This window comes from Vicia villosa, linkage group LG6 (assembly GCF_029867415.1).
Source record: "Vicia villosa cultivar HV-30 ecotype Madison, WI linkage group LG6, Vvil1.0, whole genome shotgun sequence".
In the NCBI taxonomy this organism is placed as follows: Eukaryota; Viridiplantae; Streptophyta; class Magnoliopsida; order Fabales; family Fabaceae; genus Vicia; species Vicia villosa.
The window spans coordinates 120,795,882-120,857,431 of NC_081185.1; the positions used below are offsets into that span (position 1 = coordinate 120,795,882).

Genomic DNA, 61,550 nt, shown 5'->3' on the forward strand with positions numbered 1-61,550 from the left:
ATTTGAATCCAAACAAAAGACCATCCTTGATTATTCTTTCTTCACCTTTAGACAATAAGATTTATCACTTGTATGATATAGTAACTTATATCACAAATTAACTAACTTTCCAACTAACTAACCAACTACAAAATTAACTTCTTAGTTTCTCTTCAACAATATTCTGAACACAGCGAGGCACGAGAAGCTTCCATTTTACTGCACAAGTGAGTTCATACAGAGAGCATAAGCATACTTCATTATGAAGTTCTGCATTCATTGGATTTCCATATTATGGTCCCAACGCTATATCTGTTCAAGTGGGATCATTTTATTTTTGAGTTTTGTAAACAAGATTCACATCAGAGAATTCAACACAGTATATTGTAACATTTGATATGCACTTACTGGTATGAATACTGAAATATTCAGGGTGTTTGAATGTCATTTAAAATAGAATCGAATAAAAATGGATGATGAATTTGTCTCTAACAAATCGGTTGAGGACACATACGATTGTTGTAATGATGGCATTTTCAAGAGAATATAAGTAAGGTTTTGGAGGAAATGATTTCCTTTCATTAGGTTAACCTGTAACACCCCCCTTTCTAACCTCGCATAAAATATAACATAAATTAGAGTAATATATCATGCATATCAATTCAAGGGTGTCATATTTGTTGAAATACAAAGAAAAAAAATGATAAAATGCATCTAATCATGTCCATAACACACATTTGAATATCATGTTTCATATGCACATCACAGCGGGATAATAAAGCGATACCAATTATTAGATCTCATATCATATAATCATGCATCAAACGTTAGGCACTATAGCCACATCATATAATCCAACATAAATTCAAAATGTAAAGAGAGTAATACAATATCTCTCAAAACAACAATAAACATGAAATCAAACGAAACCCCAAGTGTGTTACATAACCAGAGCATGAGACTATCTCTACCTAATAAAACGGTAAAACAACATAAAAGATCCTCGGTTATATCCTCGTGAGCACACGTGCACATCTACTCCTCGTCGCCTGAGCAATTTTGTACAAAACATCATTTCAACAAAAGGGTGAGAATTCATATCGTTATGGAAATATATAATAATAACCAAATTATAACATTATACAACATGGCGCAAAAGATTCAAGATACACAAGAAATCCAATCATAATTATCACCAACATACAAATCACACAAATTGCACATAATCACATCACAACACAATTCACATCGACACATGTGACTCCAATGCGACTCAATGCAAATGCATGTGTACCAGTGTTATCCTTAACGGATTTAGCGCTTCTCTCGTCTCCAGACAGATAACCACCAAAATAAGTCTGTCCTCTAGACTTCAAACACATCTCCACGGTTTGGGACAAGTCAATAGCTCCCAACGGAACTACCAAACAAAGTCTCTTTCTCACCTGATAAATGAATGCATGTGCAAATATCAACAACCATATTCAATTAAGATCATCTCTCAATCTTAATATACCAGCATATATCTCACCAATTCATCACATATGAATTCACCACACAATTGCACAAACATACACAATTTCATGTTATCAAATACACATGAAAACATCTCCACAATACTCACCAAATCAATACATCACTAAATAACAAGTAGCAAAACAAAGCTCAACAATGTTATTCTCAAGTAATCATAATTCACAACATACATACATGGAAATTCAAGTATCATGTTATCTTAAAGAATTGATTCAAAACCACACCAAACGATTCCAGAAAATTATGGAAAGTTCACCACAATTCATGATAAGTTATAAGCACCCAAATACCTAGTTCAATTACCAAAAATATAAAATTTTGGAGAACAGGGCGCGCTAAGCGCGATTACGATTCTCCAGAAAAATATCTACGCGAACAACATTCTGTCCAACACGAACTCTTCACTAAAATCCAACCAAAACAATAATTTAATCATGGAAACTGTAACACCCCATAAATTTCTTTATGTGATTTAATTAATTTTTTTATTAAATAATAGAATTAATTGAATTTTTTGAGAAATATGGATTGATGAGGCTAATGGGCCAGTGTCGCAAGTAGCAATTGGGGGGGTGTCAGTTGCAAAGCCTTTTTACTAAGACAAGGTTATATTTTTCATAAAATAGAAAAGAGGAAATATTGTGAAAAGAGAACCAAAAAGGAGAAGAGAAGATTGAACGTGAAATTGGGAGAAGAGCAAGTGTGAAGAGCAAGGGCATCCAAGAATTCGACATCGAGGTAAGGGGGGATTCTTCTCATTAACCTCTATTATGGGTTGTATGAATGATGCAATAGAGTTTGTATGTTAGGATTCCGAATTGGATTATATGTCGGGTTTGGGGTTTTGGGGTTTATAGAACTTTGGTTCAATTTAGGTTGTGAATGATGATTGGTGTTGAACAATGATGTTAAGCATGACTAGAAGTGTGTGTAAATGTGCAAATTATGTTGTATGTGTGATTTATTTTCTGAAATTCGTACTGGTATGATTTTGAGGGCATTTGGGAGGTATAGGATGCTGTTTTCTGCAGGTTGATGTTTCTGAAATCGCCGGTTCGCGCCGCGTGCACAGGGTTGGCGCCGCGAACAGGTGGGCAGAATGTCAGGATGTTGTGATACGCACAGGTCGCGCCGCGTACCTGTGTTGGCGCCGCGAAGACGTAACTTTTTCCTCGCTTCGCGCCGCGCATAGATGTTTGCGCCACAAATAGCTTGGCAGAGAGCCACGGATTTTTGGAACGCTCAGTTCCCGCCGCGAACCAAGTTGGCGCCGCGTGCTGTTGCTGTTTGGGATTTTTTTTTTAAAGTTTAACGATGTATAACTTCTTAACTGTTAGTCCGTTTGATGTGCCGTTTCGAGCACGGTGAAGCTAATTAAGCGATTTACGCAATAAAATAGTGTTTTGAGTTGTGACTCGAATTTAATTTAAAACACTTGATTTAATTGGTTGTGGTGGTCTATATTGTTATTGCACCGGTTGATGATTATGATTGTTCAGTTGTTTGGTATTGATGATTAGCATGCGGTATGTGATGCATGTATTTCATAATCATATTGTGGGCTGTATCCCTTATGGTGGTGGGACAGCGGTAGCTAATTCCCATTGTGTGGAATTGGTGAGAGAAGTAGCCGAATCTTTATGGTGGTGGATCGGTGAAATGGGTTATCCCATGTTTGGTACCACATGCATTTAGTTGCGTTGCATTAGGTTGTTGTGTATAATTGTAACATGAATGGAAGTTGTCCAATGTTATAATTGTGTGTATTTTGGTATGTACGACTGTAATTGACGAATGTTGCTATATTATCTGAATATAATTGATTTGGGTGAATAATGTATGGATGAAGTTGTATTGTTTATATTCCTATAACATTTGTTAATGCGAATGAAACTCACCCTTACTGTTGTTATTTTTCAGATTGAGGAGTAGCTTGTGTACTTGGTGAGGATTAGCTTGTCAAGTAGTTCGTTAGAGTCAGTTGGGTCTGTGTCATGCTCTGGTCGTGTAACACCGGGAACGTCATTTTAGGATTGGCTAATAAACTTCAGTTTTGTTTATGGTTTATGGTTGAATTATGAGTCTTCGACTCCAGATGTTTGATTATTCATTTGTTAAGAATATTCCGCTGTGTTAACATGCTACCTGAATAATTTTTGGTTTATCGTTCCTTATGGCATGACATGAATATTTGTTTATTTTGTTGGAGTTGTAATACCCTTCTTCATGTTTTACTCTGACTTTAAATGTTAATTTTCCGCGGGGTTTAGAAGGGTGTTACAATAGTGGTATCAGAGCATAGTTGGTCGTTTGAGTCAGAGTCTTAGTGTCAGTTAATCCTTCGTATACGATTAGTGTAAAGTTGACACTGTCGATACTTCTTGTTCTAATGAATATTGTCTGATATGTAGCAGAACAATGGCCGGAAGAGGAGGAAGAAATGACGACGCGATTGCTGAGGCTCTAGGCATGATTGCTGGTGTATTAGGAGGGAATGCCAATGGAGCTGGTATTGGCGCTGACAGGCAGCTGAACAGTTTTCAGAGGAACAATCCTCCGTTGTTCAAAGGCACGCACGATCCCGAAGGCGCTCAGAGGTGGCTGAAGGAAATTGAAAGGATCTTCAGAGTGATCGATTGTGCTGAAAATCTGAAGGTGAGGTATGGGACTCACATGTTGTCTGAAGAAGCTGATGATTGGTGGATGGCTAGTAGAGATGAACTTGAATATGCAGGTGTAGCGATCACTTGGGCTGTATTCAGGCGAGAATTCCTGAGGAGGTACTTTCCCGAGGATGTTCGGGGAAGGAAAGAAGTTGCGTTTTTGGAGCTAACACAAGGTAACTTGACGGTACCGGAATATGCTTCAAAGTTTGTTGAGCTGGCCAAGTACTATGTCCACTATAACAATGATGAAGCGAGCGAATTTTCGAAATGTGTTAAGTTCGAGAATGGTCTCCGTGATGAAATTAAGTAGAGAATCAGGTACCAAAGGATTCGTCGGTTTACAGATTTGGTGGATTGTAGTAGGATCTATGAAGAGGATAACCTCAAGCTGAAGTCATCTCACTCTCGCGAGTTAGTTGACAAGAAAGGGAAGAAGCCTATGGACCGTGGTAAACCATATGGTAGAGGTAATTATAAAGCTGGGAGTTGGAAGAAGCCTAGTGGGGGAGACTCTAGTGCTCCTGTTAAGTGCTTTAAGTGTGGGGAACCTGGACATCGTGTTCACGAGTGCAAAAGCGAAGAGAAGAAGTGCTACAGGTGTGGTAAAGCAGGCCACATTGCTGTTGACTTCAAGGGAAGGACTGTGACTTGCTATAACTGTGGTGAAGAAGGTCATATTAGTCCACAGTGTCCTAAGCCAAAGAAGAATCAAGCTGGGGGTAAAGTTTTCGCTTTATCAGGTTCAGAGACTACTCCAGAGGATCGATTGATTAAAGGTACGTGTTTTATCCATGACACTCCTTTAATTGCAATAATAGATACTGGAGCAACTCACTCGTTTATTTCGTTGGATTGTGCTAAACGTCTGAACTTGGAAATATCTGATATTCATGGAAGTATGATCATTGACACTCCTGCGTCGGGTTCAGTGACTACTTCGTTTGCCTGTTTGAACTGTCCAATTGATATTTTTGGTAGAGAGTTCGGAATGGACTTAGTGTGTCTTCCGTTGGAACAACTTGATGTCATCCTGGGTATGAATTGGTTGCAATTTAATCGGATTCATATCAACTGTTTCACGAAGACGTTTATTTTTCCGGAAGATGTCGGTGTTGAGAGTTTAGCAATGACTGCTAGACAAGTGGATGAAGCAATGAAGGACGGGGCTGCCGTGTTTATGTTGATTGCATCCATGGAAGTGAAGAAGAAAGTGGTGAGTAGTGACTTACCGGTAGTATGTGAATTTCCAGAAGTCTTTCCAGAAGATGTAAGAGAGTTACCACCAAAGAGGGAGGTAGAATTTGCTATTGAGTTAGTTCCTGGAACTAGTCCGGTGTCGATGGCGCCGTATCGTATGTCGGCATCTGAACTAGCAGAGTTGAAGAGTCAGCTAGAAGAGTTACTGGAAAAAGAATTCATTTGTCCTAGTGTGTTGCCGTGGGGTGCGTCGGTGTTGTTGGTAAAGAAGAAAGAAGGTTCTATGAGATTGTGTGTGGATTATAGACAGCTGAATAAAGTCACTATCAAGAATCGGTATCCATTACCGAGGATTGATGATTTGATGGATCAATTAGTTGGTGCGAGTGTGTTCAGCAAAATTGACTTGAGGTCGGGATATCATCAGATTCGGGTGAAGACAGACGATATTCAGAAAACGGCATTTAAAACAAGGTATGGCCATTACGAGTATACAGTGATGCCATTTGGAGTAACTAATGCACCGGGAGTTTTCATGGAGTATATGAATAGGATCTTCCATCCTTACCTGGATCAGTTTGTGGTGGTATTTATCGATGATATTCTAATATATTCTAAGAGTGAGGAAGAACATGCAGAGCATCTAAGAGTGGTATTAGAACTACTGAAGGAAAAGAAACTTTATGCGAAACTGTCAAAGTGTGAGTTCTGGCTAAGTGAAGTAAGCTTTCTTGGGCATGTAATTTCTAAAGATGGTATTTCCGTTGACCCAACGAAAGTAGAAGCGGTATCTCAATGGGAAGCTCCGAAGTCAGTTTCCAAAATCCGTAGTTTCCTTGGTCTTGCGGGTTACTATAGAAAGTTCATTAAAGGTTTTTCAAAGCTAGCGTTGCCGTTAACTAAGTTGACTAGGAAGGGTCAAGCATTCATCTGGGATTCGAAATGTGAAGAAGGATTCCAAGAGTTGAAGAAGAGGTTGACTAGTGCGCCGATCTTGATTTTGCCGAATCCGGCGGAATCTTTTGTTGTATATTGTGATGCCTCGTTGTTGGGATTAGGAGGTGTACTAATGCAGAATCAACAGGTAGTCGCTTATGCTTCGAGACAACTCAAAGTGCATGAGAGAAACTATCCGACTCACGACTTAGAGTTGGCAGCAGTGGTATTTGTGTTGAAATTGTGGAGACATTATCTGTATGGTTCGAGGTTTGAAGTGTTTAGTGATCACAAGAGTCTGAAGTATCTCTTTGATCAAAAAGAGCTGAATATGAGGCAAAGAAGGTGGTTAGAGTTCCTTAAGGATTATGATTTTGGACTGAATTACCATCCGGGTAAAGCAAACGTGGTTGCCGATGCTTTGAGTAGGAAATCCTTGCATATGTCTATGCTGATGGTAAGAGAATTGGATTTAATTGAACAATTCAGAGATTTGAGTTTAGTATGCGAAGACACTCCTGTCAGTGTTAAGTTGGGAATGCTGAAGCTGACTAGTGGTATTCTGGAAGAGATTCGAGAGGGTCAGAAAGCTAATGTAGAGTTGGTGGATAAGTTGACTCTGATTAACCAAGGCAAGGGAGGTGAATTCAGAATCGACGAGAATGGTATTATAAGGTTTGGTAATCGTGTTTGTGTTCCTAATGTTTCCGAATTGAGGAAGAGTATTCTCGAAGAAGGACATCGTAGTGGATTGAGTATTCATCCTGGTGCTACCAAGATGTATCATGATTTAAAGAAGCTGTTTTGGTGGCCTGGAATGAAAAAGGAAATAGCTGAATTTGTCTATGCCTGTTTGACTTGTCAGAAGTCGAAGATTGAGCATCAGAAACCATATGGAGCTATGCAACCGTTATTTATTCCAGAATGGAAGTGGGATTGTATATCTATGGATTTTGTTTTTGGTTTGCCGAAGACGGTGAAGAACTATGAAGCCATTTGGGTTATTGTGGATAGGTTGACAAAGTCTGCTCATTTTATGCCAATGAGGATGGATTACCCGATGGAGAAGCTTGCTCAATTGTACATTGAGAAGATAGTGAGTTTACATGGTATTCCTTCGAGTATTGTGTCAGATAGAGATCCAAGGTTTACATCCAAATTTTGGGAAGGTTTGCAGAAGGCTCTGGGTACTAAGTTGAGATTGAGTTCTGCTTATCATCCGCAGACGGATGGACAGACAGAAAGAACTATTCAATCGCTAGAAGATTTGTTGCATGCTTGTGTGTTAGAAAAAGGTGGCACTTGGGATAGTTATCTACCCTTGATTGAATTTACCTACAATAATAGTTTTCACTCGAGTATTGGTATGGCTCCGTTTGAAGCTTTGTATGGTCGGAGGTGTAGGACGCCTTTATGTTGGTACGAATCAGGAGAAAGTGCGGTGATTGGACCAGATATTGTTCAAGAAACGACGGAAAAGATTAAGATGATTCAGGAGAAGATGAAGGCGTCTCAAAGTCATCAGAAGAGTTATCATGACAAGAGACGGAGAACCCTTGAGTTTCAAGAAGGGGATCACGTGTTTATGAGAGTTACTCCTATGACTGGTATCGGACGAGCCCTAAAGTCAAGAAAGTTGACTCCGCGTTTTATTGGTCCGTTTCAGATTTCAGAAAGAGTAGGAGATGTGGCGTATCACATTGCGTTGCCACTGACGCTTGCAAATCTTCATGATGTATTCCATGTGTCGCAGTTGAGGAAATACATTGCTGATCCGTCGCATGTGATCCAAGTGGATGATGTACAGGTAAAGGATAATCTGACAGTTGAAGTTTTGCCTATGAGGATTGAAGATCGGAAGGTGAAACAATTGCGTGGCAAGGAGATAGCGTTGGTCAGAGTAGCTTGGGGAGGACTAGCCGGTGGAAATGTTACATGGGAATTGGAGAGCCAGATGAAGGACTCCTACCCGGAACTCTTTGCCTATGGTATGTTTTCGATGACGAAAAATTTTCTAGTGGGGGAGGGTTGTAACACCCCATAAATTTCTTTATATGATTTAATTAATTTTTTTATTAAAAAATAGAATTAATAGAATTATTTGAGAAATATGGATTGATGAGGCTAATGGGTCAGTGTCGCAAGTAGCAATTGGGGGGGGGGGGGTGTCAGTTGCAAAGCCTTTTTACTAAGACAAGGTTATATTTTTCATAAAATAGAAAAGAGGAAATATTGTGAAAAGAGAACCAAAAAGGAGAAGAGAATATTGAACGTGAAATTGGGAGAAGAGCAAGTGTGAAGAGCAAGGGCATCCAAGAATTCGACATCGAGGTAAGGGGGGATTCTTCTCATTAACCTCTATTATGGGTTGTATGAATGATGCAATAGAGTTTGTATGTTAGGATTCCGAATTGGATTATATGTCGGGTTTGGGGTTTTGGGGTTTATAGAACTTTGGTTCAATTTAGGTTGTGAATGATGATTGGTGTTGAACAATGATGTTAAGCATGACTAGAAGTATGTGTAAATGTGCAAATTATGTTGTATGTGTGATTTATTTTCTGAAATTCGTACTGGTATGATTTTGAGGGCATTTGGGAGGTATATGATGCTGTTTTCTGCAGGTTGGGGTTTCTGAAATCGCCGGTTCGCGTCGCGTGCACAGGGTTGGCGCCGCGAACAGGTGGGCAGAATGTCAGGATGTTGTGATACGCACAGGTCGCGCCGCGTACCTGTGTTGGCACCGCGAAGGCGTAACTTTTTCCTCGCTTCGCGCCGCGCGTAGATGTTTGCGCCGCGAATAGCTTGGCAGAGAGCCAAGGATTTTTGGAACGCTCAGTTCGCGCCGCGAACCAAGTTGGCGCCGCGTGCTGTTGCTGTTTGGGATTTTTTTTAAAGTTTAACGATGTATAACTTCTTAACTGTTAGTCCGTTTGATGTGCCGTTTCGAGCACGGTGAAGCTAATTAAGCGATTTACGCAATAAAATAGTGTTTTGAGTTGTGACTCGAATTTAATTTAAAACACTTGATTTAATTGGTTGTGGTGGTCTATATTGTTATTGCACCGGTTGATGATTATGATTGTTCAGTTGTTTGGTATTGATGATTAGCATGCGGTATGTGATGCATGTATTTCATAATCATATTGTGGGCTGTATCCCTTATGGTGGTGGGACAGCGGTAGCTAATTCCCATTGTGTGGAATTGGTGAGAGAAGTAGCCGAATCTTTATGGTGGTGGATCGGTGAGATGGGTTATCCCATGTTTGGTACCACATGCATTTAGTTGCATTGCATTAGGTTGTTGTGTATAATTGTAACATGAATGGAAGTTGTCCAATGTTATAATTGTGTGTATTTTGGTATGTACGACTGTAATTGACGAATGTTGCTATATTATCTGAATATAGTTGATTTGGGTGAATAATGTATGGATGAAGTTGTATTGTTTATATTCCTATAACATTTGTTAATGCGAATGAAACTCACCCTTACTGTTGTTATTTTTCAGATTGAGGAGTAGTTTGTGTACTTGGTGAGGATTAGCTTGTCAAGTAGTTCGTTAGAGTCAGTTGGATCTGTGTCATGCTCTGGTCGTGTAACACCGGGAACGTTATTTTAGGATTGGCTAATAAACTTCTGTTTTGTTTATGGTTTATGGTTGAATTATGAGTCTTCGACTCCAGATGTTTGATTATTCAGTTGTTAAGAATATTCCGCTGTGTTAACATGCTACCTTGGTTTATCGTTCCTTTATGGCATGACATGAATATTTGTTTATTTTGTTGGAGTTGTAATACCCTTCTTCATGTTTTACTCTGACTTTAAATGTTAATTTTCCGCGGGGTTTAGAAGGGTGTTACAGAAACAAGGTATTCTAACATATAAGATCATTTAGCATCATAAAAATAAGATTTCATGACATTGATTTCATCACCTCGTGTTCAAACCCTAACATTCAAAATTCATAAAAAAGATGAACAAACTTAGTTTTATGCTACTACACATGCATTAATCATTATACAAACCCAAATATTAAAGAAAATTCACTCTTACATTAGGATTTAAGCTTCTAGGTTTCCCTTCTTATTGTTATCGACGGTTGCTAAAGTTTAGTATATAAGTTGAATTCATTCATGTAATAAGGTTCTCAAATTTTATTAGTATTCTTCAAAGAACTCGAGTATCCAAGTCATAGAGAGAAAATAGTTTGTGAGAAAACATGTATGAATTTGCGTCCATTTTCTAATTATTTAATCAAAGCACTTATTTCATTACTTGTATTGTGTTATTTGTTTACTTTATTTCTTTAAACACTTCCACATTGTTCTTATTGGAAGTTCTATCCCATTTTCCCACATTCAAACATCAAACATCCAAGCACGAAAGCACACTTTCTCAAACTTTCTACACAAATTGTCCATATGATTTTTTTTGAATTTAATCCCTTAAGTAAACTAAAACTTATGCTTTGATTTACTGAAAACACCAGTAAACACAACCGCAACAAAATATAAAATTCTTTGCCTATTACTCTCAACGAGAACAATAATTTTGCCTCCCGAAAATTAGGCTTTGTCATAGAGTAAAAATGTTGTAGTGAGGAAATACATGTACATTATCTTAAATTCCAGCTTTTTTACTTCTTTTGATGTGAAAGAAATGTTGTTTTGAAGTAGAAAAGTTTATTGAGTGTGCAAGGATGTTTTGGTAAAGTTTTAAGAACAAATTGTATTTTGATCATGAGTGAAGCAAACCTGCAAGGTGGTGTTTTATTTAATTTCTGCTTGAAAATGCAAGGTGATTTTTTTCTTTCAAATTTCGCATGACAAATCTAGTAATGCATTTCCATATTTGTCATTGAGTTGTTAAATTAACAAAATCATTGTCAGGGTATGTTTGAAAATTACACTTGCCGACTAGTTTTGGAGAAAATAAGCACTCAAAACGCGTTTTGGAGTATCATTAACTAGTGAATTTTTTTTAAATAAGTAATTGAATTACGAAATCTCACTAGGGGTGCAACCCAAACAACAAATTACACATTCGAAAAGCAACCAAGCGATAATTTGTACCACTCATAAAAGGTTGAGAAAGAAGTGTTCAAAAGAATTCTAGCTAACCAACTCCAAGAAAAATACATAACATTATAGACCACCATGTCAAAACAAAAAGGAACATGGTCGAAAATAATGGAATTACGCATGCTCCAAATACTCCAAATCAAAGCCATCCAAATCGTATTTATCTTCACCCTGACATTAACCGCCTTAACTTTCTCCTGAACAACACCGAACTCTAAGAACTCTTCAAAAGAAAAAAGGACATCTTCCCCTAACCACACAAAAATCCTCTCCCACACCTTCAAAGAAACATGACAAGAGAAGAAGATATGCGGCAACGACTCCGGAACGATCCCACAAAAAACACACCACGAACTAGGAATGTCGACAACACCTCTTGAAGTCAAAGCATCTTTTGTAGGAAGTCTAGAAGTAAAAAATCTCCAAGCAAAAATTTGGATCCTAAGCGGAAGCGACAATTTCCACAAAATTTTCAGCAAAGTAATCACTTGGGGCTGCCAAGCACAACACTTAACAACATCAAACATTTGCAAAACAGAAGCCACCGAAAATGTCCCTGTAAGATTCGGTAACCACTCGAACTTATCCTCCTCACACCTGCTGAACTGAACCGCAGCCAGCAGAGAATTGAGCTGCTGCCACTGCACACCGAGAGCAGCACTGGATGCAATGGATGCTGCCGTTTCCGCCGAGCCCATAAACACTGATGTCAGCCAATTAATTCCCTCACCGGACCTGTTGACAAATTCAAAAACAGTAGCACATTTATTTGTTGAAACATCGAACAAATCCGGAAAATAAATGTATTTCTAAATTTAAGAGAGCATTTTTGGATTTCTATATAAGTAGGAGTGGCAAAACGGGTCCGACTTGTCAGACATGTCTGTTTTGCCCGCACTCTTTTGCAGGACGGACAAAGATTTTTGGCCCACTCCCTTTAATATGTCTGTCCCGTCCGTCATATTTTTAGCAGAGTTTTGCATGCGCGCATAAACATGAAATTTTGCAATTTTTAAGCTTACTAATTTTTAAGGGCCCACCCTGCCCCTCACTAATTTTTATTTGGAATAGAAAAAGATTATAAGCGTGGACTCTCTCCAAGATTTTATGCTTTCTTGGTAATTTCGTATTTGGTTTCATTGCACTTTCTCAACCCACTCTTCTTTTGAAAATGGGTTCTTAATCACCTGCTTTTGAAATTTGATTCAGTTTTTATAATAATGAATGATTAAAGAAACTAGAGTGCCACACCTTCTTTAACGGCAATGAGACCGATATAGTCACGCCACACTCTTAGAAGTCGTTATTTAAAGATGTTGCTCTCTCATTTTCAAAATTAACATAATATAATGAATGAATAAAATATAACACTCCTTTCTTGACGGCAATTAACCGACAGAGTCTTGTACTAAATAACACATTGTATTTATTTGTAAAATTTGGTATTATTCTCTTTACATCAATTAAGCATGAAGATATTACTAAACCAACAAACTGTTTTCTTATCCATCCTCTTGTTCATTATTTCAATTGCTATTACTAAAGCAGAATACCAAGAGGCAGATTACATGTCCGATCTTATAAAATCACTCACTCCAACTCCTTCTACTTGGTCTAATACCACTCACTACCCGAGGCTAGATATTGTTGTTCTTTCGCACAACAACATCGTGGGACCACTTCCTCAGTCTCTTGGGAGTTCGGTAGTAAGATATTTAAGGGTCAATAACCAAGAGAATCAGAATGGATTTAATGACACACTTGATGTGATATCATCCATGACATTCTTGCGTCAAGCGTGGCTTAACAACAACTTTTTCCAGGGTTCAATTCCTAACAGGTTTGCTTCGAAAAATTTGTCTGACCTGCAGCTTCAATCAAATTGGTTAATCGGTTTGGTTCCGCCTTCATTGCTAGCTCTCACTAGCTTGAACAACATCTCTTTGGACGACAATTTTTTCCAAGGACCAATACCTGTGTTTCCCAAGCGCGTCAAGGCAACTTGGAAAGGAAATCCTTTTTGTGAAAGCCATGCAGGACATTGTGATCCACAAATTACAATTGGTGATGGATTTCCTCTTTTATTGACAAGTTTAGTGAACTTAACTCTTGCTGGAAATAAATTGACAGGTTTGATACCAGAGAGTCTAACAACATTGCCTAATCTTCAACTTCTTGATATTTCTCATAACAATCTGTCGGGAAAAATTCCCAAATTTTCATCCAAGGTTAAGTTATTTACTCAAGGAAATCCTTTGCTTGGCCTAAATATTTCCGGAGATGGTAGAGGTAAAAATGCAACTCATTCCGGAGATGATGTTCCGACAAGAAAAAGTGGAGGTGAAAAGGATTGGCTTAAATATGTTTGGATAGCAGGTATGCTTATATCTTTTTGGTATCTATCTTTAATTTTTATATTTGATTTTAAGTTGTTAAAAACATATATTTACTTTTAATCTTAAATAAAATTTAAAGTTAATTTGCAGCTATTATCAAATAAAAATTTCAATAGCTTTATAACTTTATGTCTGTTTTGTAAAACTTTTTTATTTGATGATGATAGTGTTGGAAATGCTAGTTACTATATTAATTTAATTTGTTTTTAATGAATTATTTTAATTCTTATTAGTAAAATTGTAAATCATTTGTTTAATTTTGTTGTTGATAGATGTTGAAATATGAGTGTTCTTCTTTTTAGTGAATTAAGGAGACCAATCCATTAATTTTTTTTTATTGATAAAAATCGGAAATTTGATTACATATGAATTGGAAATTTTGTTTTCATGTTATTTTTCATATAATAATGCAAGTTGCAACCATAAAGTCAATAATTTATGAGATATGAATCAAAAAATTAAAAAGTAGTAAAATTGTTAACTTTTTTTATTATTGTTTTGTAAAATACTACAACTTTTTATATATTTTATTGTCTAGTAGAGTAATTCTTAAAGGTGTGTATTATTGTTTGGATGATAATGACATATGGTTAAAAAGTTCGTTAATAAAGTAGTCGATCAAATAATAAATAAATAGTAAATAATTTTAAAAAATGCAATTAAAAATAAAAATGAAATTTGATCTTTTGAATATTGAAAGTGAATTTGAGAGGTGGCACATACGATTATGAGATGGTGTGGCAGTGGCACTAATGAAATTGAAGTGTTACTTTTAGGATAGAATGTACGCTTTTGTTTTAATATATTATAAATATATAAATTCTTAAAATATTCTCTAAATGCTACTTTAAAAAAAACTCTAATCATTTACAAGAAATAAACTCGAGTAAATTTATATACAATTAATTTTAAATTAAAAAGATATAGAGTTACTTTTTAAAATAATTATAAAAAATAAAAAAAATATTATATAATTTTTTTTATCAGATGTGTTGGATGCAGGGTTATTAGACATAATGATCAGAAGTAGAAGCTGATAAGTTCTTAAACCAAGTAAATAGATAACCTTGCATATGAATATCTAATCACCCCGCATCTAACACAACTTATTTAAAACCATTATTTAAATAGTTTATTTGTATCATCACTAATTATGTATTTAACTTTTGCGATGATAAAATAAAATAATTATTTTGCAAATATGCAGGAGCATCTGTTGGATTTATAATATTTATTGGATTGACTATTTATTATCGTAAGGAGTGTCTTATTTTAGTACAAAGATGGATATTTAGGGGAACAATAAAATCTAGTCATCATATTGTGGAGAATTTTATGGAAAGTTATAAACTGTCAGTGCCGATAAAACAATATAGATATGCAGAAGTGAAAAGAATGACAAACTCATTTCGAGATAAATTAGGTCAAGGAGGATATGGTACTGTGTACAAAGCAAGCTTATCTGATGGTCGTCAAGTGGCTGTGAAAGTAATAAAAGAGTCCAAGGGAAATGGAGAAGAATTCATAAATGAAGTTGCTAGCATTAGTAGAACATCACACGTCAATATTGTCTCACTTTTGGGTTTTTGTTATGGAAACAAAAGAGCGTTGATATATGAATTCATGTCCAAAGGGTCACTGGATAATTTCATCCTTAAAAGTGGGTCTTCTGATTCTGTTTGTAGTTTGGATTGGAACACATTATCCAAAATTGCAATGGGCATTGCTCGTGGATTAGAATACTTGCATCAAGGATGTATTTCAAGGATATTGCATCTTGATATCAAACCTCAAAATATTCTTTTGGATGAAGATTTTTGCCCAAAAATATCTGATTTTGGACTAGCTAAAATATGTCAAAGAGATGATAGTGTTGTGTCTATACTTGGTGCACGAGGAACTATAGGATATATAGCTCCAGAAGTATTTAGTCGAACAAATGGCAGAGTTTCTCACAAATCAGATGTATACAGTTATGGTATGTTAATTTTAGATATGATTGGAAGAAGAAAGAATTCAGGCGCTAGAGATTCATGTACTTCTGAATATTTTCCAGATTGGATTTATAAAGATCTTGAACAAGAAAATAACTCTGTGAATTGTATAGAAAATTTGGAGGAAGAGAATGATATGGTGAGAAAAATTACTATGGTAAGTCTATGGTGCATTCAAACAAAACCATCAGATAGACCTTCAATTAGTAAAGTAATAGAAATGCTACAAGGACCACTTCAGTCGGTTCCATATCCTCCCAAACCTTTTTTATATTCTCCTGAAATTCCAATATTGCAAACTTCATGTGTGCCTTCAAGCAGTTTGTCAGAGACAAAGTCATCAACCTTATCGAAGAATGGTTCCATAAAAACAAATAAGTTCAGCAAAGACAACAATGAAGATGTGATTGTAGTGTAAAAAAATAATTTGTTGATATTTGAATACAACTTTGCATATACTTTGTTTAAACCTCAAAACAAGGTCGTATATTTTTAGCTGGTAAATTCAAGCTACCGATGACATTAAATATCTTTTTTATATATCTAAAATAAAATGTGATCTATTTTTCTTCAATTTATTTTAAAGTGACATGCAACACATCTTGAATTTTTCAATGGGTTTAATGGTGATGGACTAACAGTGTATCCAATGAGAATATATCACTTTGTCATGTTATCTCAGTAATTTAAAAATAACAGTATGATTTTATAAGATACATGGTCGTGATTTGAATTTTTCAATACCCATATCTTATAGTATAGGCTTATCAAATGTTACAATATATGTTAAACAGTAAACATTTTAATAGAAATTAGAATATAGTCCCACGCGTGGCACGGTTGGACTTTAATATATTATTAATATTATTTGGGTAATGCTAACATGTGTTTTAAGGGCATATATTAAGAAACCTATAAATAGAAAGTTTGTACTGAAAAAATAAATAAATAAATTAATTTTAAATATTTAATAAAAGTTGTGCACAATTTTCAAAAAAAATATTTTTACATTTAGTTCTTAACATGTAAGCACACATTAGCATTACCTAAAATATATTAATTTTAATATTTTTGTAAAAAATTTATCGATTTTGTTTGTAAAATATTTTTTAAAATTAGTTTATTTAAATAATATTTATATCTGAGTTTATATAATCACATATCTAAGAATGAGAATGATTAGAGAATAGTAATTTTTTGGTTTTGGTAGGAAATTTTTATAAGTGAGTTTAATTGTAATTATTATATATGGGTCTATTCATTTGAGAACATGTTGATTATATATATTTTTTTGTTTATCACCAGCGGTTTAGTCTGGTTTGGGGTCAGTTTTTTTTTTTGGTTTATCACCACCGGTTCGGGGTCAGTTCTGGCATCAAGTGGTTCTAGCCTCCTCTCGATTGGAGTTGTGGGGGATCGAACTGTCGTTCTCCCTACCAAGCCTAGCACCAATCACTACTAAACCAACTAAATAACAATTGTTGAATATTTAGGAGTAATAAGAAGAGACTAGAACATACAAATTATTAATGCGGTTAGAATTTGAATCATCTATATCAATACTAATAAATAGAGTTTAATTTTTTTTTAGGAATATCGATATTTTTAATCCCTATAAATATCTCAAATTTCATTTTTAGTTTCTAATAAAAAAATGATATATTTTAGTTTCCACAAAATTATTATGCACGCAGTTTTGGTGCCTACTGTTAAACAGATGTGTATTATTGAATTATTATTTTACAAGCATGTTTAAAACGTTATAAAAAGTTTCTAAAAAAAAAGAAACTCAAAATTTGATTTCTAAGTCGAGATTTGCATTTCTTTTATCATTTTCTTTTGAAATTTAAAAAATTCATATTTAATTCTTCTCATTTTAAAAACTTCAATAATTTGATAAAGAATTATTTTATAATATTATAAACACGTATGAAAAAAATTATTCAAAAATTTAAAAGTTTAAGGTAATTAAGCAGTTTTCAAAATTTTAAAAAATAGCAGGGATTTCATACATAACCTAATTTTTTAATATAATATTAATCGTAAAGTAAGATTTCATTTTTCTAATAGACAGAGAAATTCACCAAAGGGAGTATAAGGGATACTCCACCCAAACAACAAACGAAAAACCCCCACAATCTAAAGCAACGAAGAGATAGGATATTTCAAGTATGAAAGTTACAAGGATTTTCAATTTTTCAATAAGAGCATAACCAAATCCACACGTTCAAAATTATCTCCGATAAACAATCGTAAAAAATAAAAGTCTCATCCTTAAAAATGACCCCATTTCGCTTCAACCAAATACTCCAAGCCGTAACCAACCAAATTACCGCTATCGTATTCCTTTTGGTTAAAGTCCTGACCTTGTCACGTCACAATAATCGAAGAAACCTTCAAATTCCTCCAAGGATAACTCCTCTAAAGGGCCAATCCACTCGTACCCGAGCCCAAACCCACGTGGGCACCAATATTCATATCTGTACCCGTCTTTTATGGGTACTTCAATAATCGTATATGTACCTATTTACCCATGTTTGTAGTAAAATTAAATTGATTAACTATTAAATATCATATAAATTTAAGTTTTCTAACATTAAAAATAATTATATCGATAACGATATATTTTTTAAGAATTGATAAACATGTATTTTTATATAATAATATAAATTATTTTTATATAATAATATCAATGAAATTATATAAATGTAGTGTGAGTATGGGGCGGGGCAGGGGCGGAGCTACAGCCCAGCGAGCCCGGGCATGCGCCCGGGCTCAACTGCTCATTTTGTTGTATACTCCCCACCTAATAGTCGCTTTTTAGACAACACCAGGGGTAAAATTAGTAATTTTTAGACAAAATTAAGGGCAAAATTAGTAAAAACAGGGTGTGAAATTTTTGAACAAAATCAAAGACAAATATTTTAGACAAAATCAAGGGCAAAATTAATAAAAACAGGGTATAAAATTAGTAAAAACAAAAGTGTAAAATTTTTGCCAAGGCTCCATAAAATTTCTGGCTCCGCCACTGGGGCGGGGTGGGTAGTAAGATACCCGTGCCCGCGCCCATACCCGCTTCTTTTAATGGGTAATTACTTGTCCCCGTACCCATACCCATTTTGAGAATTTTTACCCTATCCGTTATGGGCTGAATTGCCATCTCTAGTCCATTTTCATAATATTGCCTTTAAAATTGACGATTTGTTCATTTCTAAATGACTTGATACTTGTGAATAGGGGTAGGAATATGCAGGTTTTTACCCTAACCGCTGATGGCATTTTTTGCGGGTACCCATAGGATATGGGCCAAATTGCCATCCCCAGTCCCCTTTCATAATATTGCCTTTAAAATTGACGATTTGTTCATTTTTAAATGACTTGTTACTTGTGAATAGGAGTAGGACTATGTTATGTCGAGTTTGGGTAGGGTACTATAGTCTGAGTATGACCTGTAACATATTATAGACTTATTTTTAGGCTCAACCTTTTCAATAGGGATGACAATGGGTAGGGTTTGGGCAGGGTACTATAGTACCCGTCCCCATACCCGCAGTTTGAAAAAATCCTCGTACCCGAGCCCAAATCCGCGTCGGCACCAATGTTCTTAATCGTACCCGTACCCTAAGGGTACTTCAATACCCGTACCCGTATACGTTTACCCGTGTTTGTAGTAAAATTAAACCAGTTAATTATAAAATATCATATCATTTAAGTTTTTTTTAACTATATTAAAAAATTATGAATATTATTATTAAGTAAAAATATAAATAAACACTTTTATTAAAATGTGTAATAGTTTTATAGCGATATATTTTTTTAAAAATTGATAAATGTGTATTTTCATATAATAATATAAATGACATTATATAAATAGATAATGCGGATATGGGGCAGGGTGGGTAGTAAGGTACTCATGTCCGCACTCATATCCGCTTATTTTAATGGATAATTGTCCGTGCCCGTACTCATTTTGCGGGTTTTTACGCTACCCGTTATTGGTAATTTTTACGGCCATTTACAGAGTATGGGTCAAATTGTCATCCTTACTTTTTGAAGATTTGATTGACCTTTCTAGCGTACTTCATTTTAACATTTATAAATAAGCAATTCAGCTAATGTTAAATAGACTAACAAATAAAAGATTATGAAAACAACTTATGAAATTTTTCTTAAGTTTTTCTCAATTTATATTCACAAGTTCCTCAAGATAAATTTAAAATGTTTTTTTAATGGCTATGGAATGATTGATGCTTGGAATGATTGTTGGATAGCTTCAGGCCTGTGATGGACATGGTTTAGGTAGGGTATTATAGTATTTGTCCTTATACCCGCGGTTTGAAAAAATATTCGTACCCGCGTGGGCACCAATGTTCATAACTATACTCGTACCCTATGGGACCTCAATACCCGTACTAATACCCGTTTACCCATGTTTGTAGTAAAATTAAATCAATTAATTATAAAAATCACATAATTTTAATTTTTTTTAACAATATTAAAAAAAGTTATGGATGTTATTGTTGAGTTAAGAAATAAATAAACACTTTTATTAAAATATATAATAGTTAATAGCGACATATTTTTCAAACATCTGTAAACATGCATTTTTATATAGTAATATAAATATTATAAATATATAGTGCGGGTCTGCGGCAGAGTGGGAAGTAAGATACTGTTGCACGCACCCATCCCCGCTTATTTTAATGGTTAATTATATGTACCCTTACCTGTATCCATTTTGCGGATTTTTACCCTACCCATTTTGGGCATTTTTTGCGGGTACCCATATAGGGTATAGGCCAAATTGTCATCCCTAGTGCGATAGCACGAGTATTTGTCTAGTTAATTAAATAATAACAATCAAACTATTGCATGCAATATTACGAATAAATAATTTTACCTCGATTGGTTAAGGGATTTTACCTCAGTTTGCTAGATGAGGTAAAGAAGAGTGTCATGGAAAATGCTACACATTTTCCCTCGATTGTAATATTAATCGACGGGAAAATTTTACTGGCCATGAGTTTGATTCCCAACAACTGTAATTTTGTATTTTCAAAGTGCATTTAGCTTTGCCTCTCTGTTTCTTTTAATACCCGAGAAGAAAAGTTAATATTTACCTTGGTCGATGGTTAAATCGCCCATCTTTGTAGAATCAACAAACGACAATAGACATATTATTTCCTAAGAGAAATTCATAAGTATAACCTCATAATAACTTTACTTAAAACAACACAAAAACAACATTAAAAAGGAAAAAAAATACACAAAAAAAGGAAAAAACTTATTTCCATTTCTATCACACATTATAGACCAATCTACAACCATATACATGACACTGTTGACCTACTTATTGCTCTCACTCGTACATCCTCAAGAGTGTCACATTAGCCATCTTATTTGCAGCATTATGTATGCTCCACTTCTCAAAATCCCAAATCATCATCTACAAGTATGCTCCATCCTATTTCCCTTTCCATGTCATATTCAAATCTCTATACACCTCGTTGTCACTATTCTTTATCTATTTCTTCTCAAACTGAGCCTAAGTCCTATGCTGAAGCTTGCAAGTTTAATTGTTGGAATCAAGCTATACAAGTTGAGTTCACTGCACGTGAGAAAACAAGCACATGGAAATTTGTGGATTTGCCTCCAAATGTTAAGCCTATTGGATGCAGGTGGGTATATAAGATCAAACATCATGATGAGGGAACAATTGAGAGATTCAAAGTTAGATTAGTTTTCAAAAGGTTATAACCAGATTGAAAGCCTGAACTATTTTAAAACATACTCTCATGTTGCCAAGTTTTAATTACAGTCAGAACAATTTTTGCTCTTTCCTCCATTTAACAGATGTCATCTTCACCAATTGGATGTGAACAATTCCTTCTTACATGGAGAACATCAAGAGGATGTATATATGACAATTCCACCAGGTGTCAATAATGTTGAACCTAGTCATGTGTGTACACTTGTTAAGTCCTTATATGGACTAAAACAAGCTAGTAGAAAATGGCATGAACGGTTAACTGCATTTCTCATTCAACATCAATACAAACAGACTAATGCAGATGTGTCTTTGCTTACAAAGCAGACCAAAATATCATTTACTAGCATGCTAGTATATGTAGATGATGTCATTCTAGTAGGAGATTCTTTACAAGAGATGAAATAGATCAAAGAAAAAATTACACAAAGAGTTTAAAATCAAAGACCTAGGACAATTGAAACACTTCCTTGGAATTGAGGTTGCCCATTCAAATCTTGGAATTTCATTATGTTAAAGAAAATGTTGTTTGGATCTTTTGGAGGACTCAGAAATGTTATGTGCAAAACTAGCCTCTACTCCATCAGATCCATCCACAAAACTTCATAAAGATTCAAGTGCATTATACCATGACATTCCTGCATACAGAAGGCTAGAAGGCTAGTTGGAAGGCTTCTTTACTTGAATTCTACAAGGCCTGACATAACATTTTGCACTCAGTAGTTAAGTCAATTCTTATCTATTCTAACATCTAACCATTTTAATGCAACTACTCGGGTTCTAAGGTACTTGAAGTTATGTCTTGGGAGGGGCATATTCTTACCAAGAGATACTCAGATGCTGACTGGGCTGGCTGTTCAGACACTAGGAGATCTATTTCTTGCCACATTTTCTTCTGAGAAGATCGCTTATTTCATGGAGGACCAAGAAACAACTAATTATCTTGAGATCATCAAGTGAAGCTAAAGATCGCTTATTTTTCATTGAAATAAAAAACACGAGTAGTGTTCCTTCTTTGACTAGACTGTAACGCGTACACATTTCATAGGCAATATAATAATTATATAATTTAATTAATGTTTTCTTTTACCCATGGTGGATTATTAATGAACTCATATATCATCATCATAATCATAATCATTGATCAATATACTCTTCTGCTAGTAATAACTAATTAAGCATGAAGTGTTGGTGATTTTAGTATCATCAATGTATTTTGGTAGTAATGTGATTTACTGTAGGCCGATGCAATTATGCGTTAAGCTTGAAACGAGTTAGGGTAGTGCAGAGTGCAAGCTCGTAGAGCCAAACGTGCAATTGAATACGACTAATAGAAACGGGGTTCCAAGGGGCGGAGCCCCTGGCGTGGTGCGGGGCAGCGCCCCGTCGGGGTCCGAGGGACAGAGCCCCTGGCTGGGGTGCGGGGCAGCGCCCTGTTCAAAATTTTCTTTGAACAGGTGTACCCTTTCCCAACCGACATAACCGATTTTACCGAACAGGTGTGTCATTTCCCAACCGACATAACCGTTTTTACCGAACAGGTGTGTCATTTCGGTTTCTATTGTTGATCTCCTATATAAGGAGTCATTTGGCCTCGGTTTCGGATACGAAAATTATACTTCCTCTCTACATTCCTAATCATTTTCTTTTGCCAGAAATAGATTGTTCTTCGAGAATTATCCCCGCAAAGATTTCGTGAACCCAGGCAAGAATAGGGTCGAAATACTTTGTTCGGAAAGTGTACGAACACGATTCTTCGAAGTTATCCAGGATTATCATACCCGATTTCTAAAAAACGAACAAAGTATTATTTCTGATAATCATGGTTGGAGGAGGAAGCACCGTCAAGGAGATGACTAAATGTTTCGGAAAATTGGACAAGTTTCAAGGACAAGACTTCAGGCGTTGGCAGAAGAAGATGCATTTCATGTTGACAACGTTGAAGGTGGTGCACGTCCTGTCCACACCAATTCTAGAACTCGTGGAGGATGACACAGTTGAAAATCTGAGACGCTGATCAAAGTGAGAGAACGACGACTACATATGCAGAGGGCACATTCTTAATGGTATGTCTGATCCCTTATTTGATATTTACGAAAACGTGGAATCTGCAAATTTGGAATTGTGGGATTGTCTCGAAGCCAAGTACATGGCAGAGGACTCATCCAGTAAAAAGTTCCTGGTGACCGATTTCAACAACTACAAAATGGTTGAATCGAGGTCTGTCATGGAACAATTCAATGAACTCCTCCGAATCCTTGGACAGTTCACACAACACGGATTGAAGATGGATGAAACAATATCTGTCTCAAGCATCATAGACAAGTTGCCTCCTTCATGGAAGGATTTCAAACACAATCTGAAACATGGAAAAGACGAACTGTCTTTGATCCAACTTGGAAGTCACTTGCGCATAGAGGAATCTCTAAGAGCGCATGAGGATAACAAAGGAAAAGGCAAAGAAATTGCTAGACCCTCGGTTAATATGATCGAAGAGGGTGGTAAGAACGATAACAACAAAAACAAAGGAAAGAAGCGTGCTTTCAATAACAAAAAGGGCAATTTCGGTGTTAACAAGAAACCAAAATTAGAATGCTGGAAGTGTGGCAGAACAGGCCACTTCAAGAAGGATTGCCGTTTCGGCAAAAAGCACGTCAACGCGAACGCAAGTGGTTCAGGAAAGGGGTCTAAGGACCAATCCGAAAACCAAGGTCAGAAATCAATTTGTGATTTGAATAGTTTGATTAAATTTGGTTTCACTAACTTCTGAATCATTTTATGTGCAGGATGATGCTATCGCGTGGTGGATTGATTCTGGCGCCACAACACATGTTTACAAGGATCGTTTCTGGTTCAAGACTCTTGTTCCAGTGGAAGATGGTTCTGTTCTATACATGGGAGATGATCACTTCGCTCCCGTTAAAGGCAAAGGAAACGTGGTGCTAGAATTCAGTTTCTGAAAAGACTATTACTTTGTTTAATGTATTGTATGTTCCTAAGTTACGTAAGAATTTAATTTTTGGTCCTGTATTGAATAAGCTTGGATACAAGCAAGTGTGTGAACCCGATAAATATGTTTTATCGAAGTCTGGTGTGTTTGTAGGATTTGGGTATTATAATAATGGAATGTTTATGATGAATTTGAATGGAGTTCCTAATGATTCTGGTTCTGTATTTATGTCCTCTTCGAATGTTATCAATTTTTCGTTATGGCATGCTCGTCTAGGACATGTACATTATAAAAGAATGCATGAAATGTCTAAAAATGATTTAATTCCTGTTTTTGATGAAAATAACGAAAAATGTAAAACTTGCATGTTAACAAAGATCACTAGGCAACCTTTTAAAAGTATAACAAGGAAATATGTCATTCTTGAATTAATACATAGTGATTTATGTGATTTGCATGCTACTCCATAATTATGGAATAAAAAATATTTTGTCACTTTCATAGATGATGCATCTAGATTCTGCTATGTTTGTTTGTTGCACGCTAAGGACGAAGCCTTAGATAAATTAAAAATTTATAAAACTGAAGTTGAAGTGCAACGGAATGTGCTGATTAAAACATTACGTACCGATAGAGGTGGTGAATATTATGATCCTATATTTTTCCAATCTGTAGGAATCATTCATGAGACTACGACACCTTATACACCTCAACAAAATGGTGTGGCTGAAAGGAAAAATAGAGTTCTTAAAGAAATGGTAAATGCCATGTTATCTTACTCTGGTTTGAGTAAAGGGTTTTGGGGAGAAGCTATGTTAACGGCTTGTTATTTATTAAATAGGGTTCCTAATAAAAGGAACAAGACTACCCCATATGAAATTTGGTATAACAAAAGACCCAACTTAACATTTCTACGTGTTTGGGGTTGTAGGGTCGTGGTTAGACTCCCAGACCCAAAAAGGAAAACTTTGGGCGAAAAGGGTGTAGGTTGCATCTTTGTTGGATATGCTGAACACTCCAAGGCTTATAGGTTTTATGTTATAAAACCTAATGACTCGTTTTCTATTAACACGATTATAGAATCAAGAGATGCCATATTTGATGAGAATTGTTTCTCTTCTATACCTAGACCAAATATATCTATACCTAATTCAGATAAATCTCTAAGGAATGATCATTCAAATGATGTGCCAAGTGAGACACTTGAACCCCGTAGGAGCAAAAGAGCTAGAAAATCTAGATCTTATGGATCTAATTTTCAGCTATATTTAGTTGAGGGATCAAAGGATCAGATTGAGACTCAATGCTATTATTGCTATAGTATAGAGGAGGATCCAAGAACGTATGATGAAGCTGTGAAATCTCGAGATTCTGTTTTTTAGAAAGAAGCAATTGATGAAGAGATTGGTTCTATCATGGAAAAAAAATACTTGGGTATTATCTGATTTACCACCAGGCTGCAAACCATTGGGTTGCAAATGGATCTTCAAAAAGAAGATGAAAGTCGATGGTACAATTGACAAGTTTAAAGCTAGATTAGTTATCCAAGGCTTCAAACAAAAAGAAGGGATTGATTATTTCGATACCTATGCTCCAGTTGCCTGTATCACTACTATTAGATTGTTGATTGCCTTGGCGGCTATTCATAATCTAGTGATTCATCAAATGGATGTCAAAACAGCATTTCTGAATGGTGATTTGGAAGAAGAAGTGTATATGAAGCAACAAGAAGGATTTTTAATGCCTGGTAATGAGCACAAAGTGTGTAAGCTAGTTAAGTCGTTGTATGGGCTGAAACAAGCTCCGAAGCAATGGCATCAAAAGTTTGATGAGGTTATTTTGTCTAATGGTTTCATTCTAAACCAAGCTGACAAATGTGTATATAGCAAATTTGATACATCCGGTAAAGGATTTTTCATTTGTCTATATGTTGATGACATGTTGATCTTTGGCACCGACCAAAATCAAGTTGATAAAACAGAATTTCTTCTCATCAAAGTTCTCCATGAAGGATATGGGAGAAGCGGACGTTATTCTTGGTATTAAGATTAAACGGGAGAATAAGGGGATTGTAATTACGCAATCTCATTACATTGAGAAAATACTCAAGAAGTTCAATTATGAAAATTGTTCTCCAGTAAGTACTCCCATGGATCCGGGAGAAAAGCTTATGCCAAATACAGGTAAACCTGTGGATCAACTCGAATACTCAAGAGCTATAGGCTCGTTGATGTATGCTATGATTAGTGTCGCACGCTCGCGAAAATGAACAGAGTCGCCACCAATATATTTATCCTAAAAGGAAAGGAACGCCAGCAAACCTAAAACGAATAAGAGCAAGGTCTTTCGACCAGAGATCAAGGTACGGGAGTCGATTACGCAAGGGGAAGGTACTAGCACCCCTCACGCCCATCGTACTCGATGGTATCCACCTATGTTTGTTTCTATCTAAAGGGTGTATAAATCTAAAGCTTAATCACTAAGGGAATGCATGCAAATGAAAGAAAAGAAACACGGGGAAAATAAGGTTTATAAATAGTTGTGCTCGCTTAGGCCCCGCGACCTAATGCCTACGTATCCTTTTCAGGAGTCAGAGCGCCGTAGTTCGGCTCTTTAGTTTTAGATTGTTTTTGTGTTTTTTAGTGGAACAGTTACATTCGCACTCCGCTGCTCGACCTCTGGAGTCTTAAGCTGGGAATGGAGCGGAAGTAACGTGCTCTTAAGGAGAAAGAATGCCCTGAAGGCAAGAGAAGGAATGCCTCGGAGGCAAGAGAGAGAAGAGAGAAAATTGGTTTGTGTCTTTTAGGTGTAATTCCATGATGGACGAAAACCCACTACAAGGCTTCGCATCACTTCCTTACTTTGTTTAGGTCTGAGCCTTTATTAGATATTTTGAAATGTTTTTGGTTGGGTGTTTTTTAAGGAAAATTAATTTGTGACTTGAATCATGCCATAAAAAAGAGTTTTTTTGTATATTTAGAGAATGCACATCGAGGCCTACGCCACAATCGTTTCTCTAAATGAAATACAATTTTTGAATAATTAGAGAATGCACATCGAGGCCTACGCCACAATCGTTTCTCTAAATGAAATACAATTTTTGAATAATTAGAGAATGCACATCGAGGCCTACGCCACAATCGTTTCTCTAAATAACGGTTAAGAAATACACCGAGGCCTACGCTTCAATCATTTCTCTTCCGCTAAGTGGGAAAAAAACATACATCGGGGCCTACGCCCCAATCATTTCTTTCACACTAAAAAAGGCATTAGCATGATTCGCGTCGTCCTTTATTAATGTTTTAAAGTTGAAAAGAAAAAGGAAAAGAACCTAATCTAAAAGATGATTCTAAGTCCTAAAATTGTCAAGTTAAAGTTCTACCTAAAATTATGGGATTTAAGGGAACTAGCCTAAAAGTTATGGATTATGGGTCCTAAAATTCTAAAGGAACACACAAGTGAAATTACAAGTAAAAATCACAAGCATGATACAAAACTAGTACAAAATTGACTAAAAGAAGTGACTTGAAAATATAGCACCAAACATGAAAACAGGTGATTCAAGATATAGTGCGAAAATGAATTAAAAGATACTATTTATTTTTTATGATTTTTATAGAAGAAATTGAATTACAAATCAAGCAAAAAAGATTAAAACAATTAGCCTAAAACTAATATTTTTGTGATTATTTTTTATGTCAAAAATTGTATTTAAAGTCTAAAAACAATAAGCAAAGTCAGCATTTTTATTACTAAAAGAAATGACAAAAAACTAATTAAAATCTAAATTAAAATGTAAACAGGGGTGAAAATTGAAGATAGTGGTGTGAAGAGCTATGGGCGCAGGGCCCAGCCCAAAGGGTTTTTTGTTACAGATTACCAAAAATATGGTATGAGCCACATGGGGGTGTATGCAGCGAATGACCCAAGGAGTTTTGTTCTGATTCTAATCAAAGTTAATCAAACTTAATTAATCACATTAATTCAGATTTTATTCAATTAATCACCAATTATTCAGACTAACGATAATTAATATTTGGTTTTACTTGATTAATTCTAATTAATTCAAATAATCAGTTAATAAAAAAGAAAAAATAAGTAAAGGGGATAGAAAGTGACGTTTCAACTCAACTCAGACTCTCTCCCTCACTATCGTATCTCACTCTCGCCGGTAATCGCTCCGCCGCGCCGGAGGCGGCGGAGCTTCCCTAATCTCAAAATTGAACGTACCAAAAGAATCACCTCCACCCCCTCTCTTCCAAATTTCCCTTAGCTTTCTCATATTCCCTCTTAATCCTCTCTAATCCGAACAACAAAAGAAACCTAGATCTATCCAAAACGAAATTAAACGGCAACGGATGCAAATCATGGAGTGTGATCATGGGGGAAATAATCAGAGGATGATAATCTACTCTATGGCGTGAAAAAATAGCGTAAAGAGATGAAGAAAGTTGTGGAATTTCGCGTTTACCTACCGGAGTCAGTCCGGCGCTCCTTCGACGGCGTCGCCTTGGTGAAACAAACGCGAGGAAGTCTTCACTTCGGGTACTCTTCCGTTATCTTTCTACTTCTTGCGCTATCTTCTTCTTCTTCTTTTCGATTCTTGAGTTTTTGTTTTGATTGTTGTATTCTGTGTGTATGCTGCGATGATGATGATTGATAGATGCGGTGAAGATTGAAGTGTTGATGGGGAAGATGATGCAGAAGGTTCAGAGAGAGAAGGATAAAGGTCCTATTCAAAGTGATTACAGAGCTCCAAGTTTTATTGCAGGTTCTGAGTTTTTTGTGCGATGAAGATAGCGTCAAAGGGGATGAAGGTTGATGATTGAATGAAGAGGTGAAGGATTCTGAAGGTGAAGAACACTGGATCGGTGATGGTGATGAAGGTGAAGTGAGTGAATGGTGGAGAGAAGCTTTGAATGAAAGTGAAGATGGATCTGGAAGCAAAGTGGTGAATGAAGATGGTGATGATGAATGAATCGAAGGAGAGTGAGAAGTGAGGTTCTGAGTGTGAAGTGAAGATTTGAAGAATGAATCAAGAGGGAGCCGAATTAGTGATGAGACTCTGTTATATATAGTTTTGCAGGTTAGTTTCTCCTCTGAATTTTTCTGTTGTATTTCAATTAGAGGTTAGTTGGTTATGCTGTTAGGTGGTTGAGAATCAGTTGGAGGTAGTTAAGGGATTGGTTTTTCTGTTACAAGTTAGATGTAAAGGGGTTTTGACAGTTAGGAGTGGTTAGGATAGGTTAGTTTGTAACAGAATTTAGGTAGTTAGTTATTCTGTTAGGGTTGTTATGATGGTTGTAAGTTGGTTGAAGGGAAACTAGTTAGAGGTTAGAATGGTTGAGTTTAGTTTACTGTAGTTCAGTTAGTAAAATGCTATGGTTAGGATTGGTAGAAAGTAAAGTGAAACTGTTAGTGAATACTAGTGAGTTTGGGACTGTTATGAGGATCAAGAGTGGGTTAGCAAAGTCAGTTTATGAATGGGTTGTTGGTAATCAAATAAAACTGAGGTTTTTTGTTATCAAATGGTTTTAGAGGTGCTGAACTGTTAGAAATGCAGCTGGTTTTGAATGTGTTGGTGAGGTGTATGTATGTATGTATGTGTAATGGTATAAAATTGCTATGAATGATGGAATGATACTTGTATGTGACAATCTTTTTCTTTTTAACTTTGTACTGCAGAAGGACGTATATGCATAGATATATAGTGAAGAACCGGGCCTGCCGTGTGAAGGTTCCTACAGACATTAAGACAAAGCGCGTGGGCATGAGTTCCTTTGGAGTAGACAAGAGCATGGTCTAGGCAGAATTTGAAGCATGATTTTGGCATTAATTTAAACAGATTCATTTGAAAATTTCTTTGTAATCTAAACCTTGTACACTTTTTATGATGTATGGTACTCGACTGAATGCGCATATTCTGGACCTTCTTTTTGTATGGAACTTGTATAGTCTTGAGATATTTTGAATTCAAATAAAGCACTCCTTCCACCTTTGTATAATTTGGATCCTTAAATATTTCTTCCAACTATCCATTTCCAAACATGAGGGAACCTTGAGACAAGCTCTAGAACTTTGTAGTTTTAAATCATAGTGTATGTTGAATGGTGGAACTTGAATGTAGAATAGTGAATGTCATTTGAATTTTGAATTGTGATGAATATGTCTTGGAAATGTGATGATATTTGTAATGGAAACGGTTGACTTGGCTTTTATGTTGATTTTTCCAAAGTAACGTGTACTTTTAAGAAATGAATTTTGCATTTTCCTCTTCTTTATATATTCTTCAAAGGCTTTAGCTCAATCTCTAAGAATCACCAAATATCTAGGGAAATAAACCCGAGTGTTTGAAAATCATCTGATCAAGTGATCTTTAATTGAACAAATGCCAAACATCCTTTTATTCTTGATATGATAATAGATAAGTCTCTGCCAAGATCCTTTGATTATGAATGCACATGATGCAAATGTATGATTTTCTGGATGGTTTGAGTAATAGATATGCAAATGGTATTTTAAATCAAAAGCCAGATAGAAAAAAATATAGGGCAAATTTTGGGGTGCAACAATTAGCACTAGACCGGATATTGCTTATGCAGTTGGAAAGTTGAGAAGATTTACTAGTAATCCTAGTAGACATCATTATGGATTGTCATATATGGGATTTCCTTCGGTGTTAGAAGGTTATTCGGATGCTAGTTGGATAAATAATGTTGAAGATTCATCCTCTACAAGTGGATGGGTGTTCTTGCTTGGGGGAGGTGCCATCTCATGGGCTTCCAAGAAGCAAACATGTATAACTAGTTCCACAATGGAATATGAGTTTGTAGCATTAGCTGCTGCTGGTAAAGAAGCATAATGGCTAAGGAACTTGGTATATGAGATTCTGATATGGCCTAAACCGATATCACCAATTTCTATCCGTTGTGATAGTAGTGCCACACTGGCTAAAGCATATAGTCAAATATACAATGGAAAGTCTAGACATTTGGGTATTAGACATAGTATGATTAGGGAATTAATCATGAATGGGGTGATATCTATTGAGTTTGTTCGGTCGCAACAAAACTTAGCTGACCACTTGACGAATGGGTTAGCTAGAGACTTAGTGAAGAAGTCGGTAATTTGGATGGGATTAAAGTCCATTTAAATCTATTAGCTATGGTATAACCAATTCCTTTCTAATAAAACGTTAGAAGCAGAATTCAATGTGGAAAGATCATAATTAAAGATTGGAGCAATTGTGTTTATCTTCCCAAGGTATATGCTCAGACCTGCAAGTGATGGCTAGGTTGAAGTATATCTTCTTAATGGTTCTTTTGAAAAATTGCAAATGCAAGTGCAAGATTAAAAGGATCACCTATGTGAGCATGAAGTTTTGCCGCTTCAGGAAGCTTGGACTTGGCTTCCTATATGCTTATTAATGGATAAGGACACATGGCTTGCAAAGTGTCAAGTATGAATAGTAGAGTATTGTAAGAAACATATGTGTACTATATCTTCAGATATTCAATTGGATTGACGGGTTCAATCATTGTGACACCCTGATTTTCGAGTATTTGGAATGTGTAATTGTACTATGATGAAAATTCAATCGCAAGACATTTTCGTCTATGCATTTGTTTGATCGTTATACCTGTGAGTAAATCAAGGATTACACTAAAATGGGGGGAGTTTGTTGGTGATTTTAGTATCATTAATGTATTTTGGTAGTAATGTGATTTACTGTAGGCCGATGCAATTATGCGTTAAGCTTGAAACGAGTTAGGGTAGTGCGGAGTGCACGCTCGTAGAGCCAAACGTGCAATTGAATACGAATAATAGAAACGGGGTTCCAAGGGGCGGAGTCCCTGGCGGGGTGCGGGGCAGCGCCCCGTCGGGGTCGACATAACCGTTTTTACCGAACAAGTGTGTCATTTCCCAACCGACATAACCGTTTTTACCGAACAGGTGTCTCATTTCGGTTTCTATTGTTGATCTCCTATATAAGGAGTCATTTTGCCTCGGTTTCGGATACAAAAAATTATACTTCCTCTTTACATTCCTAATCATTTTCTTTTGCCAGAAAAAGATTGTTCCTCGAGAATTATCCCCGCAAAGATTTCGTGAACCCAGGCAAGAATAGGGTCGAAATACTTTGTTCGGAAAGTGTACGAACACGATTCTTCGAAGTTATCCAAGATTATCATACCCGATTTCTAACATGAAGACTTATCCCAAACGATTTGTTTTGTACTACTTTCTCATAATTGGGATTACAGTTATTATTGTAGAAAAAGATGATGATTACATTTACATGTCCAAACTTTTGAAAGCACTTACCCCAACACCTATAGGATGGTCTAACAACACTCACTTATGCAAATGGAACGACATCGTATGTCGATCTAATCGAGTTGTTTCCATTAAACTCCCATCAAGCTCACTCCAAGGGACACTCCCTTCTAGTCTCGACACTCTCACTAATCTCATCCATATTGATCTTCACAACAATTCACTCACCGGTCCTTTGCCTTTTATGTCTGGTCTCGTCGCACTACAAACTGTGTCCCTTAGTTACAATAACTTCACCTCTATCCCAGAATTTTACTTTATGGGAATGCCAGCTCTACAAACACTAAACCTTAGCAATAACTTGAATCTCTTGCCGTGGTTATTCCCTAAGGAATTAAGTGAGTGCTCGTTGATGCACACGCTCGATCTTGAAGCTACAAATATCTTAGGTAGGGGTGATCAAAACCAAACCAACCCAATAGAAAACCGCAAACCAAATCAAACCAAACCGAAACCGCAAAAAACTGCATTTGGTTCGGATTAGTTTGGGTCATCTTTTAATAAAACCGCACGGTTCGGTTTGGTTTGCGGTTTGTATTTTGTAAACCGAACCAAACCGAATCAAACCGCATTATGTTAAAACCTAACTTTTAATTAACTCACATCCAACCCAAACTTAAATTTATAATACCTTAACCTTATGATTAAGAACAATTTTCTCATCCTTACACACATGATTTTAGTCCCGATCTTCTCAAATATCTAATAGCATTATCGCGCCTTCTTTTCCACATACATCTTCCCTCTTTTTCTATAATCTCTACTCTCTTATATTCTTTCTTTTTCATTTTCTCATTTCTATGCAAATGTTATCTATTTCAGTTTCGTTTTTATCGCACATCTTCTTCTCTAATCATTCAACTCTATTGTTTTTTCTTCTTCACCTTCACTAATCTCTCGTCTCTTCTATTTTTTTGTTTCATTCTAATAATTTTTATATTATTTTATACTATTATTTTATGTTTATTATTCCACTTTTGTCTAATTTAATTTTTACAAATTAAATAAAAAGTCACTGTCAAAATATGACGAGTTTTGTTGTTATTTGATAGTGTATGAATGTCTAAATATAAAGTTATGTTGTCATCTATATGTATATGTATGGTTCAATAAAATATTTATAAAAAACCGAACCAACCGAACTGAACCAAACCGCATTAGTTTGGTTTGGTTTGGTTCGGATTTTTTTTTAAAAGCCAACTGAACCAAACCAAACCGCACTATTTTTTCTCTTGCGGTTTGGATGATTTTTTTCGTCAAAACCGCCCAAACCGCACCGCGAACACCCCTAATCTTAGGCTCCTTGCCATCTCAAATGTTCGATTGGTTTCCTAGTTTGTATTCTCTTGTTCTTTCTCATAACAACTTTCAAGGATCTCTTCCCGCGTCTCATGGGAAATCTGGTGTAAGGTATTTAAAGCTCGACAATCAGCTGAATAGGTTCGAGGATACAATTGATATGTTATCATCTATGAAATTTTTGTCTCAAGCATGGCTTCACAACAACGCCTTCAAGGGCGAAATTCCCAACTTATCTAATTGCACTCATTTGTTCGATCTTCAACTTCATTCGAATCTCTTTGCTGGTTTAGTTCCACCTTCGTTGCTTGCTCTCTCTTCCTTGACCACCATCTCTTTAGATGATAATTTACTTAAAGGGCCTATACCTGTGTTTCACAAGGGTGTTAAGGCAACATGGAAAGGAAATCATTTTTGTAGAAGCGATGTTGGACCTTGTGATCCCAAAGATGCGATTTTGCTTGAAATTTTTAAAGCTCTTGAGTATTCTGTTTATCCGTCAAATAAAGGGAATGATTTTTGTTCAGATGAGGAATTGTTTACGTGTCGAAAAGGAAAGATTGTGGGTATTAATTTTGGGAATCTACAATTAGTAGGAACTATTTCTCCAGCATTTTCCAATTTAACAAATTTAGTGATCTTGACTCTTGCTGGCAATAGTTTAACTGGACCAATACCATATAGTCTAACAACTTTGCCTCATCTTCAGCTTCTTGATGTGTCCAATAATAATCTGTCTGGACAAATTCCAAAATTTCCATCCAACATTAACTTAATTACAAATGGAAATGTTTTGCTTGGGCAAAATACGTCTGTTTCGCTTGATGGAGGCTCATCTAAAACAACACTAAGACCTGGTTGGATTGCAGGTATGAATGTCATAACATATATTTCAATCTTATTTTGTCTTGTTATAATATTGCTTATTAATTTGACCATCTACAAGTGTTATAAGGTTTTAAACAAGTCTCTAGTACTATATACATCCTATAGAAAATCTGGGCACTGGCCTCTGCTCTTTACTTAGCTAAGTGGTTATACTCAAATGGCATATAACTTCAACTAAAGTTGAAAATATTGGTAGTGATTGAGTTTAACTTTTAACTAGAACAATCGATATCTAGGCTGTATCTAAACTCAAGATTACTCGAGTTAAAACAAAAAAATGTTTTAGATTGAAGCTTGTTTATAATTTTCATTCACTTTTTTTCTATGCAGGGGCCTCTTTGTTTAGTATTGGCATTGTAATACTTATTGTGGTGATTTCTTTTAAATGCAAGTGGTGTCCTGCTTTTATACAGAGGTGGATCTTCAAGAAAATTAAAAAATCTACTGACCATAATGTGGAAGATTTCATACAGAGTTATAATTTGTCAGTGCCAATTAAGCAATATAGATATGCTGAAGTGAAAAGAATGACAAATTCATTCCGAGATAAGTTAGGTCAAGGAGGATATGGCATTGTTTACAAAGCAATCTTACCTAATGGTCGTCAAGTGGAAGTGAAAGTAATAAACGAAACAAAGGGAAATGGAGAAGAATTTATAAATGAAGTTGCTAGTATTAGTAGAACGTCACATGTGAACATCGTCGCACTTTTGGGTTTTTGTTATGAGAACAAAAGAGCACTAATATATGAATTCATGCCCAGAGGATCATTGGATACATTCATCTTTAAAAGGGGATTTTCTGATGTTATTTGTAATTTTTATTGGAAAACATTGTACCAAATTGCAATTGGCATTGCTCGAGGACTAGAATACTTGCATCAAGGATGTACTTCAAGGATTCTCCATCTTGATATCAAACCTCAAAACATTCTTTTGGATGAAAATTTTTGCCCAAAAATCTCTGATTTTGGACTAGAAAAAATATGTCAGAGGAATGATAGTATTGTGTCTTTACTTGGTAAAAGAGGTACTATAGGGTACATAGCACTAGAAGTATTTAGTCGAACATATGGTGGAGTTTCTCACAAGTCAGATGTATACAGCTACGGTATGTTAATTCTTGAAATGATTGGAGGAAGAAAAAATTATGATAATGGAGGATCATCTACTTCTGATATGTGTTTTCCAGACTGGATTTATAAGGATCTCGAGCAAGGTAATAACTTTGTAAAATGCATAGAAAACTCAGAGGAAGAAAAAGGCATGGTAAGAATGATTACCATGGTCAATCTATGGTGCATTCAAACAAATCCGTTAGATAAACCATCGATGAATAAAGTAATAGAAATGTTACAAGGATCACTTCAGGCATTGCCATTTCCTCCAAAGCCTTACTTATATACTCCTAAAATTCCATCATCACAACAGTCTTCGTGTCTTCGAGTTATTTGTTAGAGACAAATTCATCAACCTTGTTGAAGATTGTAAATTCAAATAAGTCCGGCAAGGTAAAAAATGAAGAATGAACCTAAAAATGAAGAATGTATTTACCTTAATTATTCTCTCCTATGTACCTAAGCTATATATAGCTTTTGCACCTTTGTGTTCTGTAACAGCAAAACATTATTCATTCATAATGAATTTTTTTTTCTAATTAACTGAGTAATCCTCTTGATATTAACATGGTATTAGAGCTCATAACCACTTCTCCATTCAATTTCTTGAACCCTTTCTTTCCCTTTCTCGAGTTTTTATATCTCCTTCTCTATTCAATCATTCATGGATCAGCAAAGCTACTTAGTTTTTTCAACAAACTCTGCAAATCTCTATTATTTGCATCCAAACAAAAGCCCATCCTTGATTCTTCTCTCTTCACTTTTGGACAATAAGATTTATCACATGTATGATATAGTAACTTATATCACAAACTAACTAACTTTCCAACTAACTAACCGACTGCTAAATTAACTTCTTAGTTTCTCTCCAACAATATTCTGAACACAGGGAGGCACGAGAAGCTTCCATTTTACTGCACAACTGAGTTCATACGAAGAGCATAAGCATACTTCATTATGACGTTCTGCATTCATTGGATTTCCATATTATGGTCCCAATGCTATATCTGTTCAAGTGGGATCATTTTATTTTTGAGTTTTGTAAACAAGATTCGCATCAGAGAATTCAACACAGTATATTGTAACATTTGATATGCACTTACTGGTATGAATACTGAAATATTCAGGGTGTTTGAATGTCATTTAAAACAGAATCGAATAAAAATGGATGACATTAAATTTTGGTTTACTGAATAAGTAGAATGTAAATAAAATATTCCAAGTTATTAGTAGAACCACTCTTCAGTAAGGTTGATCAATTTGTCTCTAACAAATCGTTGGAGGACACATACGATTGTTGTAATGATGGCATTTCAGGAGAATATAAGTAAGGTTTTGGAGGAAATGATTTCCTTTTATTTCATTGGGTTAACATGTAACACAAACCCCCCCTCTAACCTCGCATAAAATATAACATAAATCAGAGTAATATATCATGCATATCAATCCAAGGGTGTCACATTTGTTGAAATACAAAGAACAAAAAAAAACAAAACGATATAATGCATCTAGTCATGTCTATAACACACATTTGAATATCATATTTCATATGCACATCACAGCGGAATAATAATGCGATACCAATTATTAAATCTCATATCATATAATCATGCATAAAACATTAGGCACTACAGCCACATCATATAATCCAACATAAATCCAAAATGTAAAGAGAGTAATACAATATCTCTCAAAACAACAATAAACATGAAATCAAATGAAACCCCAAGTGTGTTACATAACCAGGGCATGAGACTATCTCTACCTAGTAAAACGGTAAAACAACATAAAAAATCCTCGGTTATATCCTCGTGAGCACACAAGCACATCTACTCCTCGTCGCCTGAGCAATTTCGTACAAAACATCATTTTAACAGAAGGGTGAGAATTCATATCATTATGAAAATATATAATAATAACCAAATTATAACAGTATACAACAACAAATTCATCACACTTCCAAAAAAATATTTATTAAACCATTTTATATACATATCACATGTTTTGCATTTACAACATGGCGCAAAAGATTCAAGATACACAAGAAATCCAATCATAATTATCACCAACGCACAAATCACACAAATTGCACATAATCACATCACAACACACTTCACATCGACTCATGTGACTCCAATGCGACTCAACGCAAATGCATGTGGTACCAGTGTTATCCTTAACGGATTTAGCGCTTCTCTCGTCTCCAGACAGATAACCACCAAAATAAGTCCGTCCTCTAGACTTTAAACACATCTCCACGGTTTGGGACAAGTCAATAGCTCCCAACGGAACTACCAAACAAAGTCTCTTTCTCACCTGATAAATGAATGCATGTGCAAATATAAACAACCATATTCAATTAATATCATCTCTCAATCTTAATATACCAGCATATATCTCACCAATTCATCACATATGAATTCACCACACATTTGCACAAACATACACAATTTCATGTTATCAAATACACATGAAAACATCTCCACAATACTCACCAAATCAACACATCACTAAATAACAAGTATAGAAAAACAAAGCTCAACAATGTTATTCTCAAGTAATCATAATTCAAACATACATACATGGAAATTCAAGTATCATGTTATCTTAAAGAATTGATTCAAAACCATACCAAACGATTCCAGAAAAATATGGAAAATTCACCACAACTCATGATAAATTTTAAGCACCCAAATACCTAGTTCAATTACCAAAAATATAAAATTTTGCAGAACAGGGCGCGCTAAGCGCGATTACGATTCTGCAGAAAAATATCTACGGGAACAACATTCTTTACAACACGAACTCTTCACTAAAATCCAACCAAAACAATAATTTAATCATGGAAACAAGGTATTCTAACATATAAGATCATTTAGCATCATAAAAATAAGATTTCATGACATTGATTTCATCACCTCATGTTCAAACCCTAACATTCAAAATTCATAAAAAAGATGAACAAACTTAGTTTTATGCTACTACACATGCATTAATCATTATACAAACTCAAATAATAAACAAAATTCACTCTTACATTAGGATTTAAGCTTCTAGGTTTCCCTTCTTATTGTTATCGACAGTTACTAAAGTTTGGTATATAAGTTGAATTCATTCATGTAATAAGGGTTCTCAAATTTTATTAGTATTCTTCATAGAACTCGAGTATCCAAGTCAGAGAGAGAAAATAGTTTGTGAGAAAACATGTATGAATTTGCGTCCCTTTTCTAATTCTTTAATCAAAGCACTTATTTCATTACTTGTATTGTGTTATTTATTTACTTTATTTCTTTAAACACTTCCACATTGTTCTTATTGGAAGTTCTATCCCATTTTCCCACATTCAAACATCAAACATCCAAGCACGAAAGCACACTTTCTCAAACTTTCTACACAAATTGTCCATATGATTTTTTTTTAATTTAATCCCTTAAGTAAACTAAAACTTGTGCTTTGATTTACTGAAAACACCAGTAAACACAACCGCAACGAAATATAAAATTCTTTGCCTATTACTCTCAACGAGAACAATAATTTTGCCTCCCGAAAATTAGGCTTTGTCATAGAGTAAAAATGTTGTAGTGAGGAAATACATGTACATTATTTTAAATTCCAGCTTTTTTACTTCTTTTGATGTGAAAGAAATGTTGTTTTGAAGTAGAAAAGTTTATTGAGTGTGCAAAGATGTTTTGGTAAAGTTTTAAGAACAAATTGTCTTTTGATCATGAGTGAAGCAAACCTGCAAGGTGGTGTTTTATTTAATTTCCCACTTGAAAATGCAAGGTGATTTTTTTCTTTCAAATTTCGCATGACAAATCTGGTAATGCATTTCCATATTTCTCATTGAGTTGTTAAATTAACAAAATCATTGTCGGCGTATATTTGAAAATTACACTTGCCGACTAGTTTTGGAGAAAATAGGCACTCAAAACGCGTTTGGGAGTATCACTAACTAGTGAATGTATTTCTAAATTTAAGAGAGCACTTTTAGATTTCTATAAATAGGAGTGGCAAAATGGGTCCGACCTGTCAGACATGCCTGTTTTACCCGCACTCTTTTGCAGGACGGACAAAATTTTTTGGCTCACTCCCGTTAATATGTCTGTCCCGTCTGTCCTATTTTTAGCAGAGTTTTGCAAGCGCGCGTTAACATAGAATTTTGCAATTTTTAAGCTTACTAATTTTTAAGGGCCCACCCAGCCCCTCACTAATTTTTATTCGGAATAGAAAAAGATTATAAGCTCGGACTCTCAACAAGATTTTATGCTTTCATGGTAATTTCGTATTTGGTTTCATTGCACTTTCTCAATCCACTCTACTTTTGAAAATGGGTTCTCAATCATCCGCTTTTGAAATTTGATCCAGTTTTCATAATAATGAATGATTAAAGAAACTAGAGTGCCACACCTTCTTTAACGGCAATGAGACCGATATAGTCACGCCACACTCTCATTTTCAAAATTAACATAATATAATACTCCCTCAAATTTGAGGTTACTGATGAATTTTTTATTCAGTTTTTATAATGAATGAATAAAATATAACACTCCTTTCTTGACGGCAATTGACCGACAGAGTCTTGTACTAAATAACACATTGTATTTATTTGTAAAATTTGGTATCATTCTCTTTACATCAATTAAGCATGAAGATATTACTAAACCAACAAACTGTTTTCTTATCCATCCTCTTGTTCATTATTCCAATTGCTATTACTAATGCAGTATACGAAGAGTCAGATTACATGTCCGATCTTATAAAATCACTCACTCCAACTCCTTCTACTTGGTCAAATACGACTCACTACTGCAAATGGAAAGGCATCTTTTGCGAATCCAATCGAGTTGTGTCCATTAGCCTTCCATCAAGCTCACTCTCCGGAACGCTCCCTCCCCATCTCTACTCTCTCACTAATCTCACTCACATCGATCTCCACAACAATTCACTCACCGGTCCTTTGGCTAACTTTTCTGGTCTAGGCGCCCTCGAAGCCATATATCTCGGCCACAATAACTTCGACACAATCCCAAACGGTTGCTTTCAAGCAATTCCGTCTCTTAAAATACTTAACCTTAGCAATAACTTGAATCTACAACAATGGACTTTTGGAGGTGAAAAGGATTGGCTTAAATATGTTTGGATAGCAGGTATGCTTCTAAACCCATTATATTTTCCAATATTGTTTTGTTTTGCAAAATTTGGCCCTGTGCAAGTCTTGTTATCTAAATCAAAAATGTTACTCTTACACCAAAACTTACACCTACACCTAGAGTTGTTAATATGGGCTACTCGACCCTAAACAGGCCGGCCTTAACGGATCTTGGGCTTTTCAGGGCTGGGTCATATGGACTAGCCCATATGGACTAGCCCATTTTTGACAGCACCGTATAGTATTCAAATTAAAAATGTAAAAAATTTGGCGTGCTGGCGACAACTCGTTAGTAAACGGAATGGACTTAAATCACTACAACACGGAACAGCTTTCACAGCGCTTTTTTTGGCCTTTAACAGCGCTTTAAAGCGCTGCCATAGCCAGCGCTGGCGTAGGCTACGAAAGCGCTTTTAAAAGCGCTCTGGTAGACCCCCCCTTTAAGAGCGCTTTCCTGGAAAAAGCGCTCTGGTAGGACCCCCTATTAGAGCGCTTTCCTGGAAAAAGCGCTCTGGTAGACCCCCCTTTAAGAGCGCTTCTTAGTAAAAGCGCTGGCAAAGACCAGTAAAAAAGCAAAAAAAATTAAAAAATTACGCAGCATACAAAAGCGCTTTTGGAAAGCGCTCTGGTAGGCCCCCCTATGAGAGCGCTTTTTCCAGAAAAAGCGCTCTCATAGGGGGGCCTACCAGAGCGCTTTCCAAAAGCGCTTTTGTATGCTGCGTAATTTTTTAATTTTTTTTGCTTTTTTACTGGTCTTTGCCAGCGCTTTTACTAAGAAGCGCTCTAGTATGTGGACCTTTAAGAGCGCTTTTTAGAAGCGCTGTAGTTGCTAAATGAGGTATTTTTATGTGCAGCCTATAATTTAATCCTCCCAGTCGACCTGTAATGTTTTCGACCTGTAATATTTTCGACCTGTAATATATTTTCGACCTGTAATATATTTTCGACTATATTATTTCAGCCATCAGTAAGACAATATATATACTAATATATACCATTATAATATCCAAAATTATATATATACATCATTACAAAATTATATATATACATCATTACAAAATCAACAATATTATAGTTCAAATCTGCATGAAAAATAGCTTAATATAAAATTGACACAATTCCTCTTTGATTTCTTCTAACTTTAGCTTCGAGTACCCAGCAGCACGGAATTCGTCAAGGTACTATAAAACAAAAACATAATATGAATAATATATTTAGGTAAATGTAATAAATTATATGAAATTATCTTAAGTTATAACTTTATACCGTGGGAGGAATCTCTAATTGATTCGCCTGAATGATTTCTTTCATAAACCTCAATACAAAGTATCCGCAGTCTGAACTGTTACGCTGTAGCGGACACTACATAGAAAAACAAATAAGATTCTATATAAGTTGTCTTGTTTTACCAAGTAGCATAAATATTATAAGCAAATTTGTGAAAAGTAATGTACCTGCACTTCGATCCAGGTGATGTTGTTTGATTTAGTCCGGGATACCTGTGCGTCCCGTTGACTACGGAATACTTGTATTGATCTAATTAACAAATATATAAAAGCATATGTTTAGATCAATCCCACAAATAAGTAAATATATAAATATACACGAATATATATTTAGAACGATCCTACTTACAAATCAACGATTTCCTTCATGGCCGGATAATTGGTCCATTCACCCTTTACCGAATTCAGATAATACACGACTTCCCTTATCGGGTTGATAGCAAGCAGCAACCAGTGTGCTCTATAAATTAAAACAATAGGTTATATGAAAATATTGCTATACACTAAAGAAACAGAGATTAGATGAATAAAGAATGAGAAACTAACCCTACTGGTCGGGTATTATACGCCCAAAGATGCAGACATTCTGTATTGCCGGTGGACATGAATCTATCGACTAAGCGCTGTCTAACAGATTCCGGATCCGAAACAATTTCCATTCCGCTGCAATGGGCGGAAGACACGAACCGGAATCTGTTAGACAATGCAGTCCCGCGCAACACTCTGTCATACAACAACCTTAAATAAAAACATAATAAACATTAGATTCTTTTCATTGAAAAGTGTAAATAAATTATATTGTGGGACTAATTAAATAATATATCGGATGAGTGAATATTACCGGATGTATGAATGCATATTACTGACGCCTAGTTGATCTTGGTTAAAAATCTCTTGCAAGTCATCAATTGTAATATGTGACTTGAACTCAATACCGAAGACACTTTCATCCATATCGATTTCCCGTAAAGCACCATCCTTCATATCGGACATATCAACCATTGTTGCGAGTGTCGCCCGGTATCGAGGCACAAAAGCACCGCCTTTTCTTGCCGCTTGCTTCGGAGGACCACTGGGTGGTACGCTACGAACCTGCTGCGTCACTTGTTGTGACTCCCGAGCGGATGCCTAAAAATCATATAAGTTAGGTAAAATATAAAATCATGCATATTTTGATTCAGATTATATATTAACACTTTAAATGTACCTCTTTTAGCGATGCAACAGACTCCTCCTCCTGTAAAATCCCTTTACCCTTAATTGCGGGTTTTATAGGAGCAGTCTAAAAATAAAATGTAAAACATAATTAATAAACGGTTTAGAATTGACATTCGAAAACTAAATGATTCATAATCGTTTTCAATTTACCTCATCACTAATGGTAATGAGCTCCGAGGGCCATGCAACAAACGATCCTATTGCATCTCGCAGCAATGTCGTCTCTGAGACCATGTCAGGTACCGGTAGAATCGCATCACGATCTAATACAACATCCACCGATACTTTCAGGTGTCCATCCGGGAGCGGTCTGTGGTGAAGTAAATCTCCCGAAGTGTTGTGCACTTTTCCCTTGCCAACTAGTCGATAACTCGGTTCCGATAAGTATAGTTGGCAAGATGAAATGCCCTAAACCAATAGTAAATATAAAGTCATTATCATTAATAAAATAGAACAATTTAAAAGGAAAAAAAATTATAATTACCTCGGGAAATTTCCTTTGATAGTTGATACTAGCCTTATCACTAGTTTCTTTCACCGATGAAGTGTTGCATTTTTCTCTCATATACGCCTCTTTATCTCTTTGCAATTCAGAGACTTGTGCTTGCAATTCCGCCAACTTTTGCAACACTTCTTCATTTGAAGGATTTCTTCTCCTAGGACTCTTGTAAAAAGAGGTTGGAGTCACACCATGACCCTTACCCCTCACCCGACCGGGATACTCGGGAGCATCTAGTACTCTACTAAGTACGCTCTCCTCACCGGTGGATGCCGATTGCGACAAGGTCTCCTGTAATTCATTTACATTTAAATAATTATTAGTGGAGATAAAAAGTCATTTATATATTAAAAAACATTTGATTTAATTAAAGACATAGTATTATACTTACACATTCAGTATAAACTCTCTGAACATCGGGATCGACAGCGTGATTCTTGCCCACACGAGCTTCCTTCCACAACACATGTACAGGAAGTGAAGCTTCCTCACTTTTAGTCTCCTCCAACTATGCATTGACACAAACGATAAAATCGTCAATTAAAACATGCACATGTAGACAATTAATTAAATCGAATTTCTATTTACTTACAATTTTATCCTCTAAGCGTGCATATCCCAAACGCCCTTTTTTGTATGGATACGCGGGTTTGGATGCTCTCTCCCTATTCGTGGCACTCTTTTTCTGAAAAGCTTCATCTCTTTGCTTTACAAACTCAGCCCAATCTGCTTCATCAATGAAGGTCGCATACTTTGTTGGCCGTCCCGGTGCATTTTCAAGAAATTTTCCATCTTTATCCTTAAGATAGGTGTTTGTCAAAAAACTTTTCCACCCTCTATATCTCTTGCCGGCCAAACTAAGTATGTAGCTTTTACGTTCATCTGGTATCTCAAAAGTCCTCTGCAAAAAAACGTACGCATAGTGTGTTAGTATAAATAATTTAAACAATTTATCGTCAAGATAATAACAACAATTAACCATATATGATATATACCTGAAGCTCTTCCCAAATCGCTTGTTTTTTATCCTCCAATTCTAAATTTTTCGTTTTCGATTTCCAGGTAGCTATGGAGACCGGAATATGCATACGGACAAGTGTACCAATATAACTTGTCAACTTTGCAGAATTAGGACCAATTGGTTGTTTATCAGAATTCCATTCCAATCGGTACACTAATCCTTGGTCTCTATGTCGTATGATACTCCTCATAATAGTGATGCCTCGTGCAACCTCTTTTGCTTCAGTATCAGGTGGAGCATTTGTATCCGAAGCAACTCTTTCTTGTGAGTTTTCTTGTAAGTTTTCAGGTGGGTTTTCAGGTGGAGCATCTCTATCTGAAGCCATTGAACCTGTATCAAACAAACTAAAGCACATTAGTACACTATTAATAAGCTAACAATCTATACAAGTCAAATGGAAGTCAAACCATGCATGTACAAGTAAATCGGAAACGAAATCGGTACAAATCAAAATAAGCGTAAAAAAGAAAGTTATCGGAATTGAACGAAATTTACATGGCTATGGTAAAACGTCGCCACGGACTCAAAAACAAAGTCGGTTTTCCGAAATTCAGACCCTAAGCCCGACTTTTGATTACGGGCAGAAGCAAAACCGATAAAAAAATAGTCCCGAAATGTAAAGATAAGTGCATGAGCAGCTCCGGAATCGTCAAAATAGTATAGTTACATGTAAAGAAGTCAACAAGCGGATACATGGTTCAAAAGTTATGTACAAAACGAGAATATGCACCAAATTGAATAAAACAAATTAGTCGGACTATGTATACTATTACCTTTATCACTAACGTCTCTTTCTTTTCTTGGTAGGTTTGTGTACTACGCGTCTCTTAACAATGCGGACGGTTGGATTGATCCAAATACCCTCATTATGATCATTTCTAATACAAGATTCATTCTCATTTTGATCGTTTCTTGTACAAGATTCAATGCCAACACCAATATCACCTTGATCTTCAATTTTTTCATCAACTATTTTGTTAGATAAAAGCACTATAGACCATTTCGTACTTGTCGGATCATTGACATAGAACACTTGTTTAGCTTGAGAGGCTAGAATGAAAGGCTCATCTTTGTACCCTACCCTATTGAGATCCACTTGCAAAAATCCTGACTTATCCATTCGTACGCCACTATTATTTTCAACCCACTTGCAACCAAATACAGGAATCTGAAACTTCGCGTAATCAAACACCAAAATGCGCTCGATAACCCCAAAATATGACAAATTTGCAAATTTCGGATTTAAGTCATTCGCACTTGATATGTGCATAGCTTCAGCTACCAAGGTTACACCACTATTTTGCATAGTACTTTTATCATCCTGTTCTTTGGTATAAAATGTGTATCCATTAATTGCGTATGCGCTATAAGAAAGTACAATTACAGATGGACCATAGGCTAAACATCTCAACCTTTCTGTTACTGAAGCAGGATCTGAACGATACTTTGAATAAATATGATCTCTAAACCACGGTATGAAACTTCGATTGTGCTCTCGTACTATCCAGTTCTCATTTCTATTTGGATTTAAATCTCGGAGAACAACTTTGTGCATTTCAACAAACGGCTCAACCTCAATCTCATTGTGCAGAACATACAAGTGCACTTGATCCCGTTCGACCATTGATACTGTCACAACTTTATTTCCAATTAGCCTTTTTCCTTCTTTTTTTTCGACAATATGAGATTTGGGGAGTCCAATTGATTGAACATTTGACAGATATTCAGTACAAAACTCAACCGCTTCTTCAGCAACGTATCGCTCGGCAATACAACCCTCCGGTCGACTTCTGTTTTTCACGTACCCTTTTAATATTTTCATATAACGTTCAGCAGGGTACATCCATCTCATATAAGCTGGTCCGCACAGTTGTGTCTCTTTCACAAGATGAACGACTAGATGAACCATTATGTCAAAAAACGAGGGAGGAAAATACATTTCAAGATCACATAAAGTAACAACTATCTCATTTTGCAATGTTGGTAAGATCGCGGGATCGACCACCTTACTGCAAATAGACCTGAAGAAGAAACACAGCTTAGTTATTGCGCTTCTTACTTTTTCTGGCAGAATAGAACGTATACCTATTGGTAAAAAATGTTCCATTATAACATGGCAATCATGCGTCTTCAAACTCTTTAACTTGAGGTCTTTCATGGACACAAGTCTTCTAATATCTGAAGAGTAGCCTTCTGGAACTTTTACTTCACTGAGGAACTTACACAATGTTTTCTTCTCCTTTCTAGATAGAGTGTAAACAGCAGGTGGCAGATATGTTCGTCTTCCTTTCGTCACGGGCGCCAATTCAGTTCTCATCCCCATGTTTACCATGTCATTCCTTATGTTAACGCCATCCTTAGACTTTCCTTGTATATTGAGTAGCGTACCTATAACGCTGTCAAATACATTTTTTTCAATATGCATAACATCCAGGAAATGTCTTACGTACAACGACTTCCAATATGGAAGTTCAAAGAAAATTGACTTCTTCTTCCACCCACCCTTGACAATTGAATGTGCAAAAGGCTTGCCAAACTGAGTGCTCACATCTTTCACCTTTTCAAAAATTTGATCACCTGACAAAAAAGGCGGGGCTGTACGATGTTCGGCCTCTCCATTGAATGCTTTTCTCCACCCACGGTAGTGATGATTAGAATTTAAGAATCTACGATGGCCGAGAAAGACATTCTTCTGACAAAGCGCCAATCGTGTCGTATCGGTTTCATCTTCACAAACAGGACACGCCTTTTGACCCTTGTTGCTGTACCCGGATAGATTTCCGTATGCTGGAAAATCATTAATTGTTCCAAACAACATCGCCCTCAAGTTGAAACTTTCTTTCCTATACCCATCGTAAACCTCCACACCTCTCTCCCACAAAAACTTCAAATCTTCGATTAAGGGTGCCAAGTATACGTCTATGTCATTCCCTGGTTGTTTAGGCCCAGAAATTAGCATAGATAACATCATGTACTTACGCTTCATACATAGCCACGGAGGTAAGTTATAAATCATAAGAATCACAGGCCATGTGCTATGCGAGATACTTTGAATACCATGCGGGTTCATTCCATCAGTAGACAATGACAACCGAAGGTTTCTTGCTTCTTTTCCAAATTCAGGATATTCAGTATCAACTTTACTCCATTGTGGTGAGTCTGCCGGATGTCGCAACTTTCCATCAATAATTCTTTCATCTGCATGCCAAGTCAAGTGTCTTGAATCGGTCTCACTACGATACATGCGTCTAAATCTCGGAATTATAGGAAAATACCATAAGACTTTAGCAGGAGACAACTTTTTCTTATATCGAGGGGCACCACATTTAGGACACTCATTCAACGCTGCATACTCGTTTCGAAACAAAACGCAATCGTTTGGACATGCGTGTATCTTATCATAGCTCATTCCAATAGAAGACAACATCTTTTTGGCTTCATACGTTCGATTGGGAAGAACATTATCCTCTGGTAGCATATCTTTCATAAGGGCTAATAACTCTGTGAAACTTTTATCCGACCATCCATTGTCCGCCTTTAAGTTGTACAACTTTAACACCGCAGACAATCTTGTGAATTTTGAACAACCATCATACAACGGTTTCTCTGCATCGCTTACCAACCTCTCAAACATTTTGGGACAATCCGCTAGATCTTCTTCCAGCGCTTCTGCAATCTCTTCGACTCGATCACAATCGTATGTGTCTGTGCAATCGTCGTTTGAAGCATACTTCCTATTACACCTCGACCCAGCATTCCCGGTACTTTTCTCACCATGCATTGTCCAACATGTATAACTTCTATCAATTCCAAACCGTAGTAAATGAGATCCCAACTGATTCCCGTCAACCTTACCCCCGGCATAACAGCAACCCAAGCAAGGACACGGCATTCGAAGCGGGTCTTTGGAGTTCGCAACCGCAAACTCAACAAATTCCCATACCCCTTTCTCGTACTCTTTCGACAATCGGTTTGAATTCATCCATGTCTTATCCATGTCTTAATTAAGCTAAACAACAACGGTCAAACTTCCACTCTTCACAAGTAACCCCTATGGCGAATTCAATTCACAAAGTTAGTAAGTACCTCCTATATTAACTCTATAAACACATAAAACTAATGTGTTTCTGTCAAAACGCAAAGTATAAACGGAATGAATCCGAAGCAATAAAACGTAACATATATAATCACACAATTTCAGACAAATTCATCATAATACCAGTAATTTGAGAAAGAAATTTACCTCGGATGTTACCGAACTCAAGAAAACGCCAAACGTCGAACTAGGCTGGGAAACGATCAAACTTTCACTATACACAAGTTACCCCTATAGCAAATTCACAAAGTTAGTAACCACCAAGACAAAATCGATTGAACAAAGGAAATCAACAATAGTTTTATGTCTATATCTTATAATATACTTAAGATTTTAATTACTATTTTTTTAAAGAAAACCATAATATATATACTTAGAAATATTTTAATGTTTTATTTAAAAAATAAGTCATTCCTTATTTTCAAAATTGTCCTCCCAAACAGACCTTTGGAGAATTTTTATGTAATTTCTTTATATAGAATAAACACAAATTATGACAATTTTAATAATAATTGAAATCAATTTAAAAAGCATACATGTTATGATTTTATTTAGAATTAGCAAACTGACTGGTTAAAGTCTCAAAAAAATAATGGAGTAGATGGACATTATTAAGGATGTGAGCCTAAAACTATAGTCTTTTTAGAAAAACAAGGGTGGGATAGACACACGACTTTGAGCTGCACCTAATAAACAGATGAATACTATTAAGGATGTCAGCCTAAAATTGTGGTCTGTACCAGGAAAACAAGGGTGGGACAAGCGCACGAGCTTGAGCTGCATCTTATAAGTGGACGGACATGATCTTAAAACTATAGTCTGTTTCCAAAAAACAAAAGTGAAATAGCAAACTGTCCTTCGGTGCTACTGTGTGCCCATTGAATTAAATTCATTCATTACATTTCATACCTACCTCAATCACTTTAATTCAACTAAATTAAGGAGTAACAATGTACTCTTGCATATAGAGTAAAGAAGCATTCTAACAGTTTTAACACAATATTTTGGTCTCTCTAAACACTATAATAAAGGATTAAGCAGTTTTTATTTTCTATTTTATAACTTTGTTAAAATTATCTAATAAAATTCAGTGACTAAAATTGTTCAAAAATACTGACAGTGGCTAAAATCTATCCAAAACTTCATGTCACCATCTTGAAAAGGTTCCACAGTCACAGATGAAAAGAGAGAACAGTTTCAGAAAAAGAAAAACGTGAAAGAGATGTAGCACAAACAGGATTTTCATACTCAAGGGAGTTTGACAACTACTGAGACAATGCACAAACACAGTCCAAAACAGAAAACCACAGAAGAATATAACTAATAACAATTGAGATACAAGAAGATTTCAAAGAGAATTTACCTTCTTTTTCACGAAATGAGAATCTAGGGTTGTGGATTAGAACACAAAACCCTATCACTTAGAAGTTTCTGGAACAAACCCTAAGCCCGAAATCACACGTTTCTGGAGAAGAGACGGAGAAGAGACGGAGACGAAACGATGGTGGTGGACGGAGGAGAAGAAGTTCTCGCGATGGTGGTGGACGGAGGACCGACGACGGTGAGGGGTGGGTTCTGGTTCGCGTGCAGAGAGAAAAAGAAAGAGAGAAAGTGAGAAACAGTAACTCGTGTTTTGGTTTTTAATTTTTAGTAATAAAGGCTACTAAAGCGCTTCTGAAAAGCGCTCTCATAGCCTGGTCTATACCAGCGCTTTTGACAAAAAGCGCTCTCATTAAACACCCCTACCAGAGCGCTTTTGAAAAGCGCTTTCGTTCCCCCCACGTTCCCCCCACCTACCAGAGCGCTTTTGTAAAGCGCTTTCGTACCCCCCCCTACCAGAGCGCTTTTGAAAAGCGCTCTCATAACCCCCCCCTACCAGAGCGCTTCTTAAAAGCGCTTTCATACCCCCCCACTCTTAGAGCGCTTTTTTAGCGTGTTTTTTAATTTTGTCTTTAGCGAAGCCTATGCCAGCGCTTTTTCTAAAAGCGCTTTCGTAGGGGTGCTGCTAAAAGCCAAATTTGGCGTAGTGAATTTTGAATTCGGACGTTTAAGTTGGTCTGTCCCATCCTGCCTCAATTTTGGACGGCTTTAAACGGGGCGGACGTAGACTCTCCTCTTTGCCCCTTAAATTGAATTTAGGAAAATTTTATATCCTCTTGTTGTCTTTAGTTTATTTATTGGATATGATTAGTTTATTTATTGGATATGATATGAATAATGTATTAGTGAAGTACTCCATAGAACATTAAAAGATTGTATGCATATTATATTATATTTTAAGATCAATTGAGAGTGAATTATCTTTAAAAAAAAAAATTGTGCAAGACCTACATTGAGATTAAAAAAAATTGTTTCAAAGTGTTATTTTAGTTGTTGTAATTTTCAAGAAAACAAAAAATGTTTTATAGAGTTTAGATTCACACATCCATTTTAATTTTGAAATACATAGTTTGAGCAATGGTTGTCTTGCTACACCATTTAGTTCAAAATAATTTATTTTTTTTACTTTGTTATGATTTGAACTTGTGATCTCCAATAGAAAATAAAAATTATATTTGATCTTTTGAATATTGAAAGTCAATTTGAGAGGTGGCATATACAATTATGAGATGGTGTGGCAGTGGCCCTAATGAAATTGAAGTGTTACTTTTAGAATAGAATGTGCGCTTTTGTTTTAATATCTTATAAATATATAAATTCTTAAAATACTCTCTAAATGCTACTTTAAAAAAACTCTAATTATTTACAAGAAATAAACTCGACAAAATTTATATACAATTAATTTTAAATTAAAAAGATATAGAGTTACTTTTTAAAATAATTATAAAAAATAAAAAAAATTATATAAATTTTTTTATCAGATGTGTTGGATGCAGGGTTATTAGACATAATGATCAGAAGCTGATAAGTTCTATAATTTTTCCTTTGAGAACAACTGAAATAAAGTATCAGAAGTCCAAACTCTTCAACCAAGTAAATAGATAACCTTCCATATGAATATCTAATCACCATGCATCTAACACAACTGATTTAAAACCATTATTTAAATAGTTTATTTGTATAATCACTAATTATGTATTTAACTTTTGCAATGATAAAATAAAATAATTATTTTGCAAATATGCAGGAGCATCAGTTGGATTTATAATATTTATTGGATTGATTATTTATTATCGTAAGGAGTGTCTTATTTTAGTACAAAGATGGATATTTAGGGGAACAACAAAATCTAGTGATCATATTGTGGAGAATTTTATGGAAAGTTATAAATTGTCAGTGCCGATAAAACAATATAGATATGCAGAAGTTAAAAGAATGACAAACTCATTCCGAGATAAATTAGGTCAAGGAGGATATGGTACTGTGTACAAAGCAAGCTTACCTGATGGTCGTCATGTGGCTGTGAAAGTAATAAAAGAGTCCAAGGGAAATGGAGAAGAATTCATAAATGAAGTTGCCAGCATTAGTAGAACATCACACGTCAATATTGTCTCGCTTTTGGGTTTTTGTTATGGAAACAAAAGAGCGCTGATATATGAATTCATGTCCAAAGGGTCATTGGATAATTTCATCCTTAAAAGTGGGTCTTCTGATTCTATTTGTAGTTTGGACTGGAACACATTGTCCAAAATTGCAATGGGCATTGCTCGTGGATTAGAATATTTGCATCAAGGATGTATTTCAAGGATATTACATCTTGATATCAAACCTCAAAATATTCTTTTGGATGAAGATTTTTGCCCAAAAATATCTGATTTTGGACTAGCTAAAATATGTCAAAGAGATGATAGTGTTGTGTCTATACTTGGTGCACGAGGAACTATAGGATATATAGCACCAGAAGTATTTAGTCGTACAAATGGCGGAGTTTCTCACAAATCAGATGTATACAGTTATGGTATGTTAATTTTAGATATGATTGGAAGAAGAAAGAATTCAGGTGCTAGAGATTCATGTACTTCTGAATATTTTCCGGATTGGATTTATAAAGATCTTGAGCAAGATAATAACTCTATGAATTGTATAGCAAATACGGAGGAAGAGAATGATATGGTGAGAAAAATTACTATGGTAAGTCTATGGTGCATTCAAACAAAACCATCAAATAGACCTTCAATTAGTAAAGTAATAGAAATGCTTCAAGCACCACTTCAGTCGGTTCCATATCCTCCCAAACCTTTTTTATATTCTCCTGAAATTCCAATATTGCAAACTTCATGCGTGCCTTCAAGCAGTTTGTCAGAGACAAAGTCATCAACCTTATCGAGGAATCGAGGAATGGTTCCATAAAAACAAATAAGTTCAGCAAAGACAACGATGAAGATGTGATTGTAGTGTAAAAAAATAATTTGTTGATATTTGAATACAACTTTGCATATACTTTGTTTAAACTTCAAAACATGGTCGTATATTTTTAGCTGGTAAATTCTAGCTACCCATGACATTAAATATATTTTTTACATATCTAAAATATAATATGATCTATTTTTCTTCAATTTATTTTAAAGTGACATGCAACACACCTTGAATTTTTCAATATCCGTATCTAGTATACGCTCTTCAATTTATTTTAAGTCACATGAAATACACCTTGAATTTTTCAATACCCATATCTAGTAGTATAAGCTTATCAAAAGTTACAATATATGTTAAACAGTAAACATTTTAATAGAAATTAGAATATAGTCCCACGCGTGGCACGGTTGGACTTTAATATATTATTAATATTATTTATATTAATTTTAATATTTATGTAGAATTTTTATCGATTTTGTTTGTAAAATATTTTTTAAAATTATTTTATTTAAATAATATGAGTTAAAAGGTAGTGCATGTAAAACTATTTTACACTGTTATCCAATAGGGAGTCATGAATGTGCCATATCATTAAAATTTTTTTTAAATAAAATAATGTTTTAATTGGATGTATGGTGGTGATTGGTTGACAGTGTAAAAATATTTTACACTGTCAGTGCATAACCCCTTTTTTCAAATAATATTTATATCTGAGTTTATAATCACATATCTAAGAATGAGAATGATTAGAAAATAATAATTTTTTGGTTTTGGTAGGAAAATTTTATAAGTGATTTTATTTGTAATTATTACATATGGGTCTATTCATTTGAGAACATGTTGAATATTTAGGAGTAATAAGAAGAGACTAGAACATATAAATTTTTAATCCGCATTAATTCTAGGGTTAGAATTTGAATCATCTATATCAATACTAATAAATAGAGTTTAAATTTTTTAAAGATTATATATGTTTTTAGTCCTTATAAATATCTCAAATTTCATTTTTAGTCCCTATTTAAAAATGATATATTTTAGTTTTCACAAAAGTATTATGCACGTAGTTTTAATCCTTACTATTAAACAGATGTGTATTTTTAAGTTACTATTTTACATAGATGTTTAGAATGTTATAAAAAGTTCCTAAAAAAAAAGAAACTCAAAATTTGAATTCTAAGCCGAGATTTGCATTTCTTTTGAAATTTAAGAAATTCATATTTAATTCTTCTCATTTTAAAAAATTCAATAATTTGATAAAAAAAATATTTTATATTATTATAAACACGTATGAAAAAAAATTATTTAAAAATTTGAAAATTTAAAGGTAATTAAGCAATTTTCAAAATTTTAAAAAATAGCAAGAATTAAAACTGCATATATAAACATTTTAGAGGATTAAAATATGTCATTTTTTTAATAGGGACTAAAAATAAAATTTGAAATATTTATAGGGACAAAAAACATACTTAACCTTTCTTTAATATAATATTAATCGTAAAGTAAGATTTCATTTTTTTTAATAGATAGAGAAATTCACCAAAAGGAGTATAAGGGATACTCCACCCAAACAACAAACGGAAACCCCCACAATCTAAAGGAATGAAAAGATAGGATATTCCAAGTATGAAAGTTACCAGGATTTTCAATTTTACAATAAGAGCATAATCAAATCCACGCGTTCAAAATTATCTCCGATAAACAATCGTAAAAAATAAAAGTCTCATCCTTAAAAATGATCGCGTTTTGCTTCAACCAAATACTCCAAGCGGTAGCCAACCAAATTACCACTATCGTATTCCTTTTGGTTAAGCTCCTGACCTTGTCACGTCACAATAATCGAAGAAACCTTCAAATTCCTCCAAGGATAACTCATCTAAAGGGTCAATCCACTCGTACCCGAGCCCATACCCACGTGGGTACCAATATTCATATCCGTACCCGTCTCTTATGGGTACTTCAATAAACGTATATGTACTTGTTTACCCACGTTTGTAGTAAAATCAAATTGATTAACTATTAAATATCATATAAATTTAAGTTTTCTAACAATATTAAAAATAATTATATTGATAACGATATATTTTTTAAGAATTGATAAACATGTATTTTTATATAATAATATAAATTATTTTTATATAATAATATAAATGAAATTATATAAATGTAGTGTGAGTATGGGGTGGGGTGGGTAGTAAGATACTCGTGCCCGCACCCATACCCGCTTCTTTTAATGGGTAATTACCCGTCTCAGTACCCGTACCCATTTTGCGGATTTTTACCCTACCCGTTATAGGCATTTTTTGTGGATACCGATAGGTATGGGTTGAATTGCCATCTCTAGTCCACTTTTATAATATTGCCTTTAAAATTGACGATTTGTTCATTTTAAATGACTTGTTAGTTGTGAATAGGGGTAGAAATATGCGGGTTTTTATCCTACCTGTTGTGGGCATTTTTTGCGGGTACCCATAGGATATGGGCCGAATTGCCATCCCTAGTCCCCTTTCATAATATTGCCTTTAAAATTGACGATTTGTTCATTTTTAAATGACTTGTTACTTGTGAATAGGAGTAGAAATATGTTATGTCGAGTTTGGGTAGGGTACTATAGTCTGAGTATGACCTGTAACATATTATAGATTTATTTTTAGGCTCAAGCCTAACCTTTTCGATAGGGATGACAATTGGTAGGGTTTGGACAGGATACTATAGTACCCGTCCCCATACCCGCAGTTTGAAAAAATCCTCGTACCCGAGCCCAAACCCGCTTGGGCACCAATGTTCTTACTCGTACTCGTACCGTAAGGGTACTTCAATACCCGTACCCGATTACGTTTTCCCACGTTTGTAGTAAAATTAAATCAGTTAATTACAAAATATCATATCATTTAAGATTTTTTAACCATATTAAAAAATTATGAATATTATTATTGAGTCAAAAAATAAATAAACACTTCTATTAAAATGTGTAACAGTTTTATAGTGATATATTTTTAAAAAAAATTGATAAATGTGTATTTTCATATATTAATATAAATGACATTATATAACTAGTAAGGTACTCGTGTCCACACTCATATCCGCTTATTTTAATAGATAACTATTTGTGCCCGTACTCATTTTGCGGGTTTTTAACCTACCCGTTATAGGTAATTTTTGCGGGTATCCACAGAGTATGGGTCAAATAATTGTCATCCTTACTTTTTGAGATTCGATTGACCTACTAGCGTACTTCATTTTAACATTTATAAATAAGAAATTCTACTAATGTTAAATAGACTAACAAATAAAAGATTATGAAAACAACTTATGAAAATTTTCGTAAGTTTTTCTCAATTTATATGCATAAGTTCTTCAAGATAATTATTTTTTATTTTTGTATTTTATTTTAAAGTAAAAATACTATATAATAATAATAAAGTTATTCATGTTTATGTAAATTGGTCAACCTGATAAATTTAAAATGTTTTTTTAATGACTATGACGTAGTCTTTTTAACTAAATAGACTTATAAAAAAAACTTAAATTTTTTATTAAAAAAAAATGACTTGATCTCAGTATGTGTAGACTACGTTATAGATCCCATTAGTTGATTTTGTCTATTTCCACTCCTATTTTTGAACCGTGACAAATAATTATATATGAAGCATTTGTGAAACATTATAAATAAAAAATAATTTTTTCTCTTATATTTTGGGACAAGAAAAATGTCTTTTTTTCTCTTATATTTTGGGACGAAGGGAGTATTTTATTAGTTCACATGATACTTATAGAAAAGTCCGTGCGATGGACATGGTTTGGGCAGGGTACTATAGTATTTGTCCTTATACCTGCAGTTTGAAAAAATCTTCGTACCCGCGTGGGCACCAATGTTCATAACCGTACTCATACCATATGGGACCTCAATACCCGCACTCGTACCCGTTTATCCACGTTTGTAGTAAAATTAAATCAATTAATTACAAAAATCATATAATTTTATTTTTTTTAACAATATTAAAAAAGTTATGGATGTTATTGTTGAGTTAAGAAATAAATAAACACTTTTATTAAAATATATAATAGTTAATAGCGACATATTTTTCAAACATCTGTAAACATGCATTTTTATATAGTAACATAAATATTATATAATTATATAGTGCGGGTCTGCGGCGGGGTGGGTAGTAAGATACATATGCACGCCCCCATCCCCGCTTATTTTATTGGTTAATTATACGTACCCTTACCCGTATCCATTTTGAGGATTTTTACCCTACCCATTTTGGACTTTTTTTGCGGGTACCCATAGGGTATAGGTCAAATTTGTTAAATATGCTTGGATCTCAACCTCAAAAGCTAGCTCAAGAGGTGAGGTTGTCCTCACATATTTATACACCCAACAGTCCGGGAACCTAAGCAATGTGGGACTTCAAACAAACTCACAAATATCAACTTCAACACCCACCCTCACGCCTAGCGTGGGCATGGGCCAAACGCCCACATTGCAGTCCTTAACCCGGCTCTGATACCATGTTAAATATGCTTGGATCTCAACCACAAAATCTAGCTCAAGAGGTGAGGTTGTCCTCACATATTTATACACCCAACAGTCCGGGAACCTAAGCAATGTGGGACTTCAAACAAACTCACAAATACCAACTTCAACAAAATTGTCATCCCTAGTGCGATAGCACGAGTATTTGTCTAGTTAATTAAATAATAACAATCAAACTATTGTATGCAATATTACAAATAAATGATTTTACCTCGACTGGTTAAAGGATTTTACCTCAGTTTGCTGGCTGAGGTAAAGAAGAGTGTCATGGAAAATGCAACACATTTTCCCTCGATTGTAATATTAATCCAGGGGAAATTTTACTGGTCATGAGTTTGATTCCCAACAACTATAATTTTGTATTTTGGAAGTGCGTTTAGCTTTGCCTCTCTGTTTCTTTTAATACCCGAGAATAAAAGTTAATATTTACCTTGGTCGATGGTTAAATCGCCTATCTTTGTAGAATCAACAAACGACAATAAACATATTATTTCCTAAGAGAAATTCATATGTATAACCTCATAATTACTTTACTTAAAACAACACAAAAACAACATTAAAATGGAAAAAAATAACACAAAAAAGGAAAAACTTATTTCCATTTCTATCAACTTAACCAGAAAAATAGAATTCACACAACAAAAACTAACATTTCTAAGTTACGTGCATGTATAAAATGAAATGAGTGAGTTACATACTGAATACATGATGAAGAAGATAAACAATGATGGAGGAAGCTTCATTAATGCTTGGTTATCTTTTCTTTGTTTCTAGTTATGCTTGAGCTTCAATGGCGTTATGGTGTTGAAGGGAGGAAACACACATTGATTTTTGAAAACTTACATTTGTTGGAACATGTGATGTTTCGAAAACAATTATGGAATATGGATTTAGATATTATGAGATTTATATGGAAAGGATGAAGAGGAATATTACCTAGGTATATTTTCTGAAAAGACCTTTCGGTTTAACAAGTTTTTGTCAAAAAGTCGACCCTAATTTGACTTTAACCAAAATCAAACATCTTGAACATCTTGCATAGTTTGAACAATCACATACATCTTGAACATCTTGTAACTTCATGAACCTTGTCAAAGAGAATTCTAGTGATGGTGTGAATTCAAACCCTTGCTTAGAAACCAAATAAATCCACCTTTGAATAGAAAAAACCAAAATCACAAGAAAACTCTTGATCCCATGTCTTAAGAGGTTTATAAAATGAATGATTGCGAATTTATGACCAAATGGAGTATGCATATGAATGAGAAGCACAAGCTAGTTAGAAGCATGAGGATGAGGGAAAATGTTAGGGTGAAACACCATACACCACCCAAACACTTCATTCATCCAAATCATGGACATATTACCCTAGTTCATCAACTGACCAAACTAATCCAACTACATCCTCTCACCACATGTCTGATCAACACAACACCTCTGCACCCCAAAATTCTTCAGAACCTTCACCAAACCCTTATATTTTTGACATATCGGACCTTCCTCAACACACATTATAGACCAATATACAACCATATACCTGACATTATTGACCTACCTGTTGCTCTCACTCGTGCCTCCTCAAGAGTGTCACATAAGCCATCTTATTTGCAGCATTATGTATGCTCCACTTCTCAAAATCCCAAATCATCATCTACAAGTATGCTCCATCTTATTTCCCTTTCCATGTCCTATTCAAATCTTTATACACCTCGTTGTCACTATTCAAATCTTTCCATGTCATATAACCTAGTCAAGTGTGTACACTTGTTAAGTACTTATATGGACTAAAACAAGCTAGTAGAAAATGGCATGAACGGTTAACTGCATTTCTCATTCAACATCAATACAAACAGGCTAATGCAGATGTGTCTTTGCTTACAAAGCAGACCAAAACATCATTTACTATCATGCTAGTATATGTAGATGATGTCATTCTAGCAGGAGATTCTTTACAAGAGATGAAACAGATCAAAGAAAAATTGCACAAAGAGTTTAAAATCAAAGACCTAGGACAGTTGAAACACTTCCTTGGAATTGAGGTTGCCCATTCAAAACTTGGAATTTCATTATATTAAAGAAAATGTTGTTTGGATCTTTTGGAGGGCTCAGAAATGTTATGTGCAAAACTAGCCTTTACTCCATAGATCCATCCACAAAACTTCATAAAGATTCAAGTGCATTATACCATGACATTCCGGCATACAGAAGGCTAGTTGGCAGGCTTCTTTACCTGAATGCTACAAGGCCTGACATAACATTTTGCACTCAGTAGTTAAGTCAATTCTTATCTATTCTAACAGTTAACCATTTTAAGGCAACTACTCGGGTTCTAAGGTACTTGAAGTTATATCTTGGGAGGGGCATATTCTTACTGTGAGATAATGGATCGAACTCTAGTATGGTCGAAGGGTGGCTTCTTGGTTCGACAGGATTAAGCATGAAGTCGAAGGTTGTTCACATGCTTGTGTCGAAGATGCTAGGGTTGTTAGCATGTTAAATTAGGTTTAGTGTTTAAACCCTAATTTGTTAAGTTAGCTTGTTTATTAAGTTGGCTTGTGTAATGGGCCTTGTGGAAAAAGCCCATTAGTTAGTATGTTAGGTTTTATTATAAATAGCATACTAGTCTCTCATCATTGCTAAGTTGCAAATCCTAATTTAGGGTGAGAGAGGTTATTTGTTATTCTTGTAAACTTGTAATCTTGTTTTAAGAGAAAGTAAAAGAATAGCAGTTATAACCAATTATTGTGTTCTTCTTCTTCCTTGTCCTTTATTCTTCCCTTGCATTATACTTTGTTCTTGGCATCGAATTCACAACACTTACCAAGAGATTCTCATCTGAAACTACAGAGATACTCAGATGCTTTCTGGGCTGGCTGTTCAGACACTAGGAGATCTATTTCTGGCCAAATTTTTTTCTTAGAAGATCGCTTATTTCATGGAGTACCAAGAAACAACTAACTGTCTTGAGATCATCAAGTGAAGCTGAATATCGAGCTCTAGTTGCAGCTACATGTAAGCTTCAATGGCTTGCATACTTGTTCAAAGATTTAAATGTGGAATGCGTAAAGATACCGGTGATGTACTGTGACAACCAGAGTGCACTACATATTGCAGCAAACCCTATATTCCACGAAAGAACCAAACATCTAAAGATAGACCATCACATTGTAAAGGAAAAGATGTTGAATAAATTGATGAAACTAATATCATGTTCTTCAAAAGATGAGGCTTGATATCTATCAACCATCAACTTGTGGGAGGGTGTTACAAGATAAGGTTTCTTCAAATGCTAGCAACATGAA

The 61,550-nt window shown here is 35.2% G+C and overlaps 3 protein-coding genes across 3 annotated transcripts; all 3 read left to right on the forward strand.

Annotated features, from left to right (window-relative positions):
* Nucleotides 1-12,804: 12,804 nt before the first annotated feature.
* Nucleotides 12,805-16,303, forward strand: LOC131612229 (LEAF RUST 10 DISEASE-RESISTANCE LOCUS RECEPTOR-LIKE PROTEIN KINASE-like 2.5). Its single transcript, XM_058884032.1, has 2 exons — nt 12,805-13,774; nt 15,002-16,303. Exons 1-2 carry the CDS (start codon nt 12,868-12,870, stop codon nt 16,204-16,206), a joined length of 2,112 nt encoding a protein of 703 aa, XP_058740015.1. The 5' UTR covers nt 12,805-12,867; the 3' UTR covers nt 16,207-16,303.
* A 16,408-nt stretch (nt 16,304-32,711) lies between these two features.
* Nucleotides 32,712-36,486, forward strand: LOC131612228 (receptor-like kinase TMK4). The gene is made up of 3 exons (XM_058884031.1): nt 32,712-33,231; nt 34,141-35,010; nt 35,360-36,486. The coding sequence occupies exons 1-3, from the start codon at nt 32,712-32,714 to the stop codon at nt 36,484-36,486; spliced, it is 2,517 nt and encodes an 838-aa protein (XP_058740014.1).
* A 4,305-nt stretch (nt 36,487-40,791) lies between these two features.
* On the forward strand, nt 40,792-53,705 carry LOC131614542 (LEAF RUST 10 DISEASE-RESISTANCE LOCUS RECEPTOR-LIKE PROTEIN KINASE-like 2.5). Its single transcript, XM_058886113.1, has 2 exons — nt 40,792-41,293; nt 52,543-53,705. The coding sequence occupies exons 1-2, from the start codon at nt 40,792-40,794 to the stop codon at nt 53,703-53,705; spliced, it is 1,665 nt and encodes a 554-aa protein (XP_058742096.1).
* Nucleotides 53,706-61,550: the final 7,845 nt, after the last annotated feature.

Bases quoted from the DNA above. Each gene is read 5' to 3' on its own strand.
- LOC131612229 (XM_058884032.1), top strand. From the start codon at position 12,868: ATGAAGATATTACTAAACCAACAAACTGTTTTCTTATCCATCCTCTTG. The intron at 13,775-15,001 runs GTATGCTTATAT...GCAAATATGCAG, and splicing joins TAAATATGTTTGGATAGCAG to GAGCATCTGTTGGATTTATA.
- LOC131612228 (XM_058884031.1), top strand. From the start codon at position 32,712: ATGAAGACTTATCCCAAACGATTTGTTTTGTACTACTTTCTCATAATT. The intron at 33,232-34,140 runs GTAGGGGTGATC...CCCTAATCTTAG, and splicing joins TGAAGCTACAAATATCTTAG to GCTCCTTGCCATCTCAAATG. The intron at 35,011-35,359 runs GTATGAATGTCA...TTTTCTATGCAG, and splicing joins AAGACCTGGTTGGATTGCAG to GGGCCTCTTTGTTTAGTATT.
- LOC131614542 (XM_058886113.1), top strand. From the start codon at position 40,792: ATGAAGATATTACTAAACCAACAAACTGTTTTCTTATCCATCCTCTTG. The intron at 41,294-52,542 runs GTATGCTTCTAA...GCAAATATGCAG, and splicing joins TAAATATGTTTGGATAGCAG to GAGCATCAGTTGGATTTATA.